This window comes from Hevea brasiliensis, chromosome 17 (assembly GCF_030052815.1).
Source record: "Hevea brasiliensis isolate MT/VB/25A 57/8 chromosome 17, ASM3005281v1, whole genome shotgun sequence".
In the NCBI taxonomy this organism is placed as follows: Eukaryota; Viridiplantae; Streptophyta; class Magnoliopsida; order Malpighiales; family Euphorbiaceae; genus Hevea; species Hevea brasiliensis.
Window position 1 is genome coordinate 20438638 of NC_079509.1, and position 72089 is coordinate 20510726.

The 72089-nt window shown below is 34.8% G+C and overlaps 2 protein-coding genes across 2 annotated transcripts; one reads left to right on the top strand and one right to left on the bottom strand.

Moving 5' to 3' along the window:
* Window positions 1–890: 890 nt before the first annotated feature.
* Window positions 891–10490, top strand: LOC110641728 (uncharacterized). Its single transcript, XM_021793548.2, has 6 exons — window positions 891–1438; window positions 2723–2809; window positions 3806–3988; window positions 4076–4162; window positions 4241–4312; window positions 8246–10490. Exons 1-6 carry the CDS (start codon window positions 1211–1213, stop codon window positions 10193–10195), a joined length of 2607 nt encoding a protein of 868 aa, XP_021649240.2. The 5' UTR covers window positions 891–1210; the 3' UTR covers window positions 10196–10490.
* A 20726-nt stretch (window positions 10491–31216) lies between these two features.
* On the bottom strand, window positions 31217–32838 carry LOC110641731 (36.4 kDa proline-rich protein). The gene is made up of 2 exons (XM_058139901.1): window positions 32144–32838; window positions 31217–31469 (listed from the first exon to the last, which is right to left on the bottom strand). The coding sequence occupies exon 1, from the start codon at window positions 32744–32746 to the stop codon at window positions 32153–32155; it is 594 nt and encodes a 197-aa protein (XP_057995884.1). The 5' UTR covers window positions 32747–32838; the 3' UTR covers window positions 31217–31469; window positions 32144–32152.
* Between the last annotated feature and the right edge of the window lie 39251 nt (window positions 32839–72089).

Genomic DNA, 72089 nt, shown 5'->3' on the forward strand with positions numbered 1-72089 from the left:
GATAGGCTTGTTTCTATTTTTACATGGATTAAGAAAAAGTGGTTAATATAGTTAAAATAATAAATTTTATCTACTCTTTTCTGAATATATTTCTACTCGTATTACTCTAGTAAAAATTAAATTATTTAAATTACCAAAATATTCTTGAAATTAATAATAAATTTTACTTTTTAAATACATGTTAAATAGAAACATATTAGTAAGTTAATAAATAAAGTGTTATTAAAAAATAAGTTGACTATAATTTGAGGTAAATGAAAAAGAAAAATGAAAAAGAAATATCAGTTTACTTTCATGGGATTTAGGGAGTTATTTTATTTTGTTGTAATAATATTAAACTATGATTTTCTTTATATATATAAGTTGATATTATATATAATTTTTATCATTCTTTCTTATATTAGGAAAATAATATATTCAAAATTAAATTATTTATATATTAAGTTAAAGTCTAAGAATTTTTGTGATTTAAATTAGCATCACAAACCCTTCACAATGAGGCCTTTTATAATCCGATGACTCGAGTGAACTTTATATTCTTATCTATGCCATGCTAATGACAACATCAATGAATATCCACCTTTGGAAATATATAAAAGAAAAATTACAATTTCAAACTTACAATCCCTACCAAATAAAACGGGGAAAAAAAAATCTTCGTCGCAGCATGGCAACTGCAAATGAAGTTGGGACACATGCCCTACCAAAAGGATAGGATCCATCAAATTCGATGCTTTGAAGCCCTTTCCCCTAGAGGTCGGTCCAACCTAAGCATGGCCCATAAACTTTAATTAATAAAAACGAAAATCAATCAATCAATCAAAAAAGCACAAAACTCACATACATACTCCACCTATGCACCCTTTCAGCTCAATGTTACTGATTTTGGACTTGCTACTCCTCCCTCTCTCTCTCTCTCTCTGTCTCTCTCTCTCTCTCTCTCTCTTCCCTAATTTCCTGTTTCTGCAACTCTTAATTGTGCTTCTCTGCAATTTTCCTAAACCCTAGAGGCTCTCCTTCTCCCCTTTTCACTCCCTCTTCAATTTCCAATTTATATCTTCTTCTCCTCCTCCCCTCAGATTTCCTTGACGTTAGGGTTTTCTTTTATATATATATATATATTTTTTTTTTTTTCTCTACATTTCTAAATATTTCTGATACTAGATAGTGTTGTTCAAAATTCACGCCTTCTGATTTCTTGGATCTGATCATGGACTCGCGAGATTCGTCTTCATCTCAATCGACGCCCGCGGCGAATCGAGAGACTACTGCTTCTGCTGCCGCTGCTTCATCGTCCACTGCCGGTGAGGATGACGCCGTTCTTTCTGTAACTGCTGCTCTTGCTAAGGACGCGGCCTTGCATTTCCAGTCTCGCCGTTTCACGGAGTGCCTCGCTGTTTTGTATCAGCTCAAGTTAAAGAAAGAAGACAATCCCAAAGTAATTACATATATATATATATATATATATATATATATATATATATATATATATATATATATATATATATATATATCTAATTATATTGATATGGTTGCATTTCAATTCTTGATTATTTGGAGTTAGTTGAGTAATTTTTTAGTGGAAATGGCAGTTTAAGCATGGAGATTTAAGTTACACATGTTATGTTTGTACTGTCAGTTGAATTTTTTTTTTATGTTTACAATTAGTTTTCTTATGGGAAATGTGCTAAGGAACTGTTAATTTGGATTTTCTTATATTGAGCCAATGTTATTTAATAGCCTGCTTAGGTTGAGTAGAAATCTTTGTTAACTTTTCTGAGTTAGTTCAAATTTACCGAATGCATGCAAACGCCGGTAGAAGGACAGGACTGAGCAACGGATGCATTTTTTGAAGTTGGAACCTTATATGCGTTATTTTTGGTAGTTGTATTAAGTTGTGGGTTCTACCAGGTAGAACCATGAAATTGTTTTGAATGGAGTGGTTGAAACATTTGTTCCTTTTTTATTTGTTTAAAAAGACAACTAAAACTAGGTCTGGGTCAGGCTGGGAATTACTTCATTGTAATTGATGGCTTCCTATCCTATTGCTACTGTGCTATATTCCAATTGTATTGTCTATTTTAATTTGGGATCCTCATTGATTAGATTGGCATTCTGGAGTAAGAGAGAGAATTGCTGGCATTGATATTGTAAAATGCATGATATGAAAATGCCACATCCCAAAGTGGGGTTCAATTTGTATCTTGATCCTGGCCTGAAATTCTTTCAGAGTGAAATTCCTTACAATAGTGTATTTCACAATATAATATGGCAAGAGCCAAGACTGGCAGAGTGTGTTATTTACTTGATTGAATGTGTTGTGCTTTGTTATTCCTCCAACCAATGCTTATAAACTATGCTTACACTGCTGTGAGCTGTTTCAGCTGTTTTAAGGTATTCAGGTAAACTATATTGCTAAAATTGATTCTTATTGATTAACTCTGCCATTAATCAGATCTTTCTATGTTCATATAGGCTGCAACACTAGCATATCTTAAATTCCTGTGTAATTGATCTGATTATGACCCATCATCCTAACTCTAATCTATTTTTGATTACTATAGTCCATCTTTGGGGCATTGTTGCAAGCATTTTATCGGTCATCGGTGTGAAATTTTGCAACATTATTGAGTTGTATGACTTATTTTGGTCTATGTTATGAATATTTTCCTTTCATTTGGTCTACTTTCCACATTTTCACTCCATGGCTAATATTTATCAGGTGCTTCATAATATTGCAATTGCGGAATACTTTCGTGATGGTTGTTCAGATCCAAGGAAGTTGCTTGAAGTACTTAATAACGTGAAGGTATGATTTTTCTTTTTCTTTTTATTTTTTTGTTTTAATTCTTCCTGAATTGATGGTTGCATAGACACCAATAATTACTCTCCTGCTTTCTTGTTGCTCCATAATTACTAAGTTGCTGTTTAACCATTAATGACTGGAATGTAAATGAACTACTGGACAACACCACCCCCCCTCCTCTTTTTTTTCTTCCCCTCTCTCCCAAAAACATATGATTATCTTTTGTCGTTGATATTGGTGGAGTTGATTTCTGAATTTTTTTTCCTCCTCCTTCTGGGGAGGTTAGCAACCTGCTATAGCGTTTACAAAATTTTATTTTATATGGTGACAACCTTATGTGCTTACCTGAATCCTAATATTGTATAGACTGATGTGTGGACAGTATCTTGATGGTTATTGCTGAATCATGTGTATAATAGCCTGTTAAATATTGAAAGGCCTTTTTTTTTTTTCTTTTTTTTTTCCAGTGGGGTTTTTGATGTGGTTTCTTCATCATTACCAATTTATGAGAATTTTCCTTGATTGAATCAAGGTTCAATGGATTCAAAATGAGAAGGATGAAAAAAATGGAAAAAAAGATGAACCTTAAATTGTTTATTCTTGCCAGTACATGGTAATACAAGAGGAATCATAAGTTGAGGAAATGGTATCCTAAATAGTGTGGATCGGTACAAAGGACTCTGAAAGAATGTTTCATTTTATTTTTATTAAAATAAATAAATAAATATTGTTAATATTTTAATGTTAAAATTATAAATAATATAATTTTCAGGTTGGGAGTTTGTTACTTTGGTTAGTCATCTGAATTTTTCTTGGTTTATTATTAATTAATTATACAACTGGAATGAATTTTATAGAAGGATTTCATAGCTGCTGGGAAAATTTTGCTGCATCATATTTAGGCTCCGTTTTTTATTTTTATTTATTTTTTTAATTTTCTGTTCGTTTGGAATCTAATGTGATATTTGCTTGTTTGTTTCTGTGTTGGTGTTGGTTTAGGAGAAAAGTGAGCAGCTTGCTCAGGCTTCAGGGGAGCAGGTTGATGCTGGGAGCAATACTGGAAATAAAGTTATTTCTGGCTCTAAAGGAAGTGCTACAACAGCACATCAATTTTCTGCTACAAATGGTGCAACACTGGTTTACATGGATGAATTTGATCCGGCAGTTGCAACATTAAACATTGTAGGTTCTTGATATATTTCTGGTTTGTTTATTGGTTTGCTATTTATTTTGCTCTGCATTATGACATCTTAAATTTTCCTTTTACAGGCAATTATCTGTTTTCATCTTCATGAATATACAAAAGCATTGTCAGTTCTAGAACCTTTGTATCACAATATTGAGCCTATTGATGAGGTATGTTACTTAACTTGCGATTCTTTTTCTTTAATGGTTTTATAATTGTCTCATGATGCTCCATTTTCTATTGTGCAGACAACTGCTCTCCATGTTTGCCTTCTGTTTCTGGATGTTGCACTTGCCTGCCAGGATGCATCAAAATCTGCTGTAAGTGCAAAGTAAAATGTTGTTGCTACTTGTTGTGTTGGATATGTTTCAAAACGAATTCAGTTCCCTTATTTGTTGATTTATAAATAATGTGGACTACCTTTGACCTTTCTTGCTTCCAATTCTCAAACAAATGTTGAGAAGGGTGTAGAGCTGTTAAATTGAAAACCTGTGTTATTACTGTTGGTCTTAGTGTTTCTTTCCTTAGGATTATGGATTGAAACATCTAGAGTAAAACATCTTGGGTGGGTTATACATAAGCAATTCATTAAAGTGAAAGGGCATTGGCCAATTATTTTGAAGTATGCAAAAGATCCTTGTCAGGAAAACAAAAGAAAGAAAAAAAACAAAATCTTAGGCTCCATTTGTTTAGTGGAAAATTTTTTTCAAGAAAGTATTTTCCGTGTTTTCCAATGTTTGGTGTGCAAAAGTAAGGGCCTGTTCACTTGTCGGAAACTGAAGTAGTTTTCTGAAAAAACTAGAAAATAGAATTTTGTGTTCACTTGTAATAATTTTCTAAATGGAAAACTAGAAAACTAGTTTCCAAATTTTAATGAAGATTTAGAAAAGAAATTTAAGTTGTTTTCTGCTATTTTTCTTTAAAACAAAAGTTTTGTTTTCAATCTTCTTTCCAAATGGAAAATAATGACTTTTCTATAATCAAAATTATATTATAACTTTTTCATAACTAAAATTGAATAATTATTAGAAAAATATTTATTTACAATGGTAAAAAATGATCATATTATTATAAAATAAATGAATAACATATATTAAAAAATTTTGAAAGTAAAATAAGTTTTTAAATATATGTTATAGTGATTTTTTTTTTATTATTATGAAAGATATAAATAATTTTCACACATGTTAAAAAATTTTAAAAGTAAAATAAGTTTTTAAATATATGTTATAATGATTTTTTTTTTTATTATTATGAAAGATATGAATAATTTTCACACATATTAAAAAATTTTAAAAGTAAAATAAGTTTTTAAATATATGTTATAATGATTTTTTTTTATTATTATGAAAGATATGAATAATTTTCACACATATTAAAAAATTTTAAAATTAAAATAAGTTTTTAAATATGTGTTATAATGATTTTTTTTTTTATTATTATGAAAGATATGAACAATTTTTATTTCAATTTTGAATTGGAAAATTATTTTCTATTATTAACAGGTGAATACGTTTTCTTTGAATACATTTTCTATGTTTTTCTTTGTTTTTCATGAAAAATGAAAATTGAAGATTTCATAGAAAATGGAGAATAGAAAATTGTTTTCCACAAATAAACAGGCCCTAAAATTTTTACGAAAAACATTTTCCCTGTCATGAGAAAATGCTCGGATTTGGTTACCTCATATTTTGAGAATGGAGGCCATTTTTTGTGGCTTGTGTCTTATGGCATAAGAGACCAAAGTGGTATTCCTTTTCACTATTTATGCCACGTGGCTATCATAAGACCATGCAATTTTTTATTTTTTCACTTTTGTGTAAAAGCTTTCAAGTTTATGATTACTAATTATAATAATAAAATTATATTATACTAATAATAAATGAATCTATCAAATTAAATAGAGCAAAGTACACTTTAGTATCATGTACTTTGGCCTTTTTAGCATTGTGGGCACGTACTTTGTTTTGTGTCAATTAAGGATATGAACTTTGACTCCATTTTTACTTTAAGGACAAATTGCTAACGGTATCAAATGACGTTAACGTGGCATGATGACATGGCATGCTAATGTGGCGCCATACAGGATGCGGTGATGATGTGGCATGCCACGTCATACATGGGTGCCACATCATACATGGGTGCCACATCATCAAATTTTGTGTTTTAATTCATTTTGTTACCTATGTATAAAAAGGTGAAAACAAATGTCCTATATTGTAAAAACGTAAAAGTATAGGTCTTAAATTATATATAAAAAAAAGATCAAAGTTCCAAGTCCTAAATGCTAAAAGTATAAAAATTTTGTTAGTACATAAAAAAAAGGAAGGGGAGAGAGAGAGAGAGAGAGAGAGAGAGAGAGAGAGAGAGAGAGACATGGGAGACTCAATCTATCTCTATCTCTCCCCATCTCTCTCTCTCTCTCCCCATGCCTATCTTTCTTCCTATCTCTCTCTCTCTCTCTCTCTCTCTCTCTCTCTCTCTCTTTTTCCTTATTTTTTCATGTATGTTTAAAAGCTCAAAGTTTTAAAGTGTGTGTGTGTGTGTGTGTGTGTGAGAGAGAGAGAGAGAGAGAGAGAGGAGAAAGAGAGAGATATGTAGTGAGTGGGAGAGATAAAGAGAAATGCATGGGAGAGTCAATCTCTCTCTCTCTCTCTCTCTCTCTCTCTCTTTATTTTTTCATGTACTTTCAAAATTTTTACGTTTTTTGTATTTAGGACTTGAATTTTGCTCCTTTTTTTTTAAATGTATGATGTGACGTTGACGTAGCATGCCACATCATCACCGCATCATGCATGGTGTCTTGTCATACATGGGTGTCATGTCAGTATGTTATATCAATGTCATTTAATATTGTTAGCTATTTGTTCTTACAATGAAAATGGAGCTAAATTTATTGTCCATAATTGACACAAAATAAAATACATGAAAATGCCAAAGTACAGGATACTAAAGTGTACTTTATCCAATTAAATATCATTAATTAATATAATCATTTATTATTTTATTATTTAACATTATTATTAAATTAAAAAATATTATTTGTTCTTATAGTTTAGTTTGATTTTGGTCATATATTTCGTATAAATGTAATTTGAGCAATATATCATCTCTTAGTGTCAAATTAGTGATAGAAAATTTGACTATTATCATTATACACCAAATGTTAGAAAATATTTTTCAGCTGGTCTGGTTTTCAACATCACAACCAAACAGCACAAAAGAATTTGTTTTCCTTGTAATATTTGCCACATAAAATATTTTGCAAAGGCAAGTTACTTTCTGCGAAACAAATGGAGCCTTTTTTAATTCCAGATTAATTGTAAAATCTCAAAGAAGCTGTCACTGGAAATACAAAAATTGTTTCTGAAACAATTGCATCGAAAGTTCTCCCCGGTGAAAGTTCTAAATGCTACAGGTTTTGTTTAAAATATCAAACTTGTCCTGGCATGCAAGCATTTGAGTGTTATTAGCATAACTGCATTCTGAATTTTTGTAGGTTTTATGTAAAATACCAAACATAGGGAATCCAAAACTTTTCTTCTTATTATTATTATTTTTGTAATGCTGAGGCGCTTAGTATGACAAATCTTGAAAGTTATGGAATTCCTTGACGGTGTTAAAAAATTTGAAAAACATTTAAAGGTTTTACACCTCTTTTGTTCCTCATTATCATCAAGATTAACTTTAATTTATCTTATAACTTTATGACCAAGGACTGGTGTTGTCAAATGCAGAATGGTATGAACATAAAATTATTTCTTCTTGGTGATTTATGATAGCTGGAAGCATCATTAGATTAGTTTCCCAAGCCCCACATGATTTTCTTCATCCATTACAGCTAATCATGTTTGCTGCATTGTGCCCTTTGAAGTATATATGAGAGCATTAAGAAGTGGATTTTATGGATTTTGTACTGCAATTATGTTAAAATTACCGACAGTCGACAGAACTTGAAGTGGATTCGGAATTGCAAAATAAGGCAAAAAAAAAAAAAAAGTCTAATAAGAAGATAATCAATTCCAAAGTGCCTTTACTTAATTCATGTTATATTGCCTTAAAGTTGAAGGACTTGAATAAAAGTGATGAACTCTCGATATAACTTTTGGAGTTTTGCATATTATCACAAATGATCAGAGATTCTTATCCATTGCTGTCAGCATGCGCTGGCATGTAATTTTATTTTCTGTTGTATTTTTTTGCTTGGATAGCAAGATGTTCTGATTAACATTTCACTTATTTTCGATGATCAGGAAGTACTGATTTATCTAGAAAAAGCTTTTGGTGTTGGTTGTGTGAGTCAAGGTGATAATGTAAGCGCAGCACATCAACAACCTGCAAATCTAGCTGCAAAATCATCCTCTATTTTGAGCAGTTCATCAGCCTTGGATGCTTCTAATTCAGATTTAACACCTAGTGGGAATGCCTTGGAAAATTCCTTGTCGAGAACTTTATCATTATCAGAGGAGTCACTTGAGTATGAAACCATGTTTGCATTGGACATAAGTGGACAGAACTTCACGAGGCCATCTGGTCTCCCATCTTCAAATGATCTTTCTAGGATCCAGTTGGATCGGTCTATGTCTACCATTGATCTGAAGCTTAAGTTGCAGCTGTACAAGGTCCGTTTTCTACTTCTCACAAGGAATTTAAAACAAGCAAAGCGTGAAGTTAAGCTTGCTATGAACATTGCACGTGGGAGAGACTCGTCCACAGCTCTCCTCTTGAAGTCTCAGCTTGAATATGCTCGTGGGAATCATCGTAAAGCCATCAAGTTGCTGATGGCATCAAGTAACCGGACAGAGATGGGGATTTCAAGCATGTTCAACAACCTTGGCTGCATTTATTATCGTCTTCATAAATACCACACATCGTCTGTCCTCTTTTCCAAGGCACTGTCTAGTAGTTCGTCACTTTGGAAGGACAAGCCTTTGAAACTGTCAACTTTTTTACAAGATAAATCTCTCCTCATTATGTACAATTGTGGCATACAACACTTGGCTTGTGGGAAACCCTTGCTGGCTGCTCGCTGTTTCCAGAAAGCAAGTTTAATATTTTACAACCATCCTATCTTGTGGCTACGGCTTGCCGAGTGTTGTCTGATGGCTTTAGATAGGGGACTTATAAAATCTGGTCGAACTTCAGACAAATCAGAAATTATAGTCCATGTTATTGGCAAGGGAAAATGGAGGCATCTTGCAATAGAAAATGGGAGTTCAAGAAATGGATATTTGGATCCTGTTGAAAGGGAGGACTTGTTTTTGGGCAGTGATGGGCAACCAAAGCTCTCTGTGTCCCTTGCCCGGCAGTGTCTCTTAAATGCTCTGCATTTGTTGGACTGTTCTGATATAAAAGGTTTGAAGTCCAGTTTACCTTCCAGTATTTCCTTGGAGGAAAATGAATCAAGTGAAGCAGGATCTCTCAAGAATTCAAACCACAAGGGTTTAACTGGCCTAGATACCAAAGCATCAACTTTATCTGTAGGCTTAGGTCAGCTTAATGCAAATGGGGATGCAAAAGAGCAGAAGGGAGTGACAAGTCAGGAGATCATGCAGAATTCCATATCTTACTTTGAAGATATTTGTTTGAGAGAGAATCAGATGATTAAGCAAGCTCTTCTTGCTAACTTGGCCTATGTAGAGTTGGAACTAGAAAATCCTGAGAAGGCCTTGTCAACTGCGAAGTCTCTCTTGGAACTTGCAGAATGTTCCAGAATTTATGTTTTTCTTGGTCATGTGTATGCAGCAGAGGCCCTCTGCTTGCTGAACAAGCCTAAGGAAGCTGCTGAGCACTTGTCAATTTATTTGTCTGGAGGAAGTAATGTCGAGTTGCCCTTCAGCCAGGAGGACTGTGAGCAATGGCAACTGGAGAAAACTTTCGATTGTGAAGATTCCAATGGAGGATCATCTGCAAAGATTTCTTTCCCTGAGGAATCTCGAGGTATTGTGTTCCACAAACCGGAAGAGGCGCGAGGTACCCTTTATGCCAATTTTGCAACCATGTATGCGGCACAAGGTGAACTTGAACGTGCCCACCATTTTGTGACCCAAGCATTGTCCATTATACCCGACAGTCCAGAGGCCACTTTGACAGCTGTTTACGTGGACCTTATGCTTGGTAAGTCACAAGCAGCTATATCCAAGTTAAAACAATGTAGTCGGGTCAAGTTCGTTCCAAGCCATGTACAATTGAATAAATCTTGATGGGTGCATCAGTGGCTTCTAATTCTTGTGTCTGGGTCACCTCTCAGTGTTAGTTAGTGGGTAGATCAGCAATCCTTATGTAGGATTTGTAACATATATAGTTCAGTTAAGAGAATAAATTTTCTGTTATTTTTTTTTTCCTTTCGATTTTTCATATCTAGGGCTCATTAATTGGTGGTGCGGCAAGAGAGTTTTGGATAGAGCGGATGCCCACCTTTCAAATTTATGTTGTGCTCTTCATGAGACTGAAAACAGAAGAAAAGAAATTATTCATCAATTCCTCTTGAGATTTCAATTGTTCTTTCAAAAATCTATTTGATCAATGGCATGGCGTTGCTGCAAGCCCAACTCGATTCTTATCTTTATAAAACTGCTGTGTCCTGATTGCTGCTGCAGAATGTTTTTTTTTTTTTTTTGAGAACTCTGCTGCAGAATGTTAATTTCTTTATGATCACATGTTAAAATTCCATATCAGCTTCAACGTTCAGGCGTTGCTGTTTGTTACTTTGGGCAACTCACACCACTGCATTGAAACTCTCTGCGATTGCCAAACAAGTCAAATTTACTAGTTAGTCCTTGATTTAAGTTTGAGTGTTAATTTTGGTTGTTAATAAATTGGTTTGTCTATTAAAGTCAAACTCAATTTTCCATTTATCAATCTTAAAATTCACTTGCTATGTGGCATAAATTTATTCAATGACAAAGTCACTCTCGAGAATGCAGTCCTCTCTTCCTCTCCGATTCTGATCTCCATGGCTAGCCAATTTCTCAACATTCTAACTCGTTCTTCAGGTGTCCTTCAAAATTTCTTGACTTCTATTTTCCATTCTTTTGATTCACTTGTTTTGTTCCTGGAACAAGAATTCGTTGTCCAAAATATGCCAAAGCCCAGCGAGGCACTATTCATCGTCTTCATCCAAGTATTTGTCTTCATACGAATAGTTTGAAATTGACCATTCTTTTTCTCACAAATTTGTTAATATAGTGGCATCTGCATTTATTTCTATTGAGGCAGTGGAATCTGATCCCATCAACGTCTACTATCGTTTAGTTTGTCTTATTCCAGCTAAGGAGAAGAAAAATCATCCCAAGATTCTACAAAATTGGAAGTGATTATTAGAGCTGAGCGTCCCATTTCACCAGATGGTTCACAATCCCACTCCAATCACCTGCTTCTATGGATGGCGCCATGTAGGGAAGTTTGCCAAGGGCATTAGTGTACATCTGGGTTCTCAGTCTCAACAGTGTTCCGATCACCGATGCACACCATGTTTTTTAATCTCTTATTTTGTTGTGGTTATTGCTGCTGTTTGTATATGGGTAGTGCTGATGAGTTTTTATGCTAGTGCCGATTTGTGGTTTTTGACAGCGGTCCTTGAAGTACTTGATTGTATATCACCCTTTGTCAATTTTTGTTCAACGCTGTATTTAAATATATGTTTAATTTAGTTATTTTTAATTTTTATTTAAATTAGTTTAAAATTTAATATAAGCTAAATTTAACTTAAAATTAAGAAAATTAAGAAATTAAGTTTTTTAATTTTTGAGTTAAATGAAAAAATTTAATCCAAAAATGAAGATATTTATTTTGGTTTAAATCATGAAATTAAAAAATTTGAAAATTTTAAAATAATTGGATAAAAGGTTAAAAATATAATAAATTCAGTATTCTAAATAAATATAGAGTAAAATTAAACATTTAACCATAAAATTTTATATGTTACAATTTGTTATTATATTACCTAAATCCGTCTATTGGACCGATTTTAATTTGAACTGGTTAGGAACCACCAGTTCTAGTTCACCTAAAAGGGTAGAGCAATGTAATACTTTAAATTTTTAAATAATTATTTTATGTGTAAACTATAATATTTTAATGTAGTAATTATTATGATATTTAATTTAAATTTTTTGGGTTTTCAAAAATTAGGTTTTATTTTTTGAGGTAATTAATTTTATCGATTTTTAAAAATTAAATTTAAAGATCATATGGTAAGTTTAAAAATATATTAGACTCCATAAATTTTTTTGAGTTTTCTGTAATTTTTTCGAAATTTTCAGCGCTCATTTTGGGTCTCAAGACAGAGCAAAAATTAAATTTTTGATACCTTGAATCGAATTGACCGAATCAAATTGAATAGAATCGGACTAGTCGGATTGGACTGGCCTTTCCTTTTTCTTCTTCCCTCCCCGCGCATCTTGTAACAGCCCGATCATTCTCCAGTTAGTATTGTCCGCTTTGGCCCATGGGCCTCACGGATTTATCCCTTGGGAGGTTTCATTCACAAAAGCGCGCTGACCAGGTGAGGAAGGCTCCCACATATATGGCCCAAATCTTTTCTTCCCGTTTCCGATGTGGGACACGAAGTTTCCACCCCAGTGCGTAGCTGGTTAAACAAGCACGTCCCAACCCCATCCCTGGGTCGTGACAAGCCCACCAGCTTCCGCCTGGTGCGTCCTCGCACCACACACCGTACTAGAGGGAGTCCAGCTCTGATACCAAATGTAACAGCCCGATCATTCTCCAGTTAGTATTGTCCGCTTTGGCCCATGGGCCAAAGCGGACAATACTAACTGGAGAAGGATCGGGCTGTTATATTAATGGAACAAATGAACAGTACCAGAAAATAGTAACAGTGAATAGTGCTAAAATAATTAAAAATGTTTCATTGCCCATAGTATACCTAGACTTATTTATTTAGTTTGGATAAATTGGTATACCAATTAGGGACTACAGATAGCGATCGCCTCCGAGAAAATCATGAACCGACAATATATGTCCGTATGATTGTTCTACGAGCTATATGCCTACTTACTGGCCATTGTGCCTACTTTATTTTTGGCTTTACAAGCCTGACAGCGGGTCTCGCGCTCGACAATGGCCTCGTGCGATGTGACGATATCGATAGACATATGGTCGTCTAACCAAAGATACACCGTACATCCAGCTTTTATAATTTGTTATAGGTTTTCTTGGGCACTGAAAAAAATAATAATAATAATAATTAAGACTTAAAATACAATAAGTAATCATAAAAGATCCCAATAATGTTAATTATTTCCAAAGAGCAATAAAAATGTAAAATACCCAGAAATTATGAGTTGCATATATTATTTCAAATTATTAAATTATTGTTATTATAAATTATGCACCACTAAGCGTTATGCTTAGCGCGTTGGTTTTCCAGCGCGTGAGTAATGGAGATCACGCAGCAGCACTGACAGTGAGTACACCGTGAGCTTTGATCAGATCTGCCATTGTCCAGAGTCACCTCACCGGTCTGTTGTATTTTGGTAGGGCCCATGTATAGACTAGTATTTTGGTTCATTATGTTTAGTCTTGATGTAATTACTAGTTTATGATGCATTTCATTTTGGACTTGTAATTAAACTTTGAGATTGAAATGAAAACTTGTAATTTATTATCTATGAATTTCTATATGAATGCAATAGATAATACTTCATTTTGAGATCTCATAAATAATTGTAAATGATATGATACATGAGAATATGATATGGAAATGTGTAAAATGAATATGAACATGTTAACAGGTGATTAGTGGAATCCGCCAGATGCTAATAAAATAAGGGAGGCTCTGTCCGGGTCTCCACAAAAATAAGATATATATAAAAAAAAAAAAATTCTACTCATAGAATACATGTTTTAAATGACATCAAAAGTTTACAATAGATATGATAAAATAAGATAGGGTGTTTCGGCACCGAATGTGGCACTTCTTGCTCGGCTATGCGGTAGACGGGTAAGGGGCGTCACACATCTTGCCCCATTTCCCCTTTTCTCTTCTTTTTCTCTCTCTCCTCCCTTCCCCACCATTGGTCGACCCTCCCCCAGCCTCCCTCACACGCTGGCGCACTTTTGGCCACCCTCCCCTGCTGGCATCGCCCCTCCAGCCAGTCGGAAAGTCGCTCCAAAGCTCCCCCTTCAAAACCGTGCCATTTCAACTTCTGGCCGATCCAGCAACTCATTGGGCCGAGTCCAGTTTCTTTTGTGTTCTAATCCTCGAGAGCTTTCCATAGACACCTATTTCACCAATTTTCATCAGGTAGTTTGTGCGAATCAAGCCCGAAAAGTTTTAGCTCATTTTAATTTTTAGGCTAGATTTCTTCCAAACTGTGAACACCATTGAGATTCCGAGACCATCAGCATGCTCCACTAGGCGAGAGCTTCGCAACAATACTAATTTGGAATTTTTCTGACATTGAAAATTTGGTGGATCTCACAAACTTTGCAATGATTTTTTGGGTCTTTAATGAGTCTGTTTAATTAAATAAAAATTATATTCTAACTCCTAGTATTGTGAGCTTTGCATTGGTGTTCTTGTTTTGAGAAAATTCCACCGACAACTGAAACTGCATTTTCGAGCCAGACAGGTGGGCTGCCAGATCCACTTCGGAAGTGAGTTAATATTACAGTACTTTTCACTATTTTCAGATGCCTCAGACGTGTTTCAGTTGTCATAATTGGCGTAGGCAAATCCGAACTTTAAATTGCTCTTTTTGCCTAATGCTAGATTTAGAATAAAATTTATAAAATATTCGTGGGTAGCCAAAATTTTGTAATTTTTTTTTGCAATAGTATAATAGCATTGCTAAAGACTGTGGGCATTTTCATAGAATTTTTGGGGTTGGTTTGGATAGTTTTTGTAAAATATTAGTTTCAAACCTTATAGTTGCATTGTGCAGTTATTTGAGAATTGTATAGTTTGGTAGGCTCAGGAGGAGCTGTATGATGTTATTGTGATATGGGCCTGAAGCCCTTGGATTTATAAGTATTGTTTGAGTTGCTTTGTTGGTTGAGTAGGTTCTAGGTGCAGAGAAAACTCTGTTGGATTTTCTAGGGGTGAGCAAATTTCGGTTCAAATTGAAAAATCGAACCGACCCGAATCAATTCGATTCAATCAGTTCGGTTTTAAAATTTAATTGGTTCGATTCAGTTTTATATTATAAAAATTTTGATTATTTAGGTTCTGTTCGATTTTGAAGAGGAAAAAATCAGTTAAACCTAACTGAACTGAATAGTAATTTTATATATTCAAATCGAATCGAATCGATTTTTGAATTGATTTATTTTTATGGAGAATTTATGAATTATATTTAATTATATATATATATATATATATATATATATATATATATATATATATATATATATATATATATATATTGTTTAATTTCATTGATTAATGATTATTAGGTTCAAACCAAAGTCAAAATTAGATCAAATAACTTGAAAATTAAGTCTAAATTAAAAAATAATTAAAAATCAAAATCGATCTGTTTGAACCAAACCGAACTGAAATAGAGTGGTTCGGTTCGATTTATTTTTCATCCATTTTGGTTCAATTCGGTTTCTAAAATATGTAATTCGATTTTCATAATTTAATTCGGTTTGGTTTGGTTTGAACCGAATGCTCACCCCTAGGATTTTCGGCATAAATTTAGGATTTTTTTACCCTTTTAAATTATTGTTTTGTTTTAATATTGATAGATTAATGAATATGGTTATTTAGGTGATTCGAGTCAACCTTCCTCTTCCGCTCAGTCACCTTAGTGATCTCCGATTGTTCTGTGAGTAGATATTGATTTTATTTATAATTTCAATATTATTATATATTTAAAGCATATCCATGCATTCACTTATAAATATTTGTCTATAGTTAAACACTAGGCATGCCTTGTATTGCATATTTATTTGATGAAATTATTGTATATGTCGCTTTAAGGTAATTTGGAGCTGTGTGCGTATGTCGGCGTGCGTGTGGTGTGGATATAGATATGGGTAGGATGGGTAGTTGTGGTTGGACTCACTAGGAACCAATCGTTATATATGGATAAGTCAGGGTGAGTACGACTTTGAGTTGATCTCGCTGATCCTCGCACTTGGATTATTAAGCGAATATGGACCCTATTTTCCGCATGTGACTCCTAGTAGACTCTTCCCAACATTTTAGACAAACAATCCCTAAGAATCTGGAGCCTAAGCTCTGATACCACATTTGTCACGACCCAACCCATAGGCCGGACCGGCACTAGGACCTGGGCCAGCCTAAAGCTCCCGAGGCCCGTAGTAAGCCTATCTATTCATTAATCCAACTCTAAGGCCCATTTGGGCCCAATTTCAAGAAATCAACCGAACAGAGTCCGGCCATAAAATGAACCTTTCAACGGGGAGTTTTTGACTCACCCAACCTGTAAACACAATAAATAATCAACTGGGGAGCTTAGCTCACCCTCCACATACTTATATCATCATAAAATAAATGGGAGCTCAGCTCCCTCATCCAGCCCATCAAACATACATAAAGTTATGCGTCTACAGGTCCAACATGATAATAATATTACAGACCCAATCAAATAAATATTTCTAACACATGCGAAAATTCTAGAAGTTTATAGAATTACACAAACATAAATAGATGACCTGCGAGGGAGAAAAGCAGGTTAACCTCAAAAATATCCTCCTGTGGCCTGGAAAAATATTGAACAGGAGTGAGCGTTTGACTCAGAGAGTAAAATATCAATTTTAACCATAATCTCTATAACTATCTAAAACTAATGCACCCTGTAGAGTGAAATGCAACATCAGCAATAAATTCACATCATAACAGCAAGAAGGTAATTTGGAGCACTCACACACCCAGTAATATCAATCATAATATATGGGAGCTGATCCCCTATACAGCTCTCTTAAATCCAACCTGTGCCAGCGAAGAACTCAAGCCGGACTTTCGCTTAATATACCAAATCGGGGTCCCAGCGAAGAACTCAAGCCGTGACTACCCCCGAAGGACCGGGTCCCAGCGAAGATCTCAAGCCGTGTCTACCCGTCCTATCCATAGTCCACACCACATCACACGCACGCCAATGCATGCACACTGCTCCAAATTACCACAACAACATCTATGTCACTTTAACAGTTATCAATGCAACATAAATCGTGCCTAGAGTTTAACTACATAGATATATGCATATAAGTGATGCATGGGCATGCTTGAATATATAATAATATCGAAATTACAATTAAAATTAATATTTTACTCACAAACTTGACAGCAATCACTGTGGCGGCTGGGCGGAGGAAGAAGGCTGTCCCGGCTCACCTGACAATTACATTACAATTATTTAATACAATTGACTCAATACAAATCAAGAAAAGACCAAATACGTCCTAAGTCGTGCCGAAAATCCGGCAGAGTCTCCCCTATACCTAGGACCTACCCAACCTTCAAAAGGGCTCAAAACGCACTTCTATATTCACAATCCATGTATCCACAGCTCAATCACATCACACAGCCCCTCCTGGGCCCATCCAAATAGTCATCAATCACAATAAGTAAATTTATAGTTTAGTCCTTATATTTGATCATTTTGCAAAAACTGCCCAAATAAACTCTAAAAATTCTAAAACTTTGCCCCGCGGTCCTTAACAATATTACTAGGCTATTGCAAAAAGAATCATAATTTTCTGAGCTACCACGAATATTTTACGGATTTTTAATCTCATTTAAGCGCTAGAAAATTGTGAAAAAATAAGATTTGGGTCTACCTATGCCGATTCTGACTTCGGGGACGCGCTCGGGACATCTGACAATGGTGGGGTAGCCAAAATCTCGATTCAATCCGGAGACTTTTTGATGGCAGTGCATGCCGGAAATTCACAGACCTGGACAACTGTCTAATTTCCGCGAATTGAAGATACCTACACAAAGCCCACAACACGGGGGTTAGTACATAAATTTTTCGAAATTTTCTAAGCTCATTTAATGCTCGAAAAAACACTGCGAAGTTCCGTGGGACCCACAGAAAAACGATATGGAAAATTTTGAAATTTATATTGCCGCGAAGCTCTCAACAAGTGGAGCGCTCTGGAACTCTCGGTTTTCTCGTGGGGTTCACGGTTTGCGAGAAATCTAGCCCAAAATCAAAATGGGCTAAAATTTCCCGGGCAAAAATTGGACAAACCACTCGATAGATTTCTGTGTTCTTGGTGTCTATGGAAAGCTCTCGACGAGTAGATGGATTTAGACACAATACCCGACCCGATTGGTGGTCGGATCAGCCCGATTTCGGCCGGGAAGACGAAGTGGCGAGCTTGCGCGTCGCATCGCTTCGGGGGCTTTTTTCCAGAGTTTCGGGCGGCGGCCGGTGACTGGGGCGGCTGGGGACGAGCGCCGGTGGGCTGGGGTGGCAAGGGAGGCGACGGCGCTGCAAGAGGAGGAGGGAGGAGAGAGAAAACGGGAGAGAAGGAGAGGAAGGTAGAGACGCGCGGAAGAAAAAAAGAGAAGAAGAAGAAGGGGCTGGTCCGATTCGATCGGTCCGATCCGGTTCGGTTCGATTCGGCCAGTTCGATTCGAAATACAAAATTTTAAATTTTTACTCTGCGTTGGGATCGAAAACGAGGTCTAAAAATTCTGAAAAAATTTTTGAAAACTCAGAAAAATTCATAGACTCTAAATATATTTTTAGTTTTGCCACGTGGTCTTTAAATTAATTTTTAAAAATCATCAAAGTTTTATATTTCCGAAAAATCAAACCTGATTTAGAAAATCTGAAAAATTTCAAATAATTTCCTAAAATTTAAATAAAATTAAAACATCAATATTTGCCCAAAAATAATATATTTAAAAATTAGGGGTATTACATTCTTCCCCCCTTACAGAAAATTCATCTTCGAATTTTACACAAGGCAGAATAAAGTACATGATTATACATTGAACAAATAAGGGTACTTGCTACGCATGTCCCATTCTGACTCCCAGGTGCACTCTTCCACTGACTGGCTCCTCCACAAAACCTTAACCATGGGGATCTATTTTGATCTTAGCTATCTCACTTGGTAGTCCACTATGGCTACAAGTTGCTCCTCAAACATCAAGTTTTCTTTTAGTTCTATTACGTCCAGCTGTAGTATATGAGAAGGATCAGGAATGTATTTCCTGAGCATGGAGATGTGAAACACAGGATGAACATGAGAAAGGTTGGATGGTAGCTCCAACCGGTAGGCAACTGCTCCAACTTTATCAGTAACCTCAAAAGGTCCAATATACCGAGGTGTCAACTTGCCCTTCTTTCCAAATCTCATGACTCCCTTCATCGGAGAAACCTTCAGGAATACATAGTCGCCTACTGCAAACTCTACATCTCTCCTTCTGGGGTCTGCATAACTCTTCTACCTACTGAAAGCTGTTTTCAATCGTTCCCTGATTAAAGGAACTATCTCTGAAGTGTACTGCACTAGGTCTACATCATGCACTTTCGCTTCTCCCATTTCTGTCCAACACAGAGGAGACCTACACTTTCTTCCATATAGTGCCTCATAGGGTGCCATCTTTATGCTGGAATGGTAACTGTTGTTGTAGGCAAACTCCACCAAAGCTACTGATCATCCCATTGACCTCCAAAATCCAAAACACTCATGCGAAGCATGTCTTCCAGTGTTTGGATGGTCCTTCAATTTGTCCGTGCATGCGAGGGTGGAAAGCAATACTAAAGTTCAACTGTGTGCCAAGTGCCTCCTGCAACTTCCTCCAAAACCGAGAAGTGAACTGGGGCCCTCGGTCAGATATTATGGAAGCAGGAACTCCATGCAATCTGACTATTTCTCGAATGTAAAGCCGGGCGTACTGTGCCACAGAATATATAGTTTTCACAGGCAAAAAGTGAGCTGATTTGGTTAGGCAGTCTACAATTACCCATATCGAATCATATCCTCACGTGGTACGAGGCAACCCAGTCACAAAATCCATAGTAATCATTTTCCACTTCCATTCTGGGATAGGGAGCTCTTGCAACTTCCCTGACGGTCTCTGGTGTTCAAACTTCACCTTCTGACAAGTCAAGCACTTGGACACAAAGTCTGCTATGTCTCTCTTCATGCCATCCCACCAGTAACTATCTTTCACATCATGGTACATCTTGGTGGAGCCTGGGTGGATATTGTACAATGTATAGTGTGCCTCTTACATGATTTCATTTCTGAGGTTGTTTACATCGGGCACACATATTCTAGAACCTTGCATAAGGGCGCTATCATTGGCAAATCCAAACTCTCCATCTTCACCTTGCTGTACTCTTTCTATGATCTTCATCAATTGTTGGTCTCTGTGCTAGGAAACTCTAACTCTGTCTCGCAAGTCTGGCCTCACTGAAAAATGAGCCAACAACATCCCCTCATCTGAAAGATCTAGGATTAAACCTTGATCCATCAACTCATGCACTTCCCGAATCAACGGTCTCTTCTCTGCTGAAATGTGCACCAAACTGCCAGAAGATTTTCTGCTCAAAGCATCTGCTACTACATTGGCCTTCCCAGGGTGGTACTGGATGGTGCAATCATAGTCCTTTAGAAGTTCCATACATCTCCTCTGTCTCAAGTTTAAATCCCTCTGTTGGAAGATGTACTTCAAACTCTTGTGGTCGGTGTATATCTCGCACACTTCACCATACAGGTAGTGTCTCCAGATTTTTAGTGCAAAGATTACAGCCGCCATTTCCAAATCATGGGTGGGGTAGTTCTGCTCATGCCTCTTCAGCTGCCTTGAAGCATAAGCCACTACCTTTCCATTCTGCATCAAAACACACCCTAAGCCAACTCTGGAGGCGTCACAATACACGGTGTATCCTTCACCACTCATAGGTAGTGTCAACACAGGGGCAGTGGTTAGACACTCCTTAAGCTTCTGGAAACTCTCCTCACAGTCATCTGTCCAAATGAATGGAATATTCTTCCGAGTCAACTTAGTTAGGGGAGCCGCTATCCTGGAAAAATCCTGCACAAAACGCCTATAGTAGCCAGCTAGACCCAGAAAACTTCGCACCTCAGTGACTGTTGTAGGCCTAAGCCAATCAGTTACAGCTTCAATTTTCTTGGGATCCACTTGAATACCTTCACTAGAAACCACGTGTCCCAAGAATGAGATGCTTTTTAGCCAAAATTCACATTTTGAAAATTTGGCATATAGCTGGTGCTCCCTCAAAGTCTGCAACACCATTCTCAAGTGCCACACGTGTTCCTCCTCGGTCCGAGAGTATACCAAAATGTCATATATGAATACGATGACAAAACGATCCAAAAATGGCTTGAACACCCGGTTCATCAAGTCCATAAAGGCTGCTGGTGCATTAGTGAGTCCAAAAGACATCACCAAGAACTCATAATGACCATATCTTGTCCTGAATGCTATTTTGGACACGTCTTCATTCCTGATTCTCAACTGATGGTAGCCTAATCGCAGGTCTATTTTGGAAAAGAATCTAGCCCCTTGGAGCTGATCAAACAGATCATCGATCCAAGGAAGTGGATACTTGTTCTTCACAGTCACCTTGTTCAGCTGTCTATAGTCAATACACAACCTCAATGACCCATCCTTCTTTCTCACAAATAGAACAGGAGCACCCCAGGGTGAAGTGCTTGAACGTATAAAACCCTTGTCCAGAAGCTCCTGTAGTTGCTCCTTTAGCTCTTTCAATTCTGCTGGTGCTATCCTATAAGGCGGCATTGATATGGGGTTTGTACCCGGCACAACATCAATGCAAAACTCTATTTCCCTTCCTGGTGGCAACCCTGGAAGCTCCTCAGGGAAGACATCCATGAATTCTCTGACAACAGGAACATTTTCCATGCTAACACCTTCTACAGAGGTATCTCTCACCAATGCCAAATACCCTTGACATCCACGCCTCAACATTTTTCTAGCACTAATTGCTGACACCAAGTTATATGGAGCCACGCTCCTGTCACCATCAAAGCTAAACTCCTCCACACCAGGTATGTGAAAATACACCTTTTTGTTCCTGCAGTCTAAAGTGGCATAATGAGTTGCCAACCAATCCATCGCCAAGATTATATCGAAATCCATTACTGGTAAAGGAACCGAGTCTGCTGGGAGAATCTTTCCATCCTCTAATACTGGGCTACTCGGAAAAACCATATCTACATCTATGTTGTCACTAAGTGGGGTAACTACAGACAAAGGACATTCTAAAGTTACAGGGTTTCTACCCAATCTCATGGCAAACACAGGGGAGACAAATGAGTGCGTAGCACCCGGATCTATTAAAACACGAGCCTCATAGGAACAGACCAGAAGAATACCTGCCACAACTGCATTGGAAGCCTGAGTATCCTGGTGGGTCAGGGTGAAAACTCGAGCTTGACCCCTACCCTGAGTGGTAGAACCCTGATACTGACTTCTACCTCCTGATCTGCCTCCAAATCCACGTCCCCCTTGTCCTCGGCCCTGTTGGCCACTGAACTGACTGCCTGCCATGCTGGAAGCACCCGGATACAACTGACGAGGAACATTTGCAACAGAACCCTGTGACCCCATCTGTGACTCACTGAACACGGGGCATTCCCTAGCAAAGTGACCTAGTTGGCCACACCTGAAGCATACTCCTGAACCCATCATACAAGATCCTGAATGTCCTCTTCCACACTGTGCACAAGGTGCCAAGGAGGATCCTGAACCAGACCCAGAACTGCTGTACCCTGAACTGTGACCACTGCTGGATCCGTATCCTAGTCTGAGCCCTCGAGGTTTGTGTCTAAAACCACTCTTCTTATTCCTACTTCTTCCTCTGTAATTACTCTGGCCACCACTATCTGGAGTACCCATGTGGGGAACACCTGAAGAACCCTCTGCTCTGTTTTTCTTTGCTCTTCCGCTGTCATCCACAGCATAGCTAATCTCTATCTGTCTGGCTCGATCAACTACCACATCAAAAGACTGATCAGACATCATGGCCAGGTTTGCATACCTCCTGTCAAGCCCCTTTAAGAACCTCTTCAACTTCATAGTTTTTGTAGCTACGGCTGTAGGAGCATATCTGCTTAATTCCAGAAATTTTGTAGCATATTCATCTACAGACCTGCCATTCTGTCTTAAGGCCTCAAAGGCCCACTGCTTTTGATCTCTGAAACTTTCTGGTACAAATCGGTTGATGAATAGTTCCACAAACTAAGTCCACGACAAACCCTCCATTCGAGGTAATATGTAGTCATTCATCCATTGTCTTGGCATAGGCTCCATGACATGCTGCACACACTCAATAAGTCTTCTATCAGTCAACTGCAATTCTGTTCCTGCCTGTCTGCAGGAATCCAAAAATCGATATGCATCGTCTGACACATCATAAGTACCAGGCACCAACTTCTTGAAATTGATTATCTGTTTGTAAGGTTCTCCTCTTGGTGCGGTGGACTGCTGCTGCTGTGGAGGGTGGACCATATACTGCGCCATCATGTCGATGGTTCTCTGCCACCCAGCTAGAGTAGCTGCCATGGGGTCCATGGGACCCTGTGCCATAAAAGACTGATCCTGAACTGTTGGCAGCTGCTCTTCTACTTGAGCAGCTTTAGGCCTCCTACCCCGCCTCCTTGGGGCAAGCGCCTCATAATGTGCTGACACCTCGTCAGGCACATCTGGTTTTGGTGCAGTGGCAGCTCTCCTGCTTCTATGCATTTTCCTGAAATTCAGCAGCATTAGCCCATAATATTCAAAACAACATGTTACACAGCTCTATAGACTCATATTTATACATAATTATGTGAAGCAGAAACTAGAAGCAAAAATGACAATGCAAGACGAATATGGACCCTATTTTCCGCATGTGACTCCTAGTAGACTCTTCCCAACACTTTAGACAAACAATCCCTAAGAATCTGGAGCCTAAGCTCTGATACCACATTTGTCACGACCCAACCCATGGGCCGGACCGGCACTAGGACTTGGGCTAGCCTAAAGCCCCCGAGGCCCGTAGTAAGCCTATCTATTCATTAATCCAACTCTAAGGCCCATTTGGGCTCAATTTCAAGAAATCAACCGGACAGAGTCCGGCCATAAAATGGACCTTTCAACGGGGAGTTTTTGACTCACCCGACCTGTAAACACAATAAATAATCAACTGGGGAGCTCAGCTCACCCTCCACATACTCATATCATCATAAAATAAATGGGAGCTCAGCTCCCTCATCCAGCCCATCAAACATGCATAAAGTTATGCGTCTACAGGTCCAACATGATAATAATATTACAGACCCAATCAAATAAATATTTCTAACACATGCGGAAATTCTAGAAGTTTATAGAATTACACAAACATAAATAGATGACCTGCTAGGGAGAAAAGCAGGTTAACCTCAAAAATATCCTCCTGTGGCCTGGAAAAATATTGAACAAGAGTGAGCGTTCGACTCAGAGAGTAAAATATCAATTTTAACCATAATCTCTATAACTATCTAAAACTAATGCACCCTGTAGAGTGAAATGCAACATCAGCAATAAATTCACATCATAACAGCAAAAAGGTAATTTAGAGTACTCACACACCCAGTAATATCAATCATAATATGTGGGAGCTGATCCCCTATACAGCTCTCTTAAATCCAACCTGTGCCAGCGAAGAACTCAAGCCGGACTTTCGCTTAATATACCAAATTGGGGTCCCAGCAAAGAACTCAAGCCGTGACTACCCCCGAAGGACCGGGTCCCAGCGAAGATCTCAAGCTGTGTCTACCCGTCCTATCCATAGTCCACACCACATCACACGCACGCCAACGCACGCACACTGCTCCAAATTACCACAACAACATCCATGGCACTTTAACAGTTATCAATGCAACATAAATCGTGCCTAGAGTTTAACTACATAGATATATACATATAAGTTATACATGGGCATGCTTGAACATATAATAATATCGAAATTACAATTAAAATTAATATTTTACTCACAAACTTGACAACAATCACTGTAGCGGCTGAGCGGAGGACGAAGGCTGTCCCGGCTCACCTGACAATTACATTACAATTATTTAATACAATTGACTCAATACAAATCAAGAAAAGACCAAATACGTCCTAAGTCGTGCCGAAAATCCGCCAGAGTCTTCCCTATACCTAGGACCTACCCAACTTGCAAAAGGGCTCAAAACGCACTTCTATATTCACAATCCATGTATCCACAACTCAATCACATCACACAGCCCCTCCTGGGCCCATCCAAACAGTCATTAATCACAATATGTAAATTTACAGTTTAGTCCTTATATTTGATCATTTTGCAAAAACTGCCCAAATAAGCTCTAAAAATTCTAAAACTTTGCCCCGCGGTCCTTAACAATATTACTAGGCTATTGCAAAAAGAATAATAATTTTCTGAGCTACCACGAATATTTTACGAATTTTTAATCTTATTTCAGCACCAGAAAATTGTGAAAAAGTAAGGTTCGGGTTTACCTATGCAGATTCCGACTTCATGGACGCGCTCGGGATGTCTAACAATGCTGGGGTAGCCAAAATCTCGATTCAATCTGGAGACTTTTTCTGTAACCGGTCTGTTTGGCCGGAAATTCACAGACCCAGACAACTGTCGAATTTCCACGAATTGAAGATACTTACACAAAGCCCACAACACGGGGGTTAGTACATAAATTATTCGAAATTTTCTAAGCTCATTTAATGCTCGAAAAAACATTGCGAAGTTCTGTGGGACCCACCAAAAAACGATTTCGAAAAATTTTGAAATTTATATTGCCGCGAAGCTCTCGACGAGTGGAGCACTCTAGCACTCTCGGTTTTTTCGTGGGGTTCACGGTTTGCGAGAAATCTAGCCCAAAAGTCAAAATGGGCTAAAACTTCCCAGGCAAAAATTGGAAAAACCGCTCTATGGATTTCGGTGTTCTTGATGTCTATGGAAAGCTCTCGACGAGTAGATGGATTTAGATACAAGACCCGGTACGATTGGTGGCCGGATTGGCCGAATTTCTGCTGGGAAGACGAAGCGGCATGCTTGCGCGTCGCGTCGCTTCGGGCGCCTTTTTCCGGCGTTCCGGCCGGCAGCAGGCGAGTAAGGGCTGCTGGGGACGGCCGTCGGCGGGCTAGGGTGGCAGAGGAGGCGGCGGCGCGGCAAGGGGAGGAGGGAGGAGAGAGAAAACGGGAGAGAAGGAGAGAAAGTTCGGGACGCACGGAAGAAAAAAAGAGAAGAAGAAGAAGTGGCCGGTCCGGTTCGATTCAGCCGGTTCGATTTGAAATAGAAAATTTTGAATTTTTACTCTGCCTTGGGACCGAAAACGAGGTCCAAAAATTTCGAAAAAATTTCAGAAAACTCAGAAAAATTCGTAGGCTCCAAATATATTTTTAGTTTTGTCACGTGGTCTTTAAATTAATTTTTAAAAATCATCAAAGTTTTATATTTCTGAGAAATCAAACCCGATTTCGAAAATTCGAAAAATTTCAAATAATTTCCTAAAATTTAAATAAAATTAAAACATCAATATTTGCCTAAAAATAATATATTTAAAAATTAGGAGTGTTACAGAAGGAAAGAAGAGTGTGAGTGTAGAGGAAAAGAAACTGAAACATGGGGATAAAAAAGTAAGGGAGGATACGAGAAGAATAAAAAAGAGAGGATCATGATAGTTTGAGCATAAAAAATAATTAAAGGGATTAAAGAGTTAATAAAATTAAATTATAGATATTAACTAATATATTTTTTAAAATATAAAAATTAATTAATTAATTTTATAAAAATAAAAAAATTAAATAATATTTTAATTACATTAAAATACAATGACTAACAAAAAAAATTAACAGATGTACTAAAAAATTTAATATACTAAAAATAAAAAAATTTAAATAATATATTTTTTAAAATATATAAACTAAATAATTAATTTAATTTAAATATATATAAAAAAGAAAAAAGTAACATTAGCTTATTTATCTCGAATTAAAGTGAAGAGATAATTGTGAAGTGATTTGATCCAACTAAAATAAAAAAGGTCGCCTCCTGTGGTTGACGTAAAAAACTAAAAATGAAACGAAAGAATTGGAGCAATTATTGCTGACATGTCAGTCACAATTACAAATGAACATCTGTCTAGCGTTTGGTCGGTCTGAGGTAGTGGTTCTGGCTAGGAAAATTTCACCCAAAAAAAAAAGCTAGACGTTTTCGTCAATTTATAAATTACATATAATTGTTTTAATTTTATATTATACATTAAAATCTTTAATATTGAAAATAATTTTATCCACATCTCAAAATTTTACTTGTTATATAAAACAAAATATATTAATTATGAACTTTTTTTTATTTTTTTATATTATTAATCACTGCTTGAAATGGAGAATTTTCAAAATCTCTCAAATTGATTTTGAAGTTATTTATACTAAATAAATAATTTTTTATGTTTAGACTCATAATTAATTAAATTAAATTATTTAAAAATTAATTTAATTGATTTTATTTTATTAATTTAATTATAAAATTTAAAAAATAATTATTAATTAATTAATTTTAATGTAAATAATGTGGAGGAAGTTAAATAAGCAATTATCTAGTAAGTGAGAAGCTGTCGAATCAGGTAACGAATGGTAACTGTCAAGAACTGTCAAAACGTGGGAAAGTTGCTGGCTCAAGATGCTTTCACATTAAAATAATCTATTTATCTTTATTTTATCTATCATTTCAATTTTCAAGTCTTATTTTAATTTTTTAAAATTTTATATTTAATTTTTAAGTAATTAATATAATGTCCTTTCAAATTATTATTTGATTTATTATGAGATTTTGATAAGCTGCTGTAGAAGTTAAAAAGTACATAACTAATATACTTAATATTTCTCTAAACTATTAATTAGCTAAATTATTTTTAAAATAAACAAAAATTTTTTACTATAATTACTCTCAAAAATTTTTTTTACTATAATTACTCTTAAATTTAAAAGTTGAAATATAAAATTTAAAATTAAAATATTTAAATATAATTATTAATTAACGAGAAGATAAACATTCTTGCAATGTGTTAAAATTAATTGAAATCGGACTAATTGAATTCAAGCTTGGAACTATTGACGGATTCACAATTTCAACCTAGCCTGGAACTAGAACTGGAATGGACTAATTAATTTGTCATGTCTTAAAATCAAAATCAAACTAAAAATGTGATCTTGTGTATATTTTAAAAACCAAATAATACCATATAATATCAAAATTATGGTTTTTGCTTTGTATTAAATTGGATTGATTATTAATTTTTACACAGATAGCTTAATACATACAATTGGGTCTTAAACTAATTAAAATTTTTTATTATATTTTTTAATTTTTTTTTATTCATTTGATTACGGCTGAGTTTAAAGTCGAGTATTTACGACTCTAATAATTACATTTTTATTTTAATTTTGTAAGTAATAAATATAATTTTTCTAATTCATTAATGAAAAATGGATTACTTGCTTCGCTTGTGGGTCAATCTGGTCAAGACTTGAATTTCAGTAATTCTCATTGTAGGAACCACAAATTTGACAGATTATAATATTAACCAAATTATTTGGGGGTTAATTTTTTTTTAATCGATCATTTATTTTTAAGGAGCAATTATTTTTCCTTTATGTATATTTTATTATTATTTTAAAAATTTACAAAAAACTTTAATAAAAATAAGTTCAAACTAATCAAGTCAATAGATCCATCCCAAATAAGAGATGACAACGGGTTAGATTTTTGTAATTATTTAATTTGACTGAATCTTAATAGAATAAATTTAAATAATATATAATTAAGTTTAGAATGGATCAAATTTGAAGAATAACACATATGACGAGTTTGGATTTTACGTATTGGATATCTGTTATCCGAACTCTTTTATATAAATATTTAATTAAATATAAAAATACATATTTTTATGATAAAATTTATAAATTTTTATCTATTTTATTTTAAATACAATTGAATTTAAATATTTTATAAAATTATAAAATTATAAATTATTAATAAAAATCAATTTTTTTATGTGAGTTATTAATTAAAATATATGAAATTAAACGAAGTTGAATATTTTTTTAGTAATAATAACTGAATATGGAATGAGTTCGAGTAATTGAAAATAAATTTTAATAAGGTTTTAATAGCTTCAAATTTTTGAAAATATTAATTGAATTCAGATAGAGCAATTTTTATAAGTACTCTATTTATTATCATCCCTATCTCAAACAACTAATCTAACGCTTATTAAAAAAATCTAGGGAAAAACACATCGTAGTGCAAAATAAAAACAGTAGAGCTGGGAGGATCATCCCGTTGACAGTGTTAGCATTTAACGAGGTCGCTTCACTAAGAAATGAGCACCCAAATTAGCTTGCAACAAATCCAACTAACGGATAAATGATATCCTTGACAAAAAGGAAAACGGCAATCTGCAATAATTTGTCCAAATTCCGACCAGTCTTCAAAAAGACGTCAACGCAAGAGACGCCTTCTTTATGTATATTCCTTACTTATTAAATATATTGTTGGTGACCAGAGAGAAAAGCATAAATTTAATATTTATAATTTAATTCCTGAACTTTTATCTCGACTCTCTTTTGAATAGATCATTTACCCTCTGTTTGATTTTCATCTCCCGTAGCATTACTCTCACAGATCTGAAGGGTTTTATTTTTTGCAATCTCCATTTTGCTGCTCTTTTCCATGTGTGTGTAATACTGATTTTTCTTTTATACGATTGACTCTAATTGAAATTTGAATTCAAGATTTTAAAATTTTGAAATTGAATTAAGTACTACTAAATTAAATCTCGTGGGTTACTACAATTTATTTTTTCTTATTGGTTTCAAAGAATCAATCACTACCATGTATTGAGAAGCACATATAGATCCACTCACAGTATAAAGATAGCATTAATTATTCAGAGAAATTAATTTTATATATTGTAGAAAAAGAATACCTTTAAAAAAGTTGGGGGGGTCCTATAGTTCCCAATGTGGCTTGATTAGGTTTGCAATTTGTTTTTGAAGGAGAATAGATTGTGATCCCTTGTCTTAATTTGATGGACCCATACCACAAATGGGTGATTGGATTGATTGGATCACTTAATTAGATGATGCTGCGTTTATTTCAGGGGAAAATCACAAAAGAACTCTTAGCAGTTTAGTGAAGCACTGCTGTTATCCATAAATATAATATTGCACTAATAAGCTGATAATTGAATGCCTATTTATAAAATTAAAAAAAAAAAACTTTAATAATTTCTTTATTTTTTTAAAATTGATTTCAAACAAAGTGGAAAATTATTACAATAGTAAGTGGATAGTCAAATGCTTATCTTATAATATAAAAAAAATCTATTGATATATATTATATTATTGAATGTTTAAAGTTAGTTTGGGTGTGAGAGGAAAGTATGGTGGTAGCAATACAGTCGAAGGAGAGTGACAGGGCAAGAGGCGCAGACAAGATTCTATCTCAACCACTGAATGGTTTTTGGGATTAAAAAGGTACAGCCAAATGGGAATTTCTTTGTATAGAAGGGGAAATTTCTCTCTCAAATTATTTGTGAGGTGCTGCTTCAATGTCTCCATCACTCACTATTTATGGTAAAGATGTTACGGGGGAATTAAGGTTGGTCGCCATTCTCCACCCACAGGAATTTACACAAGATTTCTAGTCCTTGTCATGCAGATTGATTGATCGAAACTCTGTTTCACAACAAAGGAATAATAGCCCACTGGAATTCCAAAACCACCATCTCTCTCTCTCTCTCTCTCCCTCACATGCATGTTATGGTGGATTGTGCTGTGCCCTAAAATGGAATTTTAATTTGATTGATTAGCTATGGATAATGACCTTAATTATATGTCCTAGCTCAAAGACCACAATTGAAATGGTTAATTACGCCAAGCGCTTGAGAAAGATTAGTTTTGTGTCAATCGTAAAATGAGAAAAAGAGATATCATAATTAATGCAGATTTTTTTATTTTTTTTGCTTTTTTCTCAAATCTCAATTTAATTTATTCTTTTCAAAAGTCTTTATTAAGTCTCATTATTGAGTGATTAATTAACCTTTTGAAATATGATATGGGAGACAGATTTATTTCCAATATGACCCAAGTGAGAAAAAAACAAGAACTGGTGCACATACATTCATATTCATATAAAGGGTTTCAGGAGTTCACATGCACAAAAAGAAAAAGTTTCTCAAAACAAAAGCTAGCTATCTGATAAAATGAGAATCTAATAATTATGATAGAGAGAAAATCTCTTGATTGCTTCCTTGTCTAACTAAGACAAACCACACTTGCAACAATTTTATAAAAATTAAATGGTGTACAAATTAATAACCCAAGCATGCATCTTCATCAATACCAATCAAGAAAAAACGAAGGAGTGGGAGAGAAACAGAAAGAAAAAGAAATAGGAGGCTCGACAAACTCTCATGTCGATTTCAACATCCGTCAATGATTCTGGCAACCTGCATACAAAATTAAATAAATAAATAAATAAAACAAACATTAAATTACTTAAATTGGACTTTATTTTATTTATTTAAATAAGTTAAATACGCATACGTAATGAAATAAGATTTTGATTAATTAGTATTGATTTCATGACCTTGCCTAAAATTATCTCTGGAAGTATCAACTCAGCCTGATTTGGTAGGGTTGTGCTTTCTTACTCATTCTAATTTCCTTTTTTCTAATGAAAACTTTTATACATATACCTAATTAATTTTAATTAAAATTTAATATTCACAATTTTAAAAACGATTCCAAAATTATTAGACTACGAAAACTTTTTTCAGTTTCAAAGCAATAATCATAGCTTCCAAAAATCTCGGCATGGAAATCTTCTTATACTATTTAGACATGTGAGCCTCTGAATGAGTCCACTTTAAATTTTGTAATCTACTTCTTTTCGTTTTTTTCTTCTTTCCAAGAAAGAAAAAACAACAAATGAAGTAGACAAATGTGATATTATTACTATAAGATTATGCAATGAGCTAGCTCATTGGATAATGTGATCTTGGATTTATAAATAAAGAAGTGAAACTCACTGGAGTCGATGCTGTGAATTTTGTGCCCCTTTTTTTCGCTTATAAAAAAAAATCCAAAAAGAAAGAAAAAAAAAAAAGTTGAAACACTTAACTTTGGTTGTCTAAAGAGAGCAGGTGTAACCAGGAGGAGGTGTCTTGCCACAGGTAACTAGGAGTTGAAGAGCAAGGGGGACAAAGATATTAAGGTTGAGAAGCTTGAGCTTGAGAGTGGTGCACAAGCAGACTGCAGCTTCAAGCTCCACAAGTCCTTGAAGAACTGGGCAGCACTCGTTCACAACTGGGTCGCCAAGGCCAATGTGCACTAACCCACCTAGAAGATCCACGCAGGCACCCAGTTTCACGGTATCAATTGGGCATGTAGCCTTAGCTCCTGGTGGTGGTGGGCATGGAGTACTACCTCCCTTTGGTGGCTTAGTGACCACTGGAGGAACAGTGATAGGAGGAACAGTCACCGGCGGCTTCACAATGGGAGGGATGGTGATTGGTGGCTTGACAATAGGAGGGATGACTGGTGGCAAGTTGATCGGAGGCTTAACAATGGGAGGAATGGTAATGGGACCCCTAGGAGATTTTCCCTTGTGGCCCTTGCGCTTTGGTTTTGGCTTGCCGCAAGAACCACAGCCAAAAATTGGGGTGGCAGAGGAAATGAAGAGCATGCAAATGAGGAGGAGAGCTGAGATCTTGGAGGAGTCCATAACTTCTTGCTTTTTTGTTGGAAGAGAAGAAGAAGAAGTTAGTGACAATAGAGTTTGTGTAGAGTAGTGAAGTGTTATATAGAAAGTTATACAATGATGAAAAAAAAAAAAAAGGAAGAAACCTAGAGCACACCACGTGAAGAATGGCTAGGATTAAAAGGCAGCTGCCAAAGTTTGCTAGTTGGCAACTACCTTCCAAATAATACATGAATCCATATCAAACCCCAATATTCTTAATTTATTTATCTCTTACTGCTACCATTAGTTATTTATGGGAGTGGCGAAAAACATAGAAGGTTAGTAATACTAGCTAGCTAGAATGTTTTCTCCATGGTTACCAAGAAAATTTCGAAAAAATCTAGTTGAGCGTATATAAATTAATATTGACTAACCACTAATATATAATATCACTTATAACAATATTGGACAACATTTTTTACTGAATTGTTCGCGTGGTACATGATACCACCCTCCCAAAATAACGTCAGAAAGTCGAAGATATTTTTAACATGGTTAGTCAAAGTAAGAAATACTTTCAAATGTGGCAAACCTGAACAAAGACCCAACGAGCTGAACAAAAAATGACCGAACAATAGTTTTATTCGCCCAAAATGGCAAACAGAACTCTTACTTAGCAAACACCCAGTAATGGATATAACCCGAATTCCTCAGACCGAGCAATAATCTCTCATATAATCTGGTAAAAGCATATATTGAGGAGATCCATAAATATCCAACCATAATCACCGCCTTAAATAGAGCAATGACTATTTCCTTTAAAAGTCTATAAATACCAGCCAAAAGGGAGACTGAGGTACATTTTACTATTTCCATTACTCTTTGTTACAAAAGATTTCTCTAGTCTTTCTCTAAAAAGATCAAGATCATTGACCTGAGCGTTGGAGTGGCCCATGAGAAGGCCATCTACCTCATCATTTTATCTCATTGCAGGTCCACGTTGTCATTTGGGTCAAGATAAAAAACACTACTGGCAACTTGAAGCCTAGAAAATTGTACAAAGATCAGCAAGATACAACATTCTCGATGGATGTTTATACAGACAATCCTGCCTCCAACCGTGGTTAAAATGCATTAGCAGAGAAGATAGACCATTAGTACTACTAGAAATCCATGAAGGATTATGTAGCGCCCATGAAGAAGCAAGAACAATCGCTAAGAAAGCAATCAGACAAAGATATTTTTAGCTCACTGCAGTACAAGATGCCAAGAAATTAGTCCAAAAATGTTAGAAATGCCAAGCACACAGCAATATCCCTCAACAACCAGCAGAGTTACTGTCAGCCATCGGTAGCCCCTAGCCCTTCTATCAATGGGGCATAGACATACTCGGCCCATTTCCTAAAGCATTAGGATCACACAAATTCATCATCGTCTCCATCGATCACTTCACCAAATGGCCAGAAGCAGAATCATCACAGCATGTAACAGCTGACCGAGCTATCACCTTTGTTAGAGAGAATATCTTTTGCAGATTCGAAGTTCCCAAAGTTATCATAGCAGATAACGATACATAGTTTGCCAACGAAAAATTTAAGAGGATATGCACCGAGTGGGGGATAGACCTCCGATTCACTTCAACCTATCACCCTCAAACCAATAGCATGATCGAAGTCACGAACCAAATAATTCTTCATGGACTTAAGAAACTGTTAGGAGAAACTAAAGGAGCATGGCTGAACCATTTGCCAAATGTCCTGTGCGCCTACCGAACCACACTAAGAACGATAATAGGCGAAACACCGTTCCCACTTGCATATGGATCAGAAGCAGTAATACAGACAGAGATTAACATCCCATCAACTCGAACAGAACAACCCAAAAAGACTTCATAAAAAGATGAACTACGGCTAAACCTTAACGCAACAGAGGAGCTTATAGAGGCAACTTTCATCCGGATGCCACAGTACAGATAAAAAATGATGAACATTCATAACAAGAAAGTAAAAAACCAAGCATTCATGGCAGGAGACCTAGTGCTTAAATGAGACAATGTCACAAGAGGACTAGCAAAAGCTGGAAAATTAGGATGCAACTGGATCGAACCTTATGTAATTTCAAAAGTCGTATGCCTAGGAGCCTACAAATTAGTAGAAACCAGTGGAAGAATACTCCCCCAAACGTGGAATATATGTAACATTTGGAAATATTATCAATAAATAAGTAATCTTTGTTTTTTAAGATCTTTGCATGGGTGCTTAGCCCATCCACGGCGATAGTCCGCTAGGCTAAAACAATTTAAAGGGTGCTTAGCCCATCCACAATGATAGTCTGCCAGGCTAAAACAATCTGCAAGGATAAGTAGACCATCCTCGAAGAAAGCCCACCATGATAAAACAACTCACCTACAAGCCCTAAGTATGTTTCACTCGGAATGATGTGTCTAGGATAACACGATGGAAGTAACTTTATTGGAGGTAAAACGCAATTATTTAATTTCCATTTTTATCTGCACAATTTGAATTGATTATATGATCAGATTACAAAAAAATAAAAAATAAAAATATTGTGCCTATAAAATCAATTCGGCCGGTGGGTTCGAGCGATAGGAACTCAAACATAGAGAATAATGAACAAAAACAACTTCATTTTTTAAAATCTTAATATTCTTTACAAGTTTTTAGGCAGAAGGGCTTACATCATCGCTTTCACCCTCCTGCCCGGCGTCTTTATCTTTTACCTCTCCTCCCTTCCCCCAAGTTCCTCTACCCAGGAGAAATCATCTCTCGGGTAGTGCTTTTGCAACTCAATAACCATGTCATTTTGAGACTTGATATAAATATCAGCTATCTGATCATTGGTTGCGGCAAGCTCTCCCTTCAGAACTTCAATCTTCTTATTTAAACTTTATTGCAAAAATTAGTGACTTTTTCGAGTAACAGCTAGTTCATCTTGGAGAGCAATGATTTGAACCCTCATTTGTTATAGCTTACCCTCTAAGTCCTTGGCTCTCTTCTCGGAAGTAGTCGCAGCGTCTACTAGTAAATAAAACTCTGTCTCCTGTGGACTAACTTGGCAGCGCAAAGCTCGATTTTTCTCGCTCAAAATTTGAGTGCAAGCCAATTGTTCCATAAGAAGTGACATTGAGTGCAGAGCTAGATCGTCATCATGCTCCCCCTTTAGTCTTGCATGATCAAGCAGTAGAGTATATTTCTTCACAAACCAATTGAGCATCTTAAGATTATTGACCACGAATTCATTCGCGAGAGCCCATTCGACCGACTATTTATGCGGTGGAGGAGGGGGAGGAATAGTTTCATTTCTCTCAATCTCTGACTGTGAAGTTTAAGTATCCGGAGGAAGAGCACTTAAAGGCGGGGAAGGAGGTGAGTCATCCCTCACCTGCTTAGGATCCATTGGGGATGCATCCTCAATCGTTCGAGAAGTTTCTTTCTTTTTCCTAATCAGCAACTCTATATTCTTCGCCCAACTCCCCATATCTGTAAAAAGAAAATAATTTCATTAAGTAAAAATAAATCAAGAGATATGGCAGAAGTTTTACCCTTCAAAGGCAAGTTATTGAAATGTTCAGCTGCCACAGGATCCCTAGTCACATAAGTCGATTTCCACCATCTGGATTCAGCTTCTAGCAGAGCTTTTATTGATATTTGTCATCCCAAACTAGAGCTTTTATTTTTTTTACTACCACTTTCTCCTCAGCATCCAGCCTTAACTTATCAAAACTTTTGTCCACCAAACAGTTCCATGAAGTCTAGATCCCACCTCTATTTTCATCAACCATGTCCTCCACAAAAAAAGAACCTGCCTTTCCACTTTTTTAAAGAAGATGGAAGCCCAGAAAAAAGCCCTATTCCTTTTTGAGCATGGAAATCCCAATACTCTTTGTTCTTTCTAATATTAAACTGAACAAAGCTGAAAAAATATGTGCCAAAGCGTGTAGCCTCTTCCTTCATCATAAAGCTCGGAACCAAGAAAGGAGCTTCCAGGAGTTTGGGTGCATTTGGGAAATCGACACTCGATAGTACTTCAGAATTTCCACGTCTAAAGGATCTAGAGGTAGGCACAAACTAGACCTAAACTATTCTTTATATATTGTTATTCGTACAGGACAAAGATATACACTGTAAGCTCAGCCACCAGCTCCAGGAAGCGAAAGCCAAAACCGTTTGACTGGTATCCCATAAGCCAACACCACTAGAGAAAAAGAAACACTGTCAAATTTTGCAAAAAGAAATAAGGAAGAAAGGAAAGGAAAATAGATAAAAATAGTGAAGGAAGGGCTTTTAAAAGGGAAGAAATTAATGACTTTGAAAAACATACCATCGCCCTTCCAACAACCAAGAAAAATTTAATGACAGCCCATGCCTACCCAAAGGAACTTAAGACAGTTGTCCCCTAACACCAGATGAATCACGCAAATGGTCATGTCCCACTTACAGCAGGACAAGCAAACAAGGCGAACATAAATGTATGCAAGACTGGTGGGGGGACTAATGATACCACCCTCCTAGAATAAAGTCAGAAAGTCAAAGATATTTCTAGCATGGTTAGTCGAAGTAAGAAATACTTTCAGACATCGCAAACCTGAACAGAGACCCAACAAGTCAAATAAGAAAAGATTGAACAATAGTTTTATTCGCCCAAAATAGCGAACAGAACAGCAAACACCCAGTAACAGATACAACGCGGATTCCTCAGACAGAGCGATAATCTTGCATATAATATAATAAAAGCATATATCGCGGAGATTCATAAATATCCAACCATAATCATTGCCTTAAATAGAGCAATAACTATTTCCTTTAAAAGCCTATAAATACCAGCCAAAAGGGAGATTGAGGTACATTTTACTAATTTCATTACTCTCTGTTACAAAAGATTTCTCTAGTCTTTCTCTGAAAAGATAAAGATCATTGACTTGAGCATTGGAGTGGCCCATGAGAAGGCCATCCACCTCATCATTTTTTCTCATTGCAGGTCCACGTTGTCATTTGGGTCAATATAAAAAAGACTACTGGCAGCATCAATACATTTATAAATATAGTATAAGTGATTTTTCTCAATAAGCATATTAGTTTATTAATATATAAAAATCTAGAAAAAACATAGCAAGAGAATATCCAAATTAATTCAGATCAATAGATACACCTAACCAATTAAGTGAAAAAATCTAGAAAGATACAAAATAAACTCCAAGAAAAAAAAAACCAAGGACGAAACAATAAAGGACCAAAGCTCCAACATCCAAGCGTCAAACACAAAATAACAACTAAAGCTAAGATTAGTAACATACTAAAACACACAAATTAGGTGTGATAGATGAGAAAAATACCAAAACACTAGCTCTAAATGTAATAATTATCCTCCAAAATACAAAAGAAAACATACAATTCAGAATGAGGCCATAGAATCATTAGTTCTAAATAGCTTTTATTTTGCTAAAGTCAGTAACACTATTAGCTTCATGCAAAACATGATTGAAAAAAAATCCTCATAAGGGATCTAAGATAATTTCAAATGGAATTGAGAATTGCATTTAACTTCTAAAGAGCTTTCTCTATATTAGAGACCCATGATAATGCAATTTTTAAAATCGATTCAATAAAGATATTTTGCAACAAAAGCTACACATTAGGAGAGGAAAGCAACAAATTAAAAGCCTTATGGTTCACCTCTAACTTTGCAATGTTGGAATCATGAATACTAGTGTGACAGAAAAATAAACCAATAAACATTCCTGTTGAGTCTCATAAAATACCTCCAATGGCGAAAGGACCAGGCTTGTTAAGCGAGGATCTATCCATATTCCATTTAAGGCAGTGTGGAAGAGGAGGAACCCAATGAACAAGTGGGCATCTGAATTGATTGGTTACTCCAACATCTAATAAGTCCAAACTAGAATAAGTAAAGTCCAAATCCAATGCCTTAAGCTTACATCAATGCTTTCTCTACACTTAGAATTTGACTCCAAAGCTATTGTCTCTTGGGTCTTGTTTCCAAACTCTGCCCCTTAGAATTTATCCTTAGTCATCGATGAAATTCTTAAGTTGAAGATGTAACAACGTAAACCAAGAGCTATTGTCGATGCTAGGGATCAGGTTGGCTTAAGGTTGCTAGAACCCGTAGTAAGCCTAAAACGTGTAAAGCATACACACATTTATGTATTTCACCATCTAAATATATTCCAAACAATTACATTTTAGTCTTTTCATATATACTTAGACATTCATAACATAAATTTGGTTCAGAATTTGAACCTTAACATACATAATCTCTAAAGCATAATAGTTCGACATGCACACTCCCAAAAAGGGTTAACATAACACATATATCACTACACTTAAAAATATTACATAACTCCAATTTTCTTTAATTACCAGCACAGTACTATTCATTCACATTTTACAGGTTCATCTACCCATAAATCATATATAAAGGAAAAGGCTAAAGCTACCCCTGGTGCTCACTCTTTTCAAAGAACTCTTCTAGTCCTACAACCCTGCATCTGGGGATTAGAGGAAGGGGTTAAGCTTACACAAGCTCAATCAGTAAACTAACCAACATTAATTATATCATTTCATTCATACATATGAAATACATCATACACATGGGCTTTCACATCACAAACATTTCATATAGGATGGACTTGTCACTAGTAACTCCCCAAGCGTTCACTTTATACATGACATGTGTCATGCACTCAGGGTAACTTACAGATCTCCCCTAATGGGGCATCATATAGATCTCCCTATGGGATTTCATCATGGATCCATATCATACATTATAGTTATAAACATGGGGAGAGTCAGTGGGTTATCCAACATTCATCAATGCACCAATAACAAATTATGCAATTATGCAACATCTTTGTATTCTAGATGCATATATCCTAAATAAATACGACATGATGAATGAGGACGATCATAAATTACCTTTAAATAGTTTCTTTTTTTTTTTAAGGTTGGAGTTACTTACCTCTCATCAGTGACCTAACTCAAATGGTAGTTATCCTTGTGTCCTTAACCTTTCGAGTTCCTCAAGCCTGATCCTATAAAATTGGACCCTAGAGTGTTATACAAGGTTCTAAAACTGTATACATATCATAAACATCTTATTCTAGGCCCTTAGGAACCATGAAACCATGTTTTGGAACCTTATGAGAGAAATGAAAAAAAGTCAGGCAGAACCTACTTCGGTTACCAAAGCCATGAACTTCAGGTACCGAAGGCTTAGGCTTCGGATAACACTTTTATCCAGTGCTGACTTCAACTGCCAAAGTCTTAGACTTCGACTGCCAAACTTAGAAATTTTCTAGATTTTCTATAAACCCGCATGCTTCGGTTGCTGAACCTTTGGCTTTTGGCAGCCAAACTTGGGAATTTTTAAAATTTTCAAATTGAAAACCTACAAAATCCTTCTTCCAAAAACCTCAAAGCTTATGCCAAAGTTTAAAACACAATCTAATCACATATACACATCTCTAGGGCCTAAGACAACTTGCAAACATGCCTAATACCCATATATATTGATCAAAACTCAAACCCTAGGTTTTCCCTCAAAACCTAACATACATGGATTTCTTCAAATCCATTAAGGGAAACTAGCCATTTAAGGCTCATAACACTTAAACAAAACTATTCCAACTAGAAAACACATAATTTTAATATAAAATCACAAAAGCTTAACCCTAGCATACATAAACTTTCCAAAACTCAATGTAAAAATAACTTTTCATGAAATTGAAATTAGAGAAACCTAAACCCTCATCAACTTTCTTATATCTACCAATTAGATCAAGAAGAAAGAAACTTACCTCTTTTCTTGAGAAACTTACCTCTTTTCTTGGAGCTTAGAGGTGAGAGAATTAAAATCTCAAAACTTGAATCTAATCTTCCACACTTCTAAATGAAAGAATCCATCTTCAGATCTTCAAAAACTAAAAAAAATCTCTTCGAGGAGCTCCTTGTATGCCCCAAAGTTGAGAGAGAGAGAGAGAGAAAAGAAGAAAACCCCAAATGTTTTAGGTAGAAAAATGAGCTTTGGTCCCTTTTATATCCTTGATAGTCTAAGGACTTTTGACTGTCGGAGTCCATTCTGTCCAAATGGGCATTTGAACCATAAAAAAGACTTTTGTTGCTAAAGGTCTATCCTTCGATTGGTAAAAACTTTGGCTACTGAAGTTCCTTCTACCCAAAAAAACACATTAAAACTTTTAGGAAATAAAACCTTTAAAACATTTTTCATTCTTAAATATATTTTGAACATATCACACATATATAAACACATTTTCACATCTCACTACCACTCCCTTGTCAGTAAAGTTTTAATTTTCATCAGAATATCCCATTAAGGATAGATATTTCGATATAGGAAAGTGGCAGATATTACAAAATAAATTTTTGCCTCCCATCGCAATATCCCATGCTTATCATGGAGTAAACTTAGTGGCAAACGCTCTAGCTAAACAAGGCCTAAGTCGATCCTCTAATTTTGTAGCAATCCTTTGAGTTGTGATCTATGTTCATCATAAAGTCTTCTGTTTTGTGTCAATTATGCTTGTTATCCTTGTCAACACTATTTTCATTTTGTTTGGTTATTTATGATTTAGTTTTCTTCCTCTTTGTTAGCTTGCCTATGCATTATGCTCATGTTTGGTTTGTCTTAAGTTTTGTACCTTGTCTCCAGATTTTTTACTTAGTATGCTGTAACACCCCAAAATTTTAAATTTTATTATTTTATGAGCATTTTTGATATTTTAATTTTATTTAAATTTTAGGAATTTTTTTGAGATTTTTTTTCGGATTTTAAAAATCGGGTTCGATTTTTCGAAAATATAAATTTTGATGATTTTTAAAAATTAATTTAAAGACCACGTGGCAAAACTAAAAATATATTTGAAGTCTACGAATTTTTCTGAGTTTTCTGGAATTTTTTTAGAATTTTTGGACCTCGTTTTCGGTCCCGAGGCAGAGTAAAAATTCAAAATTTTGTATTTCGAATCGAACCGGCCGAATCGAACCGGACCGGTCGAATCAGACCGGCTCCCTCCCCTTTTTTTTCCTCTCGCGCGCGTCTCCTCCCCCTTCTCTCTTTCCCCCTTTTTCTCTCTCCTCCCGCCCCGCCCTTGACCGACCACCTCCCTGCCTCCCTAGCTCGCCGTGGCCCACTGTCCCGGTAGTGGCCGCCCCAAACGACCGGAAAACGCGCGCGATGTTTTGACTTCCCGGCCAAAATCCGGCCGATCAGGCCACCAATTGGACCGGGTCTTGTGTCTAAAATCATCTACTCGTCGAGAGCTTTCCATAGACACCAAGAACACCGAAATCCATCGAGCGGTTTGTCCAATTTTTACCTGGGAAGTTTTAGCCCATTTTGACTTCCGGGCTAGATTTCTCGCAAATCGTGAATCCCACGAGAAAACCGAGAGTACCAGAGTGCTCCACTCGTCGAGAGTTTCGCGGCGACATAAATTTTGAATTTTTCCTACACCGTTTTTCGGTGGGTCCCACGGAACTTCGCAGTGTTTTTCCGAGCATTAAATGAGCTTAGAAAATTCTGAAAAATTTATGTACTAACCCCCGTGTTGTGGGCTTCGTGTAGGTATCCTCAATTTGCGGAAATTCGACAGTTGACCGGGTCTACAAATTTCGGGCCAGACAGACCCGTTACCGGAAAAGTCTCCGAATTGGACCGAGGTTTTGGCTACCCCCCATTGTTAGATGTCCCGAGCACGTTCCTGAAGTCGGAATCGGCAAAGGTAAACCCGAACCTTGCTTTTTCGTAATTTTCTAGTGCTTAAATAGGATTAAAAATCCATAAAATATTCGTGGTAGCTCAGAAAATTATGATTCTTTTTGCAATAGCCTAGTAATATTGCTAACGACCGCGGGGCAAAGTTTTAGAATTTTTAGAGCTTGTTTGGGTAGTTTTTGCAAAAATGATCAAATATAAGGACTAAATTGAAATTTTACATATTGTGATGGATGACTGATTTGATGGGCCCAGGAGGGGCTGTGTGATGTGATTGAGTTGTGGATATATGGATTGTGAATATAGAAGTGTGTTTTGAGCCATTTTGCAGGTTGGGTAGGTCCTAGGTATAGGGGAGACTCTGCCGGATTTTCGGCACGACTTATGACGTATTTGGTCTTTTCTTGATTGTATTGAGTCATTTGTATTAAATAATTGTAATGTAATTGTCAGGTGAGCCGGGACAGCCTTCTTCCTCCGCCCAGCCGCCACAGTGACCGTTGTCAAGTCTGTGAGTAAAATATTAATTTTAATTGTAATTTCACTATTATTATATGTTCAAGCATGCCCATACATCACTTATATGCATATATCTATGTAGATAAACTTTAGGCACGATTTATGTTGCATTCATAACTGTGAAAGTGCCATGTATGTTGTTGTGGTAATTTGGAGCAGTGTGCGTGCGTTGGCGTGCGTGTGATGTGGTGTGGACTATGGATAGGACGGGTAGACACGGCTTGAGATCTTCATTTGGGACCCGGTCCTTGGGGTAGACATGGCTTGAGTTCTTCATTTGGGACCCGATTTGGTTATTAAGTGGAAGTCCGAGCCGAGTTCTTTCTTTGTACGATTGGAATTAAGAGAGTCAGATAGGGATCGGCTCCCATATATATATGATTGATATTCTTTGGAGTGCGTGAGTGCTCCAAATTACCTTTTTGCTGTTATGATGTGAATTTATTGCTGATGCTGCATTTCACTCCACAGGGTGCATTAGTTTTAAATAGTTATAGAGATTATGGTTAAAATTGATATTTTACTCTCTGAGTCGAACGCTCACTCCTGTTCAATATTTTTTCAGGCTACAGGAGGATTTTATTGTGGTTAACCTGCTTTTCTCCTTCGCAGGTTGTTTGTCAATATTTGTGTAATTTTATTTACTCCTAAAATTTCCGCATGTGTTAGAAGTATTTATTTGATTTTGGTCTGTAATATTATTATCATGTTGGACCTGTAAATGTATGATGATATGCATGTTTGATGGATTGGATGAGGGAGCCGAGCTCCCATATGTTTTTATAATGATATGAGTATGTGGAGGGTGAGCTGAGCTCTCCAATTGAGTATTTACTGTGTTTACAGGTCAGGTGAGTCAAAAACTCCTCGTTGGTAGGTCTATTTTATGGCCGGACTCTGTCCGGTTGATTTCTTGAAATTGGGCCCAAATGGGCCTTAGAGTTGGGTTAAGTGAATAGTTAGGCTTACTACGGGCCTCGGGGACTTTAGGCTGGCCCAGGCCCTAGTGCCGGTCCGGCCCACAGGTTGGGTCGTGACATATGCCTTCTCCTAAGATTGGTGTATTGGAGAGCTTTGCTGACTTGAGTTTAGGTGGAACAGTTCATGCTAAGTTTTCTTGGTAATTTTAGTTAATAAAATTCCATTACTTATAAAAAAAAAAAAAAGAAACCTTTATCCCATTAAAGATTTTATTATTCCTCATAATCCATAGAGACCCAACAATGGCATAAAGAAGAGTTAGCCAGAACTTGATTTGAGTTTTACCCACTACCATAAAAGACAAATTAAGGGAATATGAACTCGATGTTGACAAATTTACTAGCCATGGACCAGAAGTTGAATTTATTTTATGATTTTGAAGATGTCATGTAAGTCTTAGTTATCTAATTTTCAATGCTATCTCGAGGAACCAGAATCATGTAACATTACAAGATTACCCGAGATGATTATCGTACTAGAAATTCCTCTATAACTATCCTGAAAGCTTAATCAACAAGGTAATAACAGCTGTGATTATGGAGGCTAGTTTTGTCCATGCCATGGTTAACATTACGACATCTCTTATAGGTTTCACAAGGGACTAGCACCATACAATCTGGAGGTGCTTACTTACACCTTTTTGGATGAGAACAATTTACTAATAAATGTAAATTCTAAGAATAAAGTATAAAATAGATTAGTTTCCTAGAACAAAGCAGAACACAGTAATTATTCTTTACAACAAAAACAATGACATATCCCTTTCTAGCACTAATTTTCTAGCTATTGAGTCTTTTTCTTCACTCCCTTTCTTCCTCTATGTTGTGCTTAGCTCAAGGTGATGATTTTCACGCAGTACTAATGCTACAAGCCATGCTTATAATTAAAAATGGATTAGTTTCTCTTCCTATTCAACAAGTTTTGTTATATATTATCTATAACGGCTCACAAAGGTAATTAACAGAAGGTTATTGATATCTTCAGTGTTGGATATAGTTTTTTTTTAGACAGATGATTGAGTATAACTTTTTCTTATAACCCTTTGTATTGCAAATGCTTTTGTTTACTGTGTAAAGTTTTGCTAGTATATATATCCTGCTTTGACCTTCAAGTTTTAGAATGGACACAATAAATATTGACCAAAAAAAGAAAATGATTGTTGATAATCAAAGAGGGGTTAAAAAGTTAGAAGAAGAATAAAATGCAGGAAGAAGAGAGTTAGAGAGAGAAGCCAAAGAAAATGGTTTTTGTTTAAAGGAAGAAGAAAAGTACCAACAAAGCCACATAGATAGGAAATAACTAAAATTACTTGCTTCTTTTCACGTGAAGACACGCTCTATGTTAATTATACATTTTTGTATTTAATTGTAATTTTTTTTTAAATTCAAGTATTTAATATATAAGTCATAAAATTAGTTCATGCATATAATAGCCAAAACACAAATAATTCAAGTATGTAATAATATATTTAGCCTTTCAAGTTGAAGTTATAATTAATATAGACAAGATGATTTTAGTCTTCTATACTCCTATGCATTTCTTTCCTTTTGTGGATGTAATCAAATAAACTTCAATTTCTCTCATACCTAGGAGAAGATACTTAATTGAGAAGTGGAATGACACCTAGTAAGGTTGTTATTTAGCAAAGAGTAGATTGAAGATAAAACCTACAGGGGAATAGGTTAAAATGCACTTTAGAAACAAATTAATTAGTTACTCCCAAGGGCAGAGAGCTAACGGTGAGCAAAGAGTCGACGGTTGTACGGAGCGGAGAGGGTGGTAGAGTGAAAGGACCACCATTCGAAAGCAAGTGCATTGTACTGTGTGGTCAAGAAAGATTTTTTTCTTTTTAAGAAATATTATTTATCATGGCATCTTAAAGTATTCTTCTATTGCAATATTTATTTATTTATTTACTTTCTGACCACAAAATCAAAAAATTCTTTTTAATTCATGGATTACAAATATAAAAGTAAATTTTACTTTTTTTTTTTTTGAAAAAATAAAGAGATGTGTACAATCACTATGAGTATCACAAAAGCGCATCCGAAGACAAATAGGAATTATTAAATCCAAAGCCAAGTTGCATTTCATCTTTTTCCTTTTCTTTGGTCTCTCAAATAAACAGATTTCTGGTCTGGAAGAAGACTTTGTGGCCAAGAACTACCGGCAAAAATATAAAATTAAATAGAAATTAAAATCCTTTTGAACTGATATAGCTTATGTACACAGTATTTAAAATTACAAGTTTGAGTTTTTGGGGTTAACATGCTAATTAGTTATTTTCTTTTATATCTAAATTAACCATGCAAAAGCCTATAGTTTGAATTATTTTTTTAAAAAAAATTCACAATATTTGACCATTAGCCATGGCAGAAGTGTGAGAAAATTGATTGTGACTTGAACAAAGTTGTACATTTAATACAAATGATAAATTACCTTTATACTATATAGAATATATAAATGTGAAAAAGGAAAATATTAGTTTTATTAAAAATGTCCTTTATTTTTTAATTAATTATAGTTATATTTTTATTATTTAGATTAATTTTAATACTTATATAAATTTAAAATTTTTAATTTTAAAATTTACATAAATTTAAAATTCTTAATACCACTTATACTTAACTTTAATTGAATATAAAATTTTATAAGAAATAATTAATTAAAATAAAAATTAATAAATAAAAAATAAAAAATACAATTAATCTATAATCTATCTGTATCTATTTATCTATCTATAATATATATAAATGTGGGAATTTGAGGGGAACATTTTACTTTGCTAAACAAATGCCTTTTATTTATTAAATTAGTTATAATTATATTTTTATTATTTAAATTAATTTTAATATTTTATAAATTTAAAATTTTTAATCCTACTTATACTAAACTTTAAGTAAATATAAAATTTTATAAAAAATAATTCATTAAAATAAGAAATTAATAAATAAAAAAATAATTAATTTATATTTAATCATAATAAAAATATAAAAAAAAATCTGCAAGTAATGCATGAAAAACATGAAATTAAAACATTATATGGACTCACACTTAAGAGTTGTTCAACTTGTGGATGTTGATTAATTTTAGGGTGGTTTAGTTTAATTGAGGTTCCAATGGAGCATTTTCCCATCTCTATCTGTGTGGTTATATATAATTGTTACAGAAAATTAAACACATGTCTATATAACAAATATAATAATGTGCAATGCATGTTGCACAAAAACCTAGTAGTATTAAAGTTGTCGTTTCAAATTTAAATCGTAGTTAAAACACATTGTAATATGGCTCATGGGAATAAGAACCATATTGATAGTGTACAAGAAAATTAAAGGACATATAAATATTGACAAATCAAATCAAAATAGCTTAGGTTATTTTGATGACGGAGAGCCTAGTTTCAAGCTTAATTTAGCTTGTAACCTTACCAATTTCATGATTCACACTGCTGCACCTGTAATGCTTTACATGGTATCAGAGTAGTGAGGTTCAACGACTATAAATGCATGACCCAAAAGCATGATGGTCTAAACGCTTAGCAAATTAGACTCAAGTGGATTTATGGGCCAACCCAGCGAGCTAGACCCTAAAGGCAAAGCCAAAAGGAGCCGAGCTAAGTTAGATGAACCACCCAGATAAGGGCAAGTGACAACTAGACTTGTGAGTATGAGAAACCTAGTTGCACGTGAGGGGGAGTATTGAAATATGACATGTGAGAATTCGTCCCACATCATCAATGTACAAGACAATTAAGGACATATAAGTGTTGACAAACTAAATAAGAAATCGTTTAGACCATTTTGATAATGTAGAGCCAGTTTCAAGTCCAATTTAATTTATAGCCATGTCAATTTCATAATAACCTGTAATTCTCAACAAAACTAAATTAATAAAGTAAATTAATTTAAATATCAAGCAACTTGCCATGATAGGAAGCTTGAGTTATTTCTCCCCTCAATACATATTTTTGTGAAGCTTTCATTATCATGCATGCAATTTTAAGCTATGTAATTTAGGCATTTCATAGTAATGTTAATTAGTTCTTTTTTTGCTCACTAATCATTGACTATTAATCATTGAAATTACTTTCTTTTTGCACTGATTAAATTTACAAAACGATTTCCTTAACTAATTCAATTTTAAAGCATTGCATATAAAACTCTAATACGATTGAATTTCTCTCCTGGATTTTACCAGTTAAATTTCATCTAATCCTCAAGTTAATGTAAAATCTACGATTTATCATTGTTGTTTTATTTATTATGGAAATATATCCAAACAAATACAACTAATATTAAATCTCAGACTAATTATGGTTAGTCATATAAATCTTTTTTCATTATTAAGTCATGTTTAAGACTAATTCTGTGTCAATATTTTTTTATTTTCAATGTGTGCTACTAGTATTTTCTATCAAATAGGGGTAAACATTCGATTAACTGAGTAGAATTTTTAACTAATTAAATAGTTAATCGACTTTAAAAGTATTAACCAAATCAAACTAAAATTGAAAGAAAATTGAAATTAACTGAAATAAAAAATATTAAGTCCGTTATCAGTTATAAAATTATTAACTGAAAAAATAAAATATATGTTTTGCTGGCTTTATGAAAGATGACTACACATTATGTTTTGCATAACCAAATTATTTTTTGGTTATATATAGATAATTTTTTTAAAAGAATAGCTTTCCAATTATTGGCAGAGTTGCATACTATGATGCAGTGTTTGTATAGACAGATAATTGAAAATGTATAGTAGAATGTGAGAGTATGCCAAAAAAAAAAAGTTAGATTTAAGATATATTTAGCATTACTATTTGAATTGCTGTTAAAAAAATATTTTTTTAAATATATTAATTAAAAAATATTAAAAAATAATTTATAAATAAATTTATAAATTTTAATAATAAAATAATAAAATGATTGTTTTATTTTATTTTTTTCAAGAAGTCCTAACGTTAGCTAAGCACTTGGATGGATAGAAGCAAGAGGAGGCATGTACAGCAAGGCAAGCATGTGATGTGAGAAGGAGAAGGCATGGTGTTGGTGTGTGATTTTATGTATGTGGATATGAGAGGCTGGATTGTTTTGTTTTCTTGCGCATCCGTGATTCCGCTTTCCTCACTCTGATGTGATTGTTCTCTCTCTCTCTCTCTCTCTCTCTCTCTCTCTCTCTCTCTCTCATCACCAAATTATTGTTCTCTTTTCCAAGTACTGCAATAATACGTATATCCATTATTGAAAAAGATATATTTAATTATGAATATTTTATAATTTAATTTTTAAATTATAGTAAAATAATAATTTTATTTTATTTTATTTTTAATAAAAAATAAATTAATTTCTAAAATACATTTCTCTTAACAAATATAATCATTCTACTAAAATTTACTACTACTCAACTATTGATTAAAAAAATCAATTTAAATTTAAAGAATTAAGTTATTAAAATTATATAAACTAAATTATTATAAAAAAAATGATACGGACTAAATTATTATATTTTTTATTTGCTAATAGTGAATTTTAACTTAAAAGCTATTTCATTGACAGAAAATATAATTTAGGAATTAACTTATTTGTAATAAGATAATAAAAATATAAATTATGACTTTTATTTTGCATAAAAGACTAAATTATAAATTAGTCTTTAGTTAAATATGTTGCATGATTATATATTTTTTATTATTTATATTTTATAAATTAATGATAAATTTACTATTATGTTTATATAAGTCGTGTATCTTAAAAAAAAAAAAAATCATCACGTTAAACGAGAGGAAGATGAAAAATGATGATTTATTTTGGGAAGAAAATATTGCATTTTCTAAACATATATTTTTTTAAAAGATCGACAAATTTTAATAGAAAATGCTCAATATTATCAACATTTAATGAATGAAAAATAAAAAAATTACAGAGAAAGTATATTTCAATTTAACTAAAATCATATTGAAACATAATTAGAATCAATTAATTTGAGTTCTTGGACTACAATTAAATTATTTTCTTTAAAAAAAAATCAATGTTAAATTTGATTGAAATCAAAGTAAATCAAATTAAAATTAAAATCAAAATAAGATTTTTTGATTTTATTTTAATTCTCTAACCAATTGAAAAGCTAAACATAATAAATAATTAAAGTTATAATTGTGCTGTTTGAAAAATAGAGAATAATTAAATTATCAATATAAAAAAAATAAAAAAGAGAAATTTTAATAAGCCTTATATTCAATATTTAATAAAAATGAGAAATAAATTTATTTTTAAATATTAAATAAATATATTATTTATAAATAATATATTATTTAATTTTAAAATTTGAAGTTTAATTATTAATAAATATTTATATTATTTTTTAAATTATTTCATATATACCAATTAAAAGATAAAAAATAGAAAAAAGCAAAAAAATAAAAATTTTACAACACTTACAAGAAATAAAATGGATATAAAAAAAAATAAAAGGAAATAGTGATGCATTTTTAAGTTTAACCACGGGATTCTCACGTGGAACGACATGGGCCATCGCATGAGGTACATTATAAGTTTTTGTCGTGTGTGATGTCTGTATTCAGGAACATAAGATAGAAATCAAAATCCAAAGGTTGAGATCTTGTGCCTGAAATGAATTGTCGATAACATTGCTATCGCTGTTGATGAGATCTGATCCGATGGCTGCAGTTTCCTGAGGATCATGTAGCTGGATGAAGTACATCCACATCTTGTTTGCTGCGATGCCACCATTCTAAACCTTATGGCCTCATGTGCTACATTCATTCAATCATTGCACATGGATTGCACGTGAAAACAGAATGCTTTTATTCTCTGCCAATGTTTTTTAATTTTTATTTTATTAGTTAAAAATCATTATTTAGTACGATATACTATTAAATTACATCTACAATAAATCTTCAATTTTTTATTCTCCATCTCACTTTTAACAATATTCCTTAACGTATTATTAATAATAATTATTAATAAATATTTAATGATATATATAAATTTTATAATTAAAAATTTTTAACAATATGATATTATATATATTATTTATTATTTTATATATTATTTTGGTAATATTTATTACTTTAACATCATTTTATATTAAAATAATATCTTTTCTTTTTATAAAAATTTTGGCTATTCATTAATAAATATAGAGTCATAACCTTCTTAGATGATATGGGTAGGGGAGAATAACCTAAGTAATTGATCATTTTTTAATTTGGACAATAAAAAAAATCTTTTGCAATATTATTTTTTTTTAAATTTAATTATTACCTTTATGACCCACAAAAAAATTTAAATTATCAAATTTTAATGAAGGAATAGGTGGTATTATTAGGTTTTATTGATAGAAGATTATTACTAATATTTGAATATCCAATGTCTCCAGTCAAAATGAGTCCATGATCCACATTGCATTTTGAATTTTCAAAAAAATCATCAAATACTCCTAAAAAAATAAAAACAAAATAAAATCCTACTAAGGAAAAATAAGACTCTCAATAATAAGAGAATAGGATCTCGATATTGAGTAAAGAATCTTAAATTTATTTCTAATGGATATAGATCTAAAAATATAAATTCATATATGTTTGGAAGTTTAATAAAAAAAAAAACTAAAACCAAATATTAAAAAAAAATTAATTTGGGGTATTTACTAGTGAAAATTTCATCAGTGATTTCTTAAAAAAAACAATTTTAAAGAGAAAATGAAGAAAAAGAAGAAAAAGACGAAGAAAGATTTAAATAAAATAGTGTTGTTAAATCTTCGATTTATTGCAAATTTTTCAGGGGTTTGTTGTAGTGTTTGCTTATCAACAAATTTTTGGAAAATAAGAAAGTGTGTAGTTGTCAATTTGTCATATGAATTTGTAAATTTATATAACACTCAGTGATGAAATTACCTAAATACATTGTATTTCTTAAGCTGAATAATATATTTTCTTTAAAAGAAAAATTAAAAGTTATGTATATACACATGAGCTAAAGGAAACTTTCCATCTCAATATACAAAATTCCAAATGAAGTTTAGAATATTAAATGGGCCATTACAAAGAATTTAAAAAATTAATTAGAAAAATTATTTATTAAAAAAATTTATTTAGTAATTACCTACTATTTACTGATAAAAAGAGATTTTAAGAGAATTAAAATTTAAATTAATTTGATTAAAATACAGATCAATTATTGACAAAAAATTTAACGACTATATTATTTAATATATAAAAGTGGTGCCAATAAATAATGGCAAAATTAATGATAATTATTGACTATAATACTTCATTAGTAAAATTAATTAAAAAATAATAAATAAAATTTTAAAATGCTAAAAAAAATACCAATTACTTAATATAGTTGATAATTATCGATTAAATTATATTTAGCAAGTGAAACCAAAACAATTTGTATATTTTATTTTATATAAAAATACATTATAATAATAAAATTAAAAAAATATATTTTTTATCCATTAATTTATTAATTTTACCATGCAGCGATGTACATTATCAAATGCCCAAAATCTCCTTTAAAGCTAAATCCCAAAAGTGTCATGAAAAAAAAAAAAAAAATATATATATATATATATATATATATATATATATATATATATATATATATATATATATATATGCGCGCTACTAAAGAATTGGCGCGTAAAATTTTAAAACGTTTTGTCGCGTGTTTTTTTTTATAAATATTTTTTTATATTAATTATTATTTATTATTATTTATTTTTTTTAATTATAATTATTATTTATAATATTATTTAAATATTTATGTTTTAAATTATTATTTTTTAAAAAAATTTAAACGAGAGGAAGATGAAAAATGATGACTTATTTTGGGAAGAAAATACTGCATTTTTTACACATTTTTAAAAGATCGACAAATTTAATAGAAAATGCTCAATATTATTAACATTTAATGAATGAAAAATAAAAAATTGCATAGAAAGCAAATGAATTTCACTTACCTGAAACTATATTTAAATTTAACTAAAATCATATTGAAACATAATTAGAATCAATTAATTTGAGTTCTCGGACTACAATTAAATTATTTTCTTTTAAAAAAATTTCAACGTTAAGTAAATCATATTAAAATTAAAATCAAAAGATTCTTTGATTTTATTTTAATTCTCTAACCAGTTGGGAAACAAAACATATTAAAATTATAATTGTGATGTTTGAAAAATAGACAATAATTAAATTATCAATATAAATAAGTAAAAAGAAAAAGGAGAAATTTTAATAAGTTTTATACTCAATATTTAAAAGAAATAAAAAATAAATTTATTTTCAAGTATTAATAAATAAATTATTTATAAATAATATACTATTCAATTTTAAATTTTAAAGTTTAATTATTAATAAATATTTGATTATTTTTTAAATTATTTCATATATATCAATTAAAAGATAAAAAAATAGAAAAAATTAAAGACAAATTAAAATTTTACAACACTTAAAAAAATAAAAGGAAAATCTAAATATTAAAAATTAAAAAATAAATTTAAATTTAAATTAATTAATATCTAATAACCAAGTGAATATCATTTGACAAATCACTAAGTCAAATGTCTTAATTTTTTTAACTTTATCATTAGGTCAAATGGCTTGATTTTACGAGCTTATATTTTAACTTTAAAATATATATATATATTATAAATTTTAAATATAAATATATAAAATTTATATATTTAACGAGAAGTTTTACTTATGCATTTTTAAGTTTAACCACGGGATTCTTACGTGGAACGACGTGGGCCATCGCATGAGGTACATTATAAGTTTTTGTCGTGTGTGATGTATGTATTCAGGAACATAAGATAGAAACCAAATCCAAAGGTTGAGATCTTGTGCCTGAAATGAATTGTCGATAACATCACTATCGCCGTTGATGAGATCGATCCGATGGCTGCAGTTTCCTGAGGATCATGTAGCCAGATGAAGTACATGCACATCTTGTTTGCTGCGATGCCACCATTCTAAACCTTATGGCCTCATGTGCTGCATTCATTCAATCATTGCACATGGATTGCACGTGAAAACAGAATGCTTTTATTCTCTGCCAATGTTTTTTAATTTTTATTTTATTAGCTAAAATTCATTATTTAGTACGATATACTATTAAATTACATCCAATTTTTATTCTCCTTTCGCTACAATAAATCTTCAATTTTTTATTCTCCATCTCACTGCAACAAATCTAGATTTTAACAATACTCCTTAACGTATTATAATAATAATTATTAATAAATATTTAATGATATATATAAATTTTATAATTAAAAATTTTTAACAATATATTTATACTATAATTTATAGACCGTTATGTATGATATTATATATATTATTTATTATTTTATATGTTACTTTGGTAATATTTATTACTTTAACATTATATGTAAAATAATGTTAAAATAGTATCTTTTCTTTTTATAAAAATTTTGGCTATTCATTAATAAATATGAAGTCATAACCTTCTTAGATGATATGGGTAGGGGAGAATAACCTAGTTGTTGATCATTTTCTAATTTGGACAATAAAAGAAATTTTCTGTAATATTATCTTGTAACACCCCTAATTTTAAATTTATTATTTTATGAGTAAATATTAATATTTTATTTTACTTGAATTTTAGGAAATTATTTAAAATTTTTCGGATTTTAGAAATCGGGTTGGATTTTCTAAAAATACAAAACTTTGATGATTTTTAAAAATTAATTTAAAGACCACGTGGCAAAACTAAAAATATATTTGGACTCAACGAATTTTTTTGAGTTTTTTAGAATTTTTTTAGAATTTTTGGGTCTCGTTTTCGGTCCCAAGGCAGAGTAAAATTTTAAAATTTTGTATCTTGAATTGGACCGGTCGAATCGAACCGACCTTTTCTTTTTCTTCTTCTTTCTCCCTCGCACGGGCCCGACGTCCCACCTTCCCCTCCCGTTTTCTCTCTCCTCCCTCCTACCCAGGCCGCGCTGCTACCACCTAACCTTCCCCACCTTGCTGGCGCACTGCCACAATGCCTCTCCACGACTGGCCGACGCTCCGGCGGCCGGAAAACCTGCTCGGGCCGTTTCGGCTTCTCGACCAAAATTCGGCCGATCCGGCCACTGATTGGGCTTGTTTTTGTGTCAAACACCATCTACACCTCGAGAGATTTCCATAGACACCAAGAACACCAAAATCCATCAAGCGGTTTGCCCAATTTTTGTCCGGAAAGTTTTAGCTCATTTCAAATTTTGGGCTAAATTTCTCGCAAACCGTGAACCCCACGAGAAAACCAAGAGTACCAGAGCGCTCCACTCATCGAGAGCTTCGTGGCAATATAAATTTCAAAATTTTCTGACGCCGTTTTTCGGTGAGTCCCACGAAACTTCATAGTATTTTTCCTAGCATTAAATGAGCTTAGAAAATTTCATAAAAATTATATACTAACCTCCGTATTGTGGGCTTCGTGTAGGTACCTTCAATTCGTGGAAATTCGACAGTTGCCCTGGTCTGTGAATTTCCGGCCAAACAGACAGGCTACCGAAAAAGTTTTAGAATTGGGTCGAGATTTTGGCTACCTCACTGTTGTCAGACGTTCTGAACTCGTTCCCGAGATCGGAATCGGCATAGGTAAACCCAAACCTTACTTTTTCTTAGTTTTCTAGTGCTTGAATGGGATCAAAAAATCCATAAAATATTAGTGGTAGCTCAGAAAATTATGATTCTTTTTGCATTAGCTTAGTAATATTGCTAAGGACCGCGGGGCAAAGTTTTAGAATTTTTAGAGCTTGTTTGGATAGTTTTTGCAAAAAGGGTCAATTATAAGGATTAAACTGTAATTTTATATATTGTGATTGATGACTGTTTGGATGGGCCCAGGAGGGGCTGTGTGATATGATTGAGTTGTGGGTGTATGGTTTGTGGATATAGAAGTGCGTTTTAAGCCCTTTTGCAGGTTGAGTAGGTCCTAGGTATAGGGGAGACTCTGCCGGATTTTTGGCACGACTTAGGACATCTTTAGTCTTTTTCTTAGTTTTTATTGAGTCAAATTTATTAAATAATTGTAATAAAATTGTCAGGTGAGCCGGGACAGCCTTCCTCCTCCGCCCAGCCGCCACAGTGACTTCGGTTGAGTCTGTGAGTAAAATATTAATTTTAATTATAATTTCGATATTATTATATGTTCAAGCATGCCCATGCATCACTTATAAATATGTATCTATGTTGTGACACCTCTTACTCATCTACAGTATATCCGAGTAAGCTATGTCACACGGTGTACCGGAACACTCCATTTTATCTTAATTATTTTTATTCTTCCTTAATTAATTTTTATCATAGTTTTGAATATAACTTGTGAAATATAATTTGTTTAAGTCATTTATTGAAATTATAATTTATTTGAGATTCCGAAAATTTTATAGAAAATCCGGCAGAGTACCGGCTAAAAATGGAGAAAACAGTTCTTCGGAACCTGTGAAAAACACTTCCAATAATCATATTCAATCATTCTCAAACTCCAATATCAAAATCTCAATATAATTTTTATTTTCAACAACATATCCATTTCTCAATCATTCATTTCTCATGGTACTCATATATAAGCATTAAGTAAATACTCAAATTTTTCCATTCATAATCACAATTTTCATTATTTACATGAACATCAAAATACATTACATAAGTTTCATTTACACAAAAGAAAATAAAAGTTAGTTACAAAATACCAAAATTGTAACACCCCCGTTTGCATAGCCTGATAGATTTCACTGTTCCGGTGACCGGTGTCGGTTCGGACAATTAAGGAGATTAGAGCCACATTTAAGACAACTTGAGAATCCATAAACACAAATAATTAGTAATGTTTAATTAGTTAACTATAAATAAGAAAAACGTAACATAAGAGGTTAAACGAGCCGAGAGTCACAGCGATGAGTGACCTCCTCGGAACGACTGCGAAGTCGTTTTAAACTCAAATTTCGAATCGTAAAAAGTGACGCTGAGGTCCTTAGGACCCTTATGAACACAGTGGAAAAGAGAAAATCACGAAAAAGAACTGTTAAGTCAGTCAAATAATTAGGTTAGGGAGCCGAAAGAAATATTGGATTATTTGCAAACCGGGATGAACCGGCGAGGGGCAATTTGGTCAATTGACTCCGGGAGCTGACTCCTGACCTAACTGTCAAATAAAATCAGAGAAAAGAAAATTTCGGAATCGAGAATTAAATTAAAGAACTAATAGAAAAAAAAAAAGAAGAAGAAGATAGAAAAGTTAAAGATGATGACATCATGAATGATGTCAATAAGAAATTAATTAAGTTATTTATTAAATGGGATTTTTGGTCTTCCATCAACTAAAATAAATTAAGAAAATAAAAAAATTAACAACAAAAAGTCATCTTCATCTTCTCAAAAACGTCACTCTCTTCTCTCCCTCACAAAACCACCATGAAAGCTCATTTTTGAGCTTGAAAAACTAAAATCCAACCATACAAAATTGTCCTACCATAAGTAGACCTTGTTTGGGCAACTAAGAAAGAAGATTCAAGGAAAAGAAAGAAGAAAAATTTGAAAAAAAGGAGGAAGAAAATTCTGCTCAAGGTATAGTACTATAAACTTCAATTTTTATTGTTTAATTAGTGTTAGTGTGGCATCAAGAGCTTGTAAATAAACTTGAAATGAAATAAAATCATGGGAGAAGGACTAAACTGAAATTTTGGCTTGGTTGATGGGAGTATGATTGGTATGGTTTGATGTGTTTAAAGGGAATTAAAGATGTTAATAAACTTACATTAGTATGGTGTTAAGATGGAAATGCACCAATTGTGATTGAATGAGTGAGTTAGGGTTTCAATGCTAGGGTTTATGAACCAAAATTTGGAGAAATGCATAAATGGCATGTTTAACCTATTGTGAAATGAAATAATGGTCAATTATGACCAAATAACTTGTGTGGGAATGATAGGAATGAAAACTAAATTCGGAGGTAAATGGTCATGCTGCTGGCAGCATGACCAAACCCACTTTGAAGGACCAAAACTCAAATTTTACAAGTCCAATTGATATGCCACCAATTGGAGATGAAAATAGACACAAAAGAGCACAATTTTCATTAAGGAACCATAGCCAAAAACTGACCAAAACTTGGTGAAACAATTGACCAAAGTGAGTTGATAGCAGGCTGCCACTGCACTAAACTGACCAAATGAGCAGTAACTGTTCATTTGGTCATAACTCGAGCTAGGTAGGTCAAATTGACCTGAAATTTTACCAGAAATTAGATATGATATAGACCTAAAACTTTTATGAAGAACACCAACTCAAATTAGGCCATTAACTCATTCAAATTATTGAGCAAAGTTAAATTACTGTACCTGCAACTCTGCAGAATTGCCATTGAGCAGTAAAGTTCCAATGGCTATAACTCTTTCTAGAAAACTTGGATTTAGGCGATTCTTGAACCGATGGAAACCTAAGACATAGTAGAACATTTCATATGAAGAAAGTTAGACCAAATTATGAACTTAACTTGACCAAATTACTGAACAAAATTAGATCAAAAATCTGCCGGAACCAAGATACCAGTATGAACAGTGCACGTGAACAGTAAACTTATTTTGGCTATAACTTGAGCTACAAAACTCCGATTGAGGTGATCAAAAAATGAGAATACACTTAAGACAATAAGGAACATTTTCTATGAAGGAAGTTTTGTTAAATTCCAACAATAGATCGACCAATGGAACAGTGCAACTTCGGAGCACCAAAACTGAAAATTGGCAATTTTGCCAAAATGACCTAAGCTTTGAGAAAGTGACCAAAACCAACAAGTTTGGTGACCAAAATGTGGTATGTGGGTGAAGTTGGAGTTCCCATACCTATTAAGCCTTAGGAAGTCAATAATTTGACTTGAATATTGCAGTGAATAGTAACCCGAAACACAAAATTTCGAGAACATCGAATTTAACACGTTAGAGCTAGGTAAATGTGAAGCTAAGTTTATTTTGGATTTATTTTAAATTCTAGTACTGAAACATTGGAAAATTTCGTGTTTCAATGGAAAAAAATACCGGGACAGAACCTGAGGAGTCGAGTCAAGGCCAACAGGCGACTCGTTTGAGGTTTGTGCACAACATATACTTTTATAATCATCTTTTGCATAATGTTTTGAATAATGTGAAATATTGGATTATAGCATTTTTATGATGTTTGATTTAAATTGTGAAAGTTATTGTGTATATTTGAAATGACAATGTTTAGCAAATTGTTAAGATAAGTTTTGAAATCACAGTGTCATGACCATATATTTGAACACCTCACTAGCACGACTAGTGGGAGAAATTAGTTTCAATTTTGATTCCTTCTCCGAGAAGTGTTGAGGTGTGCCAGTAGAAGAGGATGTGAATGGATATCCATATATTTGAGCTAGCTAGCCTTGTGATATGATTTCTCTTTAGCCTTTGGCTATCGAGATTCATGTGATTTCTCTTTAGCCTCTGGCTATTGAGATTCTATTTGTTTCGAATGGCGTGATCTAACTGTGGGTTTTATGAAATGTGTTTTGATACTTTGAAATGAACTTGGTTTACATGTAAAATCTTACAATGCATGATTGTATTTAATTTTCATGTTTAGTCAAATTTTTGAATGAATGTGCTTTAAGCTTTGCATAAAGATTATTTTAGTATATTGTGCACCACTGAGTCCTAGTACTCTCGTGATAGCTTTATTCTTTGTCGCAGATACAGAGACTGGAGGAGCAGCAGACTGAGCTGCTGAGGTGTGTGAAGTCATCAGCTTAAAGCCTTCGGGTATAATTTATACCCTAACTGTAAATACTCCTTTTGATGTATATATTGCACATAAATGTATGGACATGTAAAAATGGGTCTTGAGCAGCTTGTACACAAATTTGTATGAAGTTTGTAATAAAGTTTTGTTTGTGTTTCTTTTGATATAAATTTGTAAGGTTGTGTATAAATTATTTTGTTTTTAATGAAATATGTATGATATTGATTGACAGTATTTTGAGAACTATTGAACTTGTGAATTTTGAGAAATTGATTGAGTTTGATTGTGAAACCGAAGTAGTGGTTGAGAAAAACTTTTAGAAGTGCTTTTTACAGGTATTTGAAGAACGGTTTTCTCAAAATACAGAGAAAACTCTGTCAAAATTTCTATAGAATTTGCGGAAAACTAAAATGGACCAAAAATATTAACTAGTTTTAATTTTAACTAAATGTTTTAAATGCCTATTAGAAAATGCTCACCACTTATCAAAAATAAGAAAATTGTTTTAAAATCCCTTGTAGGGTACTTAATGAGTTATCGGTAGGTGAAGTTCGGTAGTTCATTAGGTATTCTACGGGATCATGTTATACCTTACAGAGGGGTAAGGTGTGACATGTTTTAGTGGTATCAGAGCAAGTTTTTGAATTATGTTTTCAATTGTGAATTTGTGTCTTTTCTTTGTTAAGTACAACTGCTCAATGTCCATAATTGTTACATACAGTGCATTACATCATGAATATGAACTAACGGAGGGAAATCTCCATGTGTTACTTGTTCAGGAGATACCCTAACTTCAGCCTGAAATGGAAGAAGGGGATCGCTCGATTGAGCAAATTGTTGAAGCTGTGGCACAAGGTGAAGCCCCAGCTTTACCGTATGTCGGGTCAAGAAGACCACCCCACAAATGCCGCGATTTCTGCACACCCGCACAGCAGATGGTCGCGATGTTTCAAAGAAATGGTCAGTATGCCTGTTCAAGCTCCACCCCAACCACCGTGGCACAACCACGCTCCAGCATAAGATGACAAGTTATTGAAGTATGGGGCTGTAGAATTTAAGGGTACAATAGACCCACTTGAGGCAGAGCAATGGCTTGAAAGAATGGACAGAATATTTAAAAAGCTGCACTGCCAAGATGAATTGAAGCTTGAGTATTCTGTGTCTCTATTGCAAGGGGATGCGTATGACCGTGGAAGACCATCCCCATACCTTGGCTGAACCACGATGCTAACACAGGATGACTTCATCGAGAGTTCGCATAAATACATCCTGACGCATATGTTGATCGAAGTTGCAAGAATTTTTGAGTTTGAAACAAGGGAACCGATCGGGGCGAGTATGAGAGGAGTTCTCACTTTGAGTCACTATGCGGAGAGTCTCCTTACTACCAGTAAGGCAAGGTGCAAGAGATTTGAGACGGGTTTGAAGCCCAGCATAAGGATGCAAGTTGTGGGATTTCGACACAGCAACTTCTCAGAGCTTATGTCTCAAGCACTTGAACTGGAGAGAGTTGAAGCAGAAGCAAACCCAGTGAAGGAAAAAGCTGAAAAATCAGAAAAAAACAAGGGGGAAAAATCAGTTGAACAGAGTTCTGGTGCTACCTCTGGAAAGAAAAAGAAGTTTAGTGGACCCAGCAGGGGTCGAGGTGGAAGATTTGGTAGGGGCCGATTCTCTGGACAGAGAACCCCTAGGTCCAGTCAACGATCGGCGAGGGTTCACATTCTGCCCGCCCCTGTGAGACTTGTGGCAAGATTCATGGGGGGGAATGTTATTGGGCCACTGGAGCCTGTTTTAACTGTGGAGGCAAGGGCAATATAGCTAAAGACTGTACTAGTGCTCCGAGATATGGTCCAGCTTCTACTACTGCCGAGGGATCTATTCAGAGTCCTGCTCCCAGAGGTTCACAGTCATTTGGCAGAGGGAGAGGCAGAGGTAGAGGCACTACTTCAGGCAGTCAGGGCACAATTGGTCAATCAGCACAAGGAAGTGCTTCAGCCAGAGTCTACACAATGAGACAGTGAGAAGAGGCTGAGACTTCTGATGTGGTAGCTGGTACATTCTCTATCTCTGATCAAGAAGTATTTGTATTGTTTGATCCGGGTTCAACCCATTCATATGTTAGTGCTAGCATAGTCAGTTCACTTGCTGTTTCATGTGTACAAATGGGTTTTGAAGTGCTAGTAACTAGTCCATTAGGACAAGAGGTTTGGGTCAACAGAATTTATAGAGACTGTCCTTTGGTGATCCAAGGACATGTTTTCCTGTCAGACTTGATTGAAATGCCCTTCAGAGAGTATGGTATCATTTTGGGCATGGATTGGTTAGCCAGGCATCATGCCATGATTGGATCAGGCGAAGCAGTCACTTTTGGTCTCCCTTTGTACGGTGATGTGGTAATACACGGGGAGAGGCATTTACTGCCATCAAACATCATTTCGGCTGCACTAGCCAGAAGGATGATCAGAAAGGGGTGTGAAGCATACTTGACACATGTGATAGACACCCAAGTGGGGAGTCCAGCACTAAGGGACATCCCTACGGTATGTGACTTTCCGGATGTGTTTCCTGATGAATTGCCAGGATTACCTCCAGAAAGAGAGGTGCAGTTTGAAATTGATGTTATGCAGTGTGGATCCAATCTCCATAACGCCATATAGAATGGCACCTGCGATTGAAAGAGTTGAAAGTGCGGTTGCAAGAATTGCTTGACAAGGGCTTTATCCGCCTAGTGTGTCACCTTAGGGAGCGCGGTGTTGTTTGTAAAGAAGAAAGATGGCACTCTCCACTTGTGTATTGATTATCGGCGGTTGAATAAGGTGACAATAAAGAATAGATATCCATTACCCGCATTGATGACTTGTTTGATCGGTTGAGGGTGCGGTATGATCTCAAAATTGACTGAGATCGAGTTATTATCATTGAAAGTACAAGAGCGATATTTCTAAAAGCGCCTTGAGAACCCGCTATGGCCATTATGAGTTCTTGGTCATGCCATTGGGTTAACTAATGCTCATTTGCTTTTATGGATCGATGAACACTATCTTGAGACCATACCTCGACCGATTTGTTGTGGTATTCATAGATGATATATTGGTCTATTCGAGGAATGCGAAGAGCATGATAGACATCTGCGGATTATCTGCAGACTTTGAGGAGAAAGCGACTATATGCCAAATTGTCGAAGTGTGAATTTTGGTGAAGGAAATATCTTTCTTGGGGCATGTAGTATCGAAGAGGGCATCAATGTAGATCCAAGTAAGATTGAAGCGTCCTTAATTGGAGGCCACCCGAAATGTCACGCAGATTCGTAGTTTTCTGGTTTAGTGGATACTACCGTAGATTTGTAAAGGATTTTCCATGTTGGCATCTCCATTGACCAAAGCTTAGAAAAGATGTGAAATTTCGGTGGACGGATAAATGCAGTGAGTTTTGATGAATTGAAGAGATGTTTGGTGAAGCTCAGTCCTAACTTTACCCACAGGGTAAAGAATATACGATTCTGTGATGCTTCTCACAACGGGTTAGGTTGTGTGTTGATGCAAGATCGAAATGTCATTGCTTATGCATCACGCCAGCTGAAACCGCATGAGAGGAATTATCCGACACATGATTTGGAGCTTGCAGCCATTGTGTTTGCTCTTAAGATCTGGAGACATTATTTGTATGGGGAAAAGTGTTACATTTACACAGATCATAAGAGTTTGAAGTATTTGGGCACTCAGAAAGAGTTGAATTTGAGACAGAGGAGATGGTTAGAGTTGATAAAAGACTATGATTGTTTGACAGACTATCAGTCAGGGAAAGCTAATGTTGTGGCTGATGCCTTAAGTCGCAAGACTATGGCAAATCTACAGGTTACTCCTTTGTCTTTGGTACATGAGTTGAGATCATTACATGCCAGTTTAGAGATTAATGATGTGGGGCAGACAGCAGTTGCATGGCATGTACAGCCAGTGTTGATTGATCAGATTAGAATGGTGCTCGTAATGATCGAGTATCGGGCTGTTGGAAGAAGTCGAGCAGGCAAGAAACCGAGTTCTCAATCGGAGATGATGGATTCTTTGTTACACGAGGCGAATGTGTGTTCCTAATGATGTTGATTTGAGGCAGATCATTTTGAAGGAAGCACATGAGTCTCCTTTTGCCATGCACCCTGGTGGTACAAAAATGTATAGAGGCTAAAGGAGCATTACTGGTGGATGGTATGAAGAGAGATGTGGCAGAGTTTGTGTCCAAATGCCTAACTTGTCAGCAAGTAAAGGCAGAGCATCAAGTATCCGCTGGGTTGTTACATCCACTACCAGTACCAGAGTGGAAATGGGAGAGAATAACGATGGATTTCGTGATGGGACTTCCGAGGACACAGAAGAGTCATGATGCAGTATGGGTCATTGTCGACAGACTGACTAAGTCTGCTCATTTTCTGCCAGTTCGGATGGACTACAGTTTAGAAAGATTGGCCAGGTTGTATATCGATGAGATTGTAAGATTACATGGAGTGCCAGTATCCATTGTATCAGATAGAGATCCTAGGTTCACTTCTAGATTCTGGGGTAGTCTTCAGAGAGCCCTAGGAACTAGATTGAACTTCAGTACTGTATTCCACCCACAGACAGATGGCCAGTCTGAGAGGGTAATTCAGATCTTGGAGGACATGCTACGGGCTTGTGTGATTGAGTTTGAGGGCAGTTGGGATACACACTTGCCTTTGATTGAGTTTGCTTATAACAACAGCTACCAATCAAGCATTGGAATGCCTCCATATGAAGCTTTGTATGGCAGAAAATGTAGAACCCCGTTGTGTTGGGATGACGTGGGTGAAAGAAAGATGATTGGACCCGAAATTATTCAGCAGACTGAGGAGAAGATTAGGGTGATCAGAGATCGACTTAAGACTGCATCAGACCGTCAGAAGTCCTACATTGATCTGAAGAGAAGGGATATTGAGTATGCAGTGGGTGAGAAAGTGTTCCTCAAGGTTTCTCCTTGGAAGAGAATTATGAGATTCGGCAGAAAGGGGAAACTGAGTCCTCGCTTCATTGGGCCATATGAGGTTCTTGAAAGAGTGGGTCCTTTGGCATATCGGTTGGCACTACCTCCAGAGTTGGAAAAGATACATAATGTCTTCCATGTGTCTATGTTGAGGAGGTATCGATCAGACCCATCTCATGTACTACCAGTAGATGAAATTGAAGTGAATCCAGACCTCACATATGAGGAAGAACCCATAGTGATTCTGGCTTATAAGGTGAAGCAGCTACGGAACAAGCAAATACCGTTGGTAAAAGTGCTGTGGAGCCATCATTCGGGCCAGGAGGCTACTTGGGAACGAGAAGAGGACATGAGGAGACAGCACCCACAGCTATTCAGAGATTAGTACTAGGTAAAATTTTGAGACGAAATTTATTTTAAGGGGGAGAGAATTGTAACACCCCCGTTTGCATAGCCTGGTAGATTTCACTGTTCCGGTGACCGGTGTCGGTTCGGACAATTAAGGAGATTAGAGCCACATTTAAGACAACTTGAGAAGCCATAAACACAAATAATTAGTAATGTTTAATTAGTTAACTATAAATAAGAAAAACGGAACATAAGAGGTTAAACGAGCCGAGAGTCACAGCGATGAGTGACCTCCTCGGAGCAGCTGAAGTCGTTTTAAACTCAAATTTGAACCGTAAAATGTGACTGAGGTCCTTAGGACCCTTATGAACACAAAGTGGAAAGAGAAAATCACGAAAAGAAGCGTTAAGTCAGTCAAATAATTAGGTTAGGGAGCCGAAAGAAATATTGGATTATTTGCAAACCGGGATGAACCGGCGAGGGGCAATTTGGTCAATTGACTCAGAGTGACTCGACCTAATCACAAATAAAATCGAGAAAAGAAAATTTCGGAATCGAGAATTAAATTAAAGAACTAATAGAAAAAAAAAAGAAGAAGAAGATAGAAAAGTTAAAGATGATGACATCATGAATGATGTCAATAAGAAATTAATTAAGTTATTTATTAAATGGGATTTTAGGGTCTTCCATCAACTAAAATAAATTAAGAAAATAAAAAAATTAACAACAAAAAGTCATCTTCATCTTCTCAAAAACGTCACTCTCTTCTCTCCCTCACAAAACCACCATGAAAGCTCATTTTTGAGCTTGAAAAACTAAAATCCAACCATACAAAATTGTCCTACCATAAGTAGACCTTGTTTGGGCAACTAAGAAAGAAGATTCAAGGAAAAGAAAGAAGAAAAATTTGAAAAAAAGGAGGAAGAAAATTCTGCTCAAGGTATAGTACTATAAACTTCAATTTTTATTGTTTAATTAGTGTTAGTGTGGCATCAAGAGCTTGTAAATAAACTTGAAATGAAATAAAATCATGGGAGAAGGACTAAACTGAAATTTTGGCTTGGTTGATGGGAGTATGATTGGTATGGTTTGATGTGTTTAAAGGGAATTAAAGATGTTAATAAACTTACATTAGTATGGTGTGAAGATGGAAATGCACCAATTGTGATTGAATGAGTGAGTTAGGGTTTCAATGCTAGGGTTTATGAACCAAAATTTGGAGAAATGCATAAATGGCATGTTTAACCTATTGTGAAATGAAATAATGGTCAATTATGACCAAATAACTTGTGTGGGAATGATAGGAATGAAAACTAAATTCGGAGGTAAATGGTCATGCTGCTAGCAGCATGACCAAACCCACTTTAAAGGACCAAAACTCAAATTTTACAAGTCCAATTGATATGCCACCAATTGGAGATGAAAATAGACACAAAAGAGCACAATTTTCATTAAGGAACCATAGCCAAAAACTGACCAAAACTTAGTGAAACAATTGACCAAAGTGAGTTGATAGCAGGCTGCCACTGCACTAAACTGACCAAATGAGCAGTAACTGTTCATTTGGTCATAACTCGAGCTAGGTAGGTCAAATTGACCTGAAATTTTACCAGAAATTAGATATGATATAGACCTAAAACTTTTATGAAGAACACCAACCCAAATTAGGCCATTAACTCATTCAAATTATTGAGCAAAGTTAAATTACTGTACCTGCAACTCTGCAGAATTACCATTGAGCAGTAAAGTTCCAATGGCTATAACTCTTTCTAGAAAACTCGGATTTAGGTGATTCTTGAACCGATGGAAACCTAAGACATAGTAGAACATTTCATATGAAGAAAGTTAGACCAAATTATGAACTTAACTTGACCAAATTACTAAACAAAATTAGATCAAAAATCTGCCGGAACCAAGATACCAGTATGAACAGTGCACGTGAACAGTAAAATTATTTTGGCTATAACTTGAGCTACAAAACTCCGATTGAGGTGATCCAAAAATGAGAATACACTTAAGACAATAAGGAACATTTTCTATGAAGGAAGTTTTGTCAAATTCCAACAATAGATCGACCAATGGAATAGTGCAACTTCGGAGCACCAAAACCGAAAATTGGCAATTTTGCCAAAATGACCTAAGCTTTGAGAAAGTGACCAAAACCAACAAGTTTGGTGACCAAAATGTGGTATGTGGGTGAAGTTGGAGTTCCCATACCTATTAAGCCTTAGGAAGTCAATAATTTGACTTGAATATTGCAGTGAATAGTAACCCGAAACACAAAATTTCAAGAACGTCGAATTTAACACGTTAGAGCTAGGTAAATGTGAAGCTAAGTTTATTTTGGATTTATTTTAAATTCTAGTACTGAAACATTGGAAAATTTCGTGTTTCAATGGAAAAAAATACCGGGACAGAACCCGAGGAGTCGAGTCAAGGCCAACAGGCGACTCGTTTGAGGTTTGTGCACAACATATACTTTTATAATCATCTTTTGCATAATGTTTTGAATAATGTGAAATATTGGATTATAGCATTTTTATGATGTTTGATTTAAATTGTGAAAGTTATTGTGTATATTTGAAATGACAATGTTTAGCAAATTGTTAAGATAAGTTTTGAAACCACAGTGTCATGACCATATATTTGAACACCTCACTAGCACGACTAGTGGGGGTAATTAGTTTCGAATTTTGATTCCTTCTCTGGAGAAGTGTTGAGGTGTGCCAGTAGAAGAGGATGTGAATGGATATCCATATATTTGAGCTAGCTAGCCTTGTGATATGATTTCTCTTTAGCCTTTGGCTATCGAGATTCATGTGATTTCTCTTTAGCCTCTGGCTATTGAGATTCTATTTGTTTCGAATGGCGTGATCTAACTGTGGGTTTTATGAAATGTGTTTTGATACTTTGAAATGAACTTGGTTTACATGTAAAATCTTACAATGCATGATTGTATTTAATTTTCATGTTTAGTCAAATTTTTGAATGAATGTGCTTTAAGCTTTGCATAAAGATTATTTTAGTATATTGTGCACCACTGAGTCCTAGTACTCAGCGATAGCTTTTATTGCTGTCGCAGATACAGAGACTGGAGGAGTAGGAGACTGAGCTGCTGAGGTGTGTGAAGTCATCAGCTTGAAGCCTTCGGGTATAATTTATACCCTAACTGTAAATACTCCTTTTGATGTATATATTGCACATAAATGTATGGACATATAAAAATGGGTCTTGAGCAGCTTGTACACAAATTTGTATGAAGTTTGTAATAAAGTTTTGTTTGTGTTTCTTTTGATATAAATTTGTAAGGTTGTGTATAAATTATTTTGTTTTTAATGAAATATGTATGATATTGATTGACAGTATTTTGAGAACTATTAAACTTGTGAATTTTGAGAAATTGATTGAGTTTGATTGTGAAACCGAAGTAGTGGTTGAGAAAAACTTTTAGAAGTGCTTTTTACAGGTATTTGAAAAACGGTTTTCTCAAAATACAGAGGAAACTCTGTCAAAATTTCTATAGAATTTGCGGAAAACTAAAATGGACCAAAAATATTAACTAGTTTTAATTTTAACTAAATGTTTTAAATGCCTATTAGAAAATGCTCACCACTTATCAAAAATAAGAAAATTATTTTAAAATCCCTTGTAGGGTACTTAATGAGTTATCGGTAGGTGAAGTTCGGTAGTTCATTAGGTATTCTACGGGATCATGTTATACCTTACAGAGGGGTAAGGTGTGACAAAAATGAAACCTAGTGTCCTACCAATGCACTGAAGATAGTGAGGTGACACGGACACCTGCAGAAGGTCTCACCCAGTCTGTGGTCTATCGGGCTCTCGGTCCGGATCTCCAGAACCTACGCGTGGCAAAAGCAACGCGCTAAGTAATAATGCTTAGTGGTGCCAATAATATAATAAAAAGAAATAACAGAAAATAAATATGTAGTGAATGTATTAATGTCTCATTGTAAATAAATTTTCTTTGAGTATTTGTAGTCGTACTTATTTTGTACTGGTTATATTCATTATTTCATTACATTTATCCACTTTCATTTTTTTGTTGCCCAAGTAACCTATCTTTGGACATCGACTGGATAAGCAGGTAAACCGACCTTTGGGTATCAAGTACCTCGGGCCGTCACACCATCGGTCACATATGTATCTCCCGGTGTGCAACAGAACAGCTAACAAGCTGTAATAACATCAGGCACAAGGCCAAATCTCAACACAATGTCAGAATGGTAAAAGCCATAAAATCACAGAATGGCATAATGCCATGTGCAGTACTACTAACTGAACCCTATTGGCATGCCAAACTATCCAAACCAATCTTGTTAGGTATACTAGGGCATTTGATACTTTTGAATTTTACAATTTTTGAATTTCAAGTTTTGGTGTTACTATTCCCTTCATTAGTCAACAAAAATATTGACTTTTGCATAGAAAATAGGTACATTGGTTTTAACATTCCCAACATACCACATTTTGCATTCAAAATTTGTTGGTATTGGTTAACAATACCATTTCTAAGCTTAAAATTAATGGAGCAGAATTTTCAGTTTTCATACCCAATCTTTACTGTTCCATTAGTTGCTGTTGCAGTGGGAATTTGGGAAAATAATAAACATGAAAGTTGTTCCTTATTTTGTCTAGTTGAATTTCTTTTTTTGAATCACTCCATTTGGAGTTTTATAGCTCAAGTTATGGTCCAAAAACCACAACTGGCCGGATTAGAATTTTTCTGGACTGACCATATCTATAGTGCAGTGAACAGTGACTGCAAATGTCTTGTTGGATAGGTTCTGGTCATAATTTGGGGTGGGTTTCTTCATTAAAGTTGTTGGTCTATATCTTAGCTTGTGGTTGGTAAAATTTCAGCTCAATTGGGCCATCCTACACTGAGTTATGGTCACTGTTCATTTGGTCATTCTGCAGAAACAGGTTGCAGGACATCCGGATTGGGGCAAGTTTTTGGTCCACTTGGTTTGGTCTTTTGGGCATGGTTTCTTCACCAAAGTTGTGCCATTATGTGTCTAGTTTCATGTCCAATTGGCCAAACACCAATTGAACCTATACAGCCCAAGTTATGGCTGTCCAAACAGGCTGGACTTACATCCAAACCTGCTGCTCTCACTAGGCAGCATACCAAATCAGTTTTTTAATGCTATAATTCACTCCAAGTTGTGGTCAATTTACCTCAAATGGTCACTAATTGACCATTAGAATGTTCATTCACCATTACATAAGCAAAGTCCAAATTTCTCTCCAAAACCCTAATTCTCCATTCCAATTCTCACAACATACCTTAGTTAAACACACTAATTCATTATCAACATATATATACACTTTAAACACCATCTCTAGTCCACTCTAAACCCATCAAAACAATCAAAATCACCACCCCCTATAGGCTGCCGAAATTGACCATATACCCTAGCATGCATAACTCTCTTCAATTATTACAAATTCCTATCCTAACCTAGTGTCTTAGCATGGTTATCCAAAGAAAAAAAAGAAAGATGGCACTAACCTTAGTAGGGCATAATTTTCTCTTGCAAATCCTTCACTTTCTTTTGTTTCCTTAGCTGCCAAACACTCTAGCAAGGTTGGGTGACAAATTTTAGTGAAGGACTTTATAGAGTTTAGGGTGAGAAATCAAAGGATTTGAAGGTATGAGAGAATGAGAGTTATGGAGGAAGAGGAAAAGAAATTTCGGATGGCTGAAGAAGAAGGAGAACACCAGAATTTTTTTGGTCCATTTTGACTCTTTTAAGTGTTTTAAGAAGGCTTGCTAAATTTTGATTGGTTGGGGGGGATGTTAATGACATCATGTGATGTCATTATTCTTAATTTCTTTCATTTTTCTTTTCTACTCTTTTCCAATTCAATTTTTAGCAATATTTATTCATATTTTATGTTATAATAATTATTTACTTAACTGGACAAGTCGGCCAAAAATCGCCTCTAAAGGCAAAATGACCAAAATGCCCTCCGTTTGGCTTAACGGGTCAAAATTGTCTGTAGCGGTTGAAAAATTTTTCTAAATATTTTCTTGGCATTCTAATGCCATAGGAACCTCAATGATCCTTCTCTGGAGTCCCAAAAATTATTTTATGAATTTTTCCCCGGGTCTAGGGCTCCTAGTTGCGAGAACCGCAACTTCTCACTAGGTTACCCAGCACTAGGGCACCGGCTCATTTAACTTGGTTATATTTTATTTCTAAAATTTTTCCTAAATTTTTCTTATTAATATTTGAGTTAATTATGGTTCCTCACTTTAGTTTAAATATTTTTCCAGACGTTCTAGCTGTCCGGACCGACATTGGTCACCGGAACAGTAGAATGTACAGAGTTGCTACAGGGAGGGTGTTACAACTCTTCCCCTCTAATTTAAATTTCATCGTCGAAATTTACCTGATGCAAACAGTTGAGGGAACTGTTGCCTCATCGTCTCTTCACTTTCCCAAGTTGCCTCCTCGGTGTTGTGGTGCCTCCAAAGCACTAAAACCAGTGGAATCTGCTTATTCCTCAACTTTTTCACTTCCCGAGCCAGGATCCGTATGGGTTCTTCTTCATATGTCAAATCCGGTTGTACTTCAATTTCTTCCATGGAGATGACATGTGAAGGATCTGAGCGATATCTTCTTAACATAGATACGTGAAACACATTGTGGATCTTGTCTAGCTCTGGTGGTAAAGCTAGCCTATAGGCTACTGGACCCACACGTTCAATGACTTCATATGGGCCAATGAACCTGGGGCTTAACTTACCTTTTTTTTCCAAACCTCAGTACCTTCTTCCACGGTGACACCTTGAGGAACATTTTGTCGCCAACCGCATATTCTATTTCTTTTCTCTTTAAGTCGGCATAGGATTTACATGCATGCGAGGCAACCTTCAGATTGGCTTTGATTAGTTTTACCTTCTCTTCAGTCTGTTTCACCAAGTCTGGGCCTACCAGTTTGTCTTCGCCC

Excerpts from the sequence above, each read along its gene's own strand:
- LOC110641731 (XM_058139901.1), bottom strand. The coding sequence starts at position 32,746 with ATGGACTCCTCCAAGATCTCAGCTCTCCTCCTCATTTGCATGCTCTTC.
- LOC110641728 (XM_021793548.2), top strand. The coding sequence starts at position 1,211 with ATGGACTCGCGAGATTCGTCTTCATCTCAATCGACGCCCGCGGCGAAT. Across the intron at positions 2,810-3,805 it reads AAGTACTTAATAACGTGAAG|GAGAAAAGTGAGCAGCTTGC; the intron begins GTATGATTTTTC and ends GTGTTGGTTTAG. Across the intron at positions 4,313-8,245 it reads AGGATGCATCAAAATCTGCT|GAAGTACTGATTTATCTAGA; the intron begins GTAAGTGCAAAG and ends TTCGATGATCAG.